Consider the following 72,089-nt stretch of genomic DNA (forward strand, 5'->3'; position numbering starts at 1 on the left):
CTTGGTCTGGTTGAGTCTTTAAATTTCGAAGTAGACGGCCTATGTGCTCTTTCAATAGCAGGCGGCTGTGATAAAATAGTCGGAAATAGAGTTTGAAAGAGCTTACCAAAGTAAACAATTAAGTTTCCATTTTCAGTTCCTTCATGCAATCTAATGATTCGTATGTTGTTTCGGCGAGACCTAGTTTCCAGGTCTATAATCTTATTTTGATATTTTTCCAAACGGGTTGTAGTTTCAGACAATTTTTGCTTAATTAACTTCAATTCCTCTTCATGTTTAGTAACTTGAGTTTCTACATCTTTAAGTTTTCCCAGAAATAACTTCATTATTATTCTTTTCCAGTTGATCTTTAATTGCCCTGTTCTGATCTTGAATTGAATTCAGTGTCCGAACTATATCTTCAGCCCATGATGGCATTTCATCAGATCTTTCCTTCGGCATCTTTCCTCTTCTATTACCTTTATCAGTAGGTTCATGCAGATTCTTCCCACTTCTCGTAGACATAGACATATTACTCCCTTTCAAGAATCAGCAATTAAAAATTTTTAATTCAAAATTTAAACTGGGGGAGAGAGAGAAAACTAAGAGCAGCAGAAAATTACTGCTACTCCATCGACAGACAGAGGCAGTCTCCGAAATGTGTATTACAAGACTGTCTGAGGTTATCAATCAAAAATCTGCTCTGGGGGAAGTAATCCACCTAGACCAAACAAAGATACCATTGCCTATGTGTGGGACACCGGTGCCCACTTGATTGGTCAGTCAGGAGCAAGAGAAGGCCTTGACAAGTCTTGAAAATATTGTAGGTGCTCTCCAAAATAGGCTCTGGGGAGAGAACCAGGAATTGGACCCAACTACTCTACACGGAAATTATATAAATAGAACTTCCCATCAAGCCCAGAGTCGGGCGAGGCTGCCCACTCTCTCTTTCAATGAATCCATCAGGGAGGTAGCCAGCATCACTGGGGCAATGGGGGCACTCAGATTAAGACCTCAATGTCCCATATTTGGTCTGCAGATTAATCAGTATCTGTGATGGTTTGAGCTGGCTTCAGAGGTGAGAGTCAATTGCAGCAAAAAGGAAGCCGTGTTCTTTGGCAACTGACCTGACTGATGCTCAGTGAAGGGAACAGTCAAATCCGATTACCCAAAAGTGCTGGGAATCTGGTCGGGGGGAGACAGACGTGGTAAGAATTGACTGGAGTAGATAGCAAAGGTGAAACAGAAATGGGAACTGTGGGAGTGGTGCTTGCTCAATTGTGGGCAAGAACCTGCTCATCAGTAGCAAGGTGATCTTGGTGTTGCTATACTTAGTGCAGGTGTACCCCATGCCCTGTTCCAGCACCACACAATCCATCTTCTGTTCCATTTGAAGAACAAAAATGGATCATGCCCTTGGAGCTCCAGGGGTCTCTGCAGAAAGGAGCAAAATATCAACAACCTTGTTTTTATTCTAGTGACCTTTGTGTGTGGCTGCATCAACTGGGCATGCAGCCAAAGAACACAAGTGTGAAGTATCACTACAGGTTGAGGTTGTACCTGTCCACAGTATTACAAAGGATGAGTCACACTGAGTTCTTTGCAGAAAAGTTTATGTGGTGGGAAAATACTTCTGACTTTAATTCAATCAGGCAATGGTTTACAGTATCGTGCAGGCCCTGCACAAGATGGAGAGCATTAATCCTGCAGGATGGTCCTCCGCACAGAAAGCCTCATTGCCATCAATCTCAGATGAGCAACTAGACCTCTTGGTTGGTGATGAGAGGGACTCTTCACTTTAGGTCCTTGCTGCACAGCAGGAATTGCAATCTCATCCCACACCACCTTGATGACTCTGCGACCCATCAAGGTTCAAGGTACATTTATTATCAAAGTATGTAACATTATACAACCTTGAGATTTGTCTCCTTGCGGGCAGCCACAGAACAAAAGAACCCATTTTTTAAAAAAAGACTGACAAACACCCAAATGTACCGGAGTGGGGTGGGGAGATCAAATTGTTCAAACAATAAAAGTAAGCAAATGGCGTTTTAGAATAAAAGTGAGTTCTCAGACACGAAGACCAGAACAGGCCACAAACTCGGCCTCTGCAGGAAGGTGTGGAGTAGCAAGCGGAACTCCTCTCCTCTGGTCCCGGCACCCTGCCTTTTCAATCCATCTGTTGGGAAGGTTTTAAACTAATATGGCAAGGGGATGGGAACCCACGCAGAAGAGGGAAGTGATGCAAAGCCCAAAGATAGAGTTAGTGAAGAAAAAAGTAAGAGTAGAGTGCATAAAAGTAAAAAGCAAAAATTGCATAGATTCTAAAAGGACAATGAGTATAAGGGCACTTTATCTAAATGCCTGTAGTATTAGAAAAAAGGTTAGTGAACTTGTAGCACAAATCAGTACCAAGGCATATAATTTAGTAGCCATTACAGAAACCTGGTTGCACAGTGGTTGGCCTGATCTCGGACGAGGATGAAACAGCCTACAGGCTCGAGGTGGATCATCTGACGGAGTGGTGTAAGGACAACGACCTGGTCCTTAACACCTCTAAAACAAAAGAGATTATCATTGACTTCAGGAGATCAAAGGACAGAGTACACATCCCCCTCCATATACATGGAGAGGTTGTGGAAAACCTAAAGTTCCTTGGAGTTAGGTTGTCAAAACAGCTGACATGGACCACCAACAACTCGCTCCTTGTAACAAAAGGCACAACACAGACTCTTCTTCCTCAGAAAGCTGAAACAGACCAAACTCCCACAAAAGCTGTCACTTAACTTCTACAGAAGCACAATTGAAACCATCCTGACCAACAGCACCACAGTGTGGTATGCCAGCTGCACAGCTGCTGAGTGACAAGACCTGCATCGCGTGGTGAAGGCGGCCCAGCGAATTGTCAGGATGGAGCTCCCAGGACTGGACACCATCTATTCTAGTAGACTCAGGAGGAAAGCAATCAGCATAACCAGAGACACCACACACCCCGGCCACTCCCTGTTTGACCCGCTGCCGTCCAGCAAAAGGTTCAGGACACTAAAAACCAGAACAAATAAACTGAGGAACAGCTTCTACCCCAGAGCTGTGGCCTCCATCACACCACTCCCACAGAACAATGACTGAAACTGTGAGCACACACAAGGACTCAAATACTTGCACTAACAGCACTTTGTGAATTACTGTGATATTCTGGTGCTGCTGCAACTTATTTTCTGCTACTTATCTATTTAATACCATTTTTCTATTACTGTCTTGTTTTTATCTACCACTTTACTTGATTGCCTGAGAGGAAGCCAAATGGAGTTTCACTGTACCTATGTATAATGACAATAAAGATCATTCAATTCAATTCAATTAAGGTGGAGATGACTGGGAATTAAATATCGAAGGGTATCAGATAATACGGAAAGATAGGCAGGAAGGCAGAGGAGGTGGGGTGGCACTCTTAATTAAGGATGAGATCAGGGCGATTGTGAAAGACAATATAAGATCTACAGAGCAGAATGTTGAGTCCATCTGGTAGAGATTAAGAAAAGTAAAGGGAAAAAATCACTGGAGGGATTTGTCCATAGGCCACCTAATAAAAATATTGCAGCGGCAGAGGCGATTAACCAAGAAATAACTGAGGTTTGTAAGAACAGAACAGCAGTTGTCATGGGGGATTTTAACTTCCACATAGATTGGGTGAATCAGGTTGGTCAAGAAAGTCTTGAGGAGGACTTCATAGAATGCATCCGTGATGGCTTTCCTGAGCAGCGTGTGACAAGGGAAAATGCTATCTTACAAACGTTTGTAGATCTAGTCCTGTGCAATGAGATGGGTAAGATTAACGATCTTGTAGTCAGGGATCCTCTTGGAAAGAGTGATCATAGTATGATTCAATTTCACATGCAGATGGAGGATGAAATAGTTGGATCTAAAACTAGTGTATTATGCTTGAACAAGGGAGACTACAACAGGATGAGGGAGGAGTTGGCTAATGTGAATTGGGAGCACAAGCTATTTAGTAGGACAGTTGAGGAACAGTGGAATATTTTCAAAGAGATTTTTCACAGTGCTCGACAAAGTATATCCCAGCCAAAAATATGGACAGTAAGTGTGCGGAGAGCCAGCATTGGATAAATAAAGGAAATAAAAGACAGTATCAGATTAAAAGCTTGTACAAAGTCGCAAAGAGTAGTGGGAGACTGGAGGATTGGGAAAACTTCAAAAAGCAACAAAGAACAACTAAACAAGGGATAAGAAAAGGGAAGATAGAGTATGAAAGTAAATTAGTACAAAATATAAAAACAGATAGCAAAAGTTTTTATAAATATATAAAGCAGAAGAGGGCATAGGCCCCTTGGAAGACAAGAAAGGGAAACTGATATTGGGTGATAAGGAAATGGCTGAGGCATTGAACAACTATTTTGTGTCGGTTTTCACGGTGGAGGCCATGTCTAATATGCCAAAGAATGATGTTATGGACAAAATGGGAGGTGAGGATCTCGATAAAATCACTGTCACTAAAGAGATAGTGATGAACAAACTAGAGGGCCTGAAGGCAGATAAGTCCCCTGGTTCTGATGGGATGCATCCCAGGGTGCTGAAGGAATTGGCGGATGTTATAGTAGACATGTTGGTAATCATTTATCAAAACTCTCTAGACTCTGGGCAGGTCCCAGCGGATTGGAAGACAGAAAATGTCACACCACTTTTTAAAAAAAGTTTGTAGGCAAAAGACGGCCAGTTAGCTTAACATCCATAGTCAGGAAAATGCTTGAAGCTGTCATTAAGGAAGAAATAGCGAAACATTTAGAAAGGAGTGGTTCCATTGGACAGATGCAGCATGGATTCAGAAAGGGCAGGTCCTGTTTGACAAACTTACTGGAGTTCTTTGAGGACATAATGAGTGCAGTGGATAGAGGGGAACAGGGGGATGTCGTATACTTGGATTTCCAGAAGGCGTTCAATAAGGTGCTGCACAAGAGGCTTATGAGTAAGATACAGATGCATGGAGTTGAAGGAAGTGTATTGGCATGGATAGTGAATTGGTTAACCAATAGAAGGTAGAGAGTTGGTGTAGTGTTCTCGCACAGGTGTAAAAGAACTCTGAACTAAACACCAAGCATAAACCAGTCAATGAGGCAGTCCCAGTAAGATTAACCGCTTACTGTTCACTCTTCCACATTAACGTATGGTGAAAACTGTTGATAAAACAATACAAAATATATACAGTATTTGTTTCCTTCTTGACATCACATTTACATCATAAATACTTGCAAAAGTAAAACTGCAACAACTATATTACATTAAAGTGCAACATACAGTCAGAATCTACCTACGCCATCGACTGGCTTTAAATACACTTCAACACAAACTATCTGCAACTCTTTAAATAACAAAAAACATAAACTTTATCAACCGTTATTACTTTTAACAGAATCAGTGTTAACATTTTTAATTCAACATATCGATTATCTCATGAACTTACGGCGTTGCTTCACTAATGTTTCTAGTGCGTAGAAAGAAAACTTTTCTTGCTCTGATCCTGCACACATAAGCCCCCTCCTTCCCGTTTCTCCAAACCGGTATTTTCCCACAAGACGCGGCGAAACCGGGTGTGATGTCATCGCATGCCGCGATATATCACAGACAACGAATTTACTTTAAACAACCTTAACTTTAACTAGAAAATGATAACAAATGAATTACTAAAGCGAAAATATAATAAACTAAACAAATGCCTTGAAGGCAACACACTCCCTGCCTGACCTTTGTAAGGTCACAATGAACATAATACAAAACTTCAGTCTCTAAATCAGTCCTTAGGTAGAAGTAGAATGACTTCTGTAACTGGCCTTTGGTAAATTTTCACATCACATTGGTCAGAAGTTTTCAACTCAACCTTCCTGACATGTCCATCCCTACCAGGGCATGTGGCAGTGATTCTGGCCATTGGCCAGCAGTTGTGGGTGATTTGCTTGTCCCTGAGCAGGACTAAATCTCCAACTTGAAGATTCCTGCAGGGTTCTGTCCACTTTTGTCTATGTTGCAACAAAGGTAGATATTCTCCGAGACCAGAACCGATTTGCCAGAGCCTGGACCTGTCTCCATTGCTTTGTGTACAAATCCTTATCAGAGAAGTCCCCAGGTGGAGGGGGAGCTCCTGCCTTCTGCGTAAGGAGCATTGATGGCGAGAGTATGAAGGGGTTTTCCGGGTCAGAAGACACAGGTAGGAGTGGTCGTGCATTTATAATGGCTGTGACCTCTGCCATTAGTGTGCACAGTACCTCGTGGGTCAGTCGGGTGCGTTGCTGCAGAAACATTGAATCAAGGATTCTTCTGGCGATACCAATCATCCGCTCCCATGCGCCTCCCATGTGAGTGGCATGTGGTGTGTTAAACTCCCAGTTGCATCCCTGCTGACTGAGGTATCTTTGCACCATTTTGTCCATCCCCAGCTCCTTGGACGCTCCAACAAAGTTCATGCCGCGATCAGACCTTAACTGTTTTGCGGGGCCTCTTAGTGCAAAGAAGCGCCTGAGAGCATTAATGCAGCTGGATGTATCCAAAGATTCGATGACCTCAATGTGAACTCATCCAGCTAAACATGATGGCCCACCGCTTGCTCTCTGCTTGTCCTCCTCTGGTGCGTCTTGTAGTGATAGTCCAGGGACCAAATACATCGAGCCCCACATATGTAAAAGGAGGGCAGGCTTCGAGGCGTTCTGGTGGGAGGTCCGCCATACATTGAGCTTCCAACTTCCCTCGCAGTTTCCTGCAGGTTACACATTTGTGAAGTACTGAATTGATCAGTGTTTTACCTCCCAAGATCCACAGTCCCGCTGCCCTTATTGCTCCTTCCGTCAGGTGACGGCCCTGATGCCTTACCTGTTCATGGTGATGGCGAGTGAGCAGTAAAGACACATGGCTGTCTTTGGGCAGGATTACTGGACTCTTTTCTGCAGCTGGAAGTTTGGAGTGTATTAACCGGCCTCCAATGCAGATGATATCATTCTTCAGGATCGGGTTGAATTTCCTCAAAGGGCTGTCCTTTGGTATTGGTTTATTAACTTGGAGAGCCGAAAACTCCCTTGCAAAAGCTGCTCTTTGAGTTGCTTTAAAGATAACGTCCTGGGCCAATTTGTCTGCAGTGCGAGGTAAGTTACATTTGTGCCATCCCTTACATTTACTATTTCAGGATGAGTGTTTGTGTGATCTGGCCATGTGAATGAGGAACGCAAGTCCTCTCACTAAAGAATTCAAAGTGGAGAACCGCTGAAAGCGTTCGTTAGTACGTATCGATTCTTCGAGGTAGGTGACTCCTGTTTGTATTTGTGGCCGAATTTCCGAGTCTCTTTCGGGTTCAATCAGCTCAAATGTCTCGCTCATTTGAGTTTTTTCTGTTGGTGGCTGATACAGAAAGGGGGGTCCGGTGAACCAGGATGTCGGAGCCAGGCGGGATGCAGGTAAGGATCTCGATGCATGGTCTGCAGGGTTGTCCTCGGTACGTACATAATGCCATTGTTCGGGCTTTGATGACAGGCGGATACGTTGAACTCTATTATGAACGTACATGTAGAAGCATTTTGATTCATTATAAATATAACCAAGCACTACTTTGCTATCTGTGTAAAACTTGATATCGTCCAGCTCTAGGTCTAGCTTGTCCTGGATAAGCTCTGCCATTTCCACAGCCAGGACAGCTGCGCACAGTTCAAGCCTTGGAATTGTCAGCTCGGACTGAGGAGTGAGCTTCGCCTTACCAGTTACAAATCCTACTTCAACTTGACCATCCTTCCTGACTACTTTCAAGTAAGCCACAGCACCGATGGCCTTGGTAGACGCATCCGAAAAAACACACAATTCTGTGTGCGCTGACTCGGTGGGTGAGGTCGCAGTGTACCTACGTCGGATATGAAGCTGTTTTAGATCTTGAAGTGAATCTCTCCAAGCCTCCCATTTGCTTAGCTTGTCTTCTGGTAGGGGAGTATCCCAGTCAGAGAGCTCAGAGGTAAGTTCTCTGAGAAGGACTCTTCCCAGGATCGTAACTGGTGCCAGTAGACCCAAGGGATCGAAAACACTGTTGACGGTGGAGAGAACTCCACGGCGGGTGAATGGCTTGATCATGGTCGGCACGGAGAATGTGAATGAGTCAGTCGTAATCTCCCAAAGGAGACCCAAGCTCCTTTGTGTGGGTATGGTTTCTCCATCTAAATCTAGGTCTTTGATTGCCGGAGCACAGTCATCGTGTGGAAAGGCCTCCATTACTGCCTGACAGTTTGATGCAAACTTATGCAAGCAGAGGTTTGACTCAGCAAGTGAGGCTTGTGTACATCGGAGCAGATCGATTGCTTCGTCTTCTTTCTGTACTGATATCAAGCCGTCGTCGACATAGAAGTGCCTTTCTACAAACTTAACAGTATCATCGCCGTGCTCCTGTGCGCCCTCTCTGATGGCTCTTTGCAGCCCATAGATGGCCACGGCGGGTGATGGACTATTGCCAAAAATGTGGACTTTCTTGGACTCATTGACTTCCTTGTTAATGTCATTGTCCTTGTGCCATAAGAAACGGAGGAAATTGCGATGGTCCTCCTGTACTAAGAAGCAATGGAACATCTGCTGGATGTCCGCTAAGATTGCGACCTTCTCCTTCCGGAAGCGCAGCAGGACCCCGAGAAGGGTATTGTTAAGGTCGGGGTCTGTTAGGAGCACGTCATTAAGGGAGATACCAGCGCACTGAGCACTGGAGTCGAAGACCACCCTGATCTGATTGAGCTTTTGTGGGTGGTAAACCCCAAACGTTGGGAGGTACCAGCACTCCTCGCCTTCCCTCAGTGGTGGTGCTACTTCAGCATGTCCATTAGCGAAGATCTTCTCCATAAATGCTACGTATTGTTGCTGCATCTCAGGTTTCCTTTCCAGGGTTTTTTGCAAGGACGTGAACCGCTTGACTGCCTGCTCTTTGTTGTTTGGCAAGTGCTGGCGTGGTTCTCTGAAAGGTAGTGGGGCGACCCAATTATTTGCTTCATCTCTGAAGACCTTGGTGTCCATTATTTTTAAGAAAATGGCGTCTTGTGCTGATGGAGCAAGTTTATTATCATGTTCAGTTTGAGCAAAGACTGACTGTCCCAGCGTCTTGTCGGTTACTTTACATTTGTTAAAGCCTTGTCGTGCTTCCTTGATACACATGAAACTTGTGCAGGGTTGAAAAATTGAATGGCAGCCACTCTCTAGCACATTGGTCTTGAGTGTGTTAACTGTCGGTTTGTGTACATTGCCAAGGCACACCTCTGCTATCACCACCCAGCCCAGATCCAGGCATTGCGCAAAGGGGGCGTCGTGTGGTCCATTGACCTGCTGCCTAACCTTGTGCACCTGGAGAACATCTCTTCCTAATAGCAGGAGTATTTCTGCTTTTGGATCCAGTTCTGGGATGTGTTTGGCGATGTGGTGGAGATGTGGCTGGTGTAGCACCGCACTTGGCGTCGGGGTCTCAGTGCGGTTATTCAAAATTTCATTGCACTCTGAGAGTGGAGGGAGACAGATAATAACTTTACCATCCAGGGACTCGAGCTGGAAGCCTTCTGCCTTCCTTCCATAAGTTTCCACGCTGCCTGAGCAAGTTCTAAGGTAGTATGGGAACTGATTACTCTCAATGTTGAACAAGTCAAAGAACTCTGGTCTGACTAGTGAGCGATTGCTCTGATCGTCCAGAATCACATAGGCTTTGATGGCCTTGTCTTTGGCTCCCTTAGGGTACACCTTAGTGAGGCAGATCTTTGAACAAGAACGGCTTGACTGAGCTTGACCGCAAACTTCTGTGCAGCTCGAGCTGACAACAGTTGTTCTGGAGTGAGCCTCTCCCTCCCCGCCGTCCTGTTGTGGGGGTGGTGGAGCATTGTCGGTTTGCGGTAACAGGCCTGGATGCATGGCCCCATCATGATTAGTGCTATCGCATTCCGGGCACTTCACGGCATTCGTACACTCTCTAGCAAGGTGAGAGGTAGAGGAACAGCATTTAAAACATATTTTTTTCTCCTTGAGAAGGGCCATTCTCTCTTAAAGGGGTTTTTTCCTAAACGTTCTGCATTTTTTGAGGGGGTGGGGTTTGTTATGCAATGGACAATTCTTGCTAGTGTCATTGTCAGTTGTAAAGACTTCAGTTTTATGCACTGAGACAGGTTTATTAATGTTGAAATTATCCGAAGTGGATTTAACTGGCTTGGTGTAAATTGTACTGCCACCTGGACTCATGAAGCTAGGGTCGTTTCGCTTCTTCGCCTCCTTGCACACAAACCTTGTGAAATACTCAAAGGGAGGAAATCAACCATCGTTCTCTTCCTTGTACTCTGAGCCAACAGACACCCACCTTTCCTGCAGCCCAAATGGAAGTTTGTCCACGATTGGTCTAATCCCGTATGAAGTATCTAGGTATGATAGACCAGTTAAATAGCCATCTTCTTTGGCGCCTTGAATCTCCATGAGTAAATCTCCGAGCTCTCTTAACTTAGTGTGGTCCTTGGCTGACACCTTAGGAAAATTTTCCAGACGTCGAAATAGTGCCGTTTCAATAATTTCAGGGGCCGCATAGCACTCCCGAAGTCTCTCCCTTGCTTTGCGTAAGGCTAGCTTGGGGTTGTTAATGTACACTGAATGTATGCGGCTCACCTGTTTGCATGATTCCTTTCCCAGCCGTTTCGTCATAAGATCCAACTCTTGGGTTGCTCCGAGCTGGACTCCGTGGATAGCGTTGGCAAATGAGGAGTACCATGCACGGTAATTTTCAGGTTTATCGTCAAACTGATATAGTCCTGAAGTGACGAGATCTCGTCGTGCTAAATACTGTGCCATGGGTTCAACTGCAAGTGGCATGCTGGCTGGGGGAATATGTCAGCAGGTATATGACTGAGGGTGTACATTTGTTATGGAATTTGCTGTTCTGAATTCAGCCTTTGCCTCTCCTCTCGCCAAATCTGGTAAGTTTGGTGTCGAGAAGTATTTGTCATCAGCCCTTTCATTCTTGAATTCATCGTGAAGTTGCAAGGGTAAATTGTCTTCCTCAGATGAATGTGATGCAATTGGGCCTCTCTGAGACTCCTTGTGAGGTGAGATGTTAGCAGAGAAGAGTACCCAGACAGTGGAAAACATCCTGTATTGTCCCGGTACCGAAGAAACCACAACCAAAGGAATTGAATGACTTCAGACCTGTTGCCTTGACGTCGCACGTGATGAAGACCATGGAGCGGCTGATAATACAGAATCTGAGGCCACAAACCAGGCACGCCCAGGATCCTCTTCAGTTTGCGTATAAGGAGAAGGTGGGAGTGGAGGATGCTATCACGTATTTGCTGCACAAATCACTCTCTCACCTAGAGGGGGTCAGTTGTGCTGTGAGGATTATATTCCTTGACTTCTCTAGTGCCTTTAACACCATCCAGCCCAAGATCTTAAGGCACAAACTAACGGAGATGGGAGTAGACTCTCACATGGTGGATTGGATAGTGGACTACTTGACAGATAGACCTCAGTATGTGCGGTTGGGAGACTGTAGGTCTGACACGGTGGTCAGCAGCACAGGGGCGCCGCAGGGAACCGTACTCTCTCCGGTCCTGTTCACCCTGTACACATCAGACTTCCAATATAACTCAGAGTCCTGCCATGTGCAGAAGTTCGCTGATGACACGGCCATAGTGGGGTGTGTCAGGAATGGACAGGAGGAGGAGTATAGGAAACTGATACAGGACTTTGTGATATGGTGCTACTCAAACTACCTGCGTCTCAATATCACCAAGACCGAGGAGATGGTGGTGGACTTTAGGAGATCTAGGCCTCATATGGAGCCAGTGATCATTAATGGAGAATGTGTGGAGCAGGTTAAGACCTACAAGTATCTGGGAGTACAGTTAGATGAGAAGCTAGACTGGACTGCCAACACAGATGCCTTGTGCAGGAAGGCACAGAGTCGACTGTACTTCCTAAGAAGGTTGGCGTCATTCAATGTCTGTAGTGAGATGCTGAAGATGTTCTGTAGGTCAGTTGTGGAGAGCGCCCTCTTCTTTGTGGTGGCGTGTTGGGGAGGAAGCATTAAGAAGAGGGACGCCTCACGTCTTAATAAGCTGGTAAGGAAGGCGGGCTCTGTCGTGGGCAAAGTACTGGAGAGTTTAACATCGGTAGCTGAGCGAAGGGCGCTGAGTAGGCTACGATCAATTATGGATAACTCTGAACATCCTCTACATAGCACCATCCAGAGACAGAGAAGCAGTTTCAGCGACAGGTTACTATCGATGCAATGCTCCTCAGACAGGATGAAGAGGTCAATACTCCCCAATGCCATTAGGCTTTACAATTCTACCGCCAGGACTTAAGAACTTTTTAAAAGCTATTATTAATGCTTTTTGAGATAGTGATTTAGATGCATATCATATTTTTTTTTACTGAGTTAAGTATTGTATGTAATTAGTTTTGCTACAACAAGTGTATGGGACATTGGAAAAAAAGTTGAATTTCCCCATGGGGATGAATAAAGTATCTATCTATCTATCTATATAAGTATGGAGAGGAAGAACGAATCTTCAAGTCCATTTGAGATCGGACATAGTTGCTTGTGCGTTCCAATCTGGTCTTTTCTGAAGTAGATTTTACGTCATCCAGAACATGCATTTCTTCAGCACTTTCTATTATCTCTGCTTCCACCCTGGCAGCTTCTGCTTCTCAGTGTAGCGTCAGCACTTCTAACTCTGACTCTATCCTTACCTTTTCCAACTGGTTTTCGGCTTCTCTGGCAGCCGTTTCCTTTTGGTTTTCGGCTTCTTGTTTGGCGTACAATGCTCACACCTTGGCGGCTTCTGCCTTAGCTTTTGCACGGGCAGCCTTACTTGTTGATGCCCTACTGCCCCTGTCGCTGGATGGCAACGACTTGATGCTGGATCGTGATGCCATCGTAGCACTTGAAACACCTGGTAATGCCACCTTTTCACTGTAGTGTTCTCGCACAGGTGTAAAAGAACTCTGAACTAAACACCAAGCATAAACCAGTCAATGAGGTGGTCCTAGTAAGATTAACCGTTTACTGTTCACTCTTCCACATTAACGTATGGTGAAAACTGTTGATAAAACAATACAAAATATACACAGTATTTGTTTCCTTCTTGACATCACACTTACATCATAAATACTTGCAAAAGTAAAACTGCAACAACTATATTACATTAAAGTGCCTCATACAGTCAGAATCTACCTACGCCATCGACTGGCTTTAAATACACTTCAACACAAACTATCTGCAACTCTTTAAATAACAAAAAACATAAACTGTATCAACCGTCATTACTTTTAACAGAATCAGCGTTAACATTTTTAATTCAACATATCAATTATCTCATGAACTTATGGCGTTGCTTCACTAATGTTTCTAGTGCGTAGAAAGAAAACTTTTCTCACGCTGATCCTGCACACATAAGCCCCCTCCTTCCCGTTTCTCTAAACTGGTATTTTCCCACAAGATGCGGCGAAACCTGGTGTGACGTCATCACATGCCGCGATATATCACAGACAGCGAATTTACTTTAAACAACCTTAACTTTAACTAGAAAACGATAACAAATGAATTACTAAAGCGAAAATATAATAAACTAAACAAATGCCTTGAAGGCAACACAGTTGGTATAAATGGGTGTTTCTCCGGTTGGCAGTCAGTGGTGAGTGGGGTGCCGCAGGGGTTGGTGCTGGGCCTGCAGCTGTTTACCATTTACATTGATGATTTGGAAGAGCGGACAAGGTGTGTAGCATAGCAAAATTTGCTGATGACACTAAACTGAGTGGAAAAGCAAATTGTACAGAGGATGTGGAGAGTCTGCAGAGGGATATAGATAGGGTAAGTGAGTGGGTCAAGGTCTGGCAGATGGAATACAATGTTGGTAAATGTGAGATCATCCACTTTGGAAGGAATAATAGAACAGCAGATTATTACTTAAATAGTGAAAGATTCCAGCATGCTGTTGTGCAGAGGGACTTGGGAGTGCTTGTGCATGAATCACAAAAAGTTGGCTTGCAGGTGCAACAGGTTATTAAGAAGGCAAATGGAATGTTGGCCTTCATTGCTGGAGGGATTGAATTCAAGAGCAGGGAGGTCATGCTGCAACTATACAGGGTACTGGTGAGGCCACACCTTAAGTACTGTGTGCAGTTCTGGTCTCCGTACTTGAGGAAGGATATACTGGCTTTGGAGGCAGTGGAGAGAAGGTTCACCAGGTTGATTCCAGAGATGAAAGGGTTAACCTATGAGGCGAGATTGAGTTGCCTGGAACTATACTCTCTGGAATTCAGAGGAATGAGAGGGGATCTTGTAGAAACATAAACAATTTTGAAAGGGATAGATAAGATAGAAGTAGGAAAGTTGTTTCCATTGGTCGGTGAGACTAGAACTAGGGGACATTGCCTCGAGATTCAGGGGAGAAGATTTAGGATGGAGATGAGGAACTATTTTTGCCAGAGAGTGGTGAATCTGTGGAATTCTCTGCCCAGGGAAGCAGTTGAGGCTTCTTCACTAAATATATTTAAGAAACAGTTAGATAGATTTTTACATAGTAGGGGAATTAAGGGTTACGGGGAAAAGGCGGGCAGATGGAGCTGAGTTTACAGACAGATCAGCCATGATCTTATTGAATGGTGGGGCAGGCTCAATGGGCCGGATGGCCTACTCTTCCTCCTATTTCTTATGTTCTTATGTTCTATCTGGCCCAGCATTTAAATTGCTCTAGGACCCCAGCCCTGTCACATCTATATTCTGTGCCTGGATTCTGCTGCCATCCCATTTCAGCCTGTACCCAACCTTTCCAAATCAACCTGGCACTTCAAACAATCAAACCTTGCTCTCGGTTTAGGTGGACAGGCCTCAAATCTACCTCTCCTTTGCTCCGCTCCACTCGTCCCAACTTTGACCCTTGCCTCCATAGTTTTTTTTTTAAAACAGAAAATGTGATTAATAAAGTACTTAGTTGTATTCCTTGTTTTGGTAAATGTCAGTAAGTTATTACTCCCCTTCAGCAGCGCCATCTTAAACTAGAAGGTAAACCATCAATGTTTGATGTGGCCTGATCGAGGCTTCAGTTGTCTGCATTCAGGACAGACTGAGCTCTGCTGGAGTGTCTCTATGCCCTGTCCAGCAACTGACTGTTTTCCTGGGATCTGATTGATGCACCATCAATAACTCACTCTGAGACGTAAGAAGAGAGTTATCGGCTTTTATTGACTGGAAGAATGAACAACCCAACATCCTGGAGAATGAGGGCCGGCCTCAGGCCTCATTCGCCTTTATACAGGGGTTTGTGGGAGGAGCCACAGGAGCAGTCAGCAGGGGTCTGTTGGGAGCAAACCACTCTGGTATATGTAGTTCACCACACTGATCTCTGTTGTTAAATTATTATACCACATTTCTGTATTGTTTTCTGCCATATTTTCCAAGGGTTTTGGAAAACGATTGTTCAGACACCTTAAAGTATACATTTGCACACTTGAAACATTGTTTAGGTTATCTGCATTAACTGAGCTCTGGGCTGTTTCATTATTGTCATAAATCTGCAAATTCTGTTCTGAGGGCGAATGCTTCATGCCTGCCTGTACTTATTCAATCTAGGAGTAGATATGCAACATAATAACAATTTGAAATGCAATGGGTTGACTGCAAAGTGTTAAGGGAAATAAATAAATATACAAAGGAAAGAAAGTTTGCAAGGAGCTTGAGAGCAGCTGATGTGGATTGATGACTGATTTTTTTTTACCTCAACTTTGCTTCCAGTTGTATTCCCGTTATCTGTTGACGAATAGAATTTTGAATACTTGGGTATGTATGTTCAAAGACTGAGCTTCTCCAACCATGAGATATAGAATTTGAAAGATTCATACCATGCATATTTTTCTAATTGTTCCATGCCTTGGGAAAAAGTTGTTCATGGGAGGCAGGGTTTGAGGGTCGGCACAACATTGTGGGACGAAGGGTCTGTAATGTGCTGTACTATTCTATGTTCTATGTTCTATCTCTATACATGCTCCTAGCACTCCAATACTAGATTGGTATACACACCTGCCAACAAAATCAGGGTAAACTTTCTCTGACATCTGTCTCATCCAGCCCTTTGAGAATATCTTTCAATAAATGGGTTTATGTTGTATTATCAACAAATAATAGAATTTCACCTTACCCCATTCCCCAAAATTTGACATGAACTTAAAGCCAAATGTCCTTTTTCAGGTAAGAAGCTTAAAATTGTACAGTGATCCCATATACTTACAGTAAGACTGCTCTGTTCTTGCATATCAACCATCTAATAAAAACTGAGGATTTACTATCCAAGCACGTTTTTCTCCGCTGCTGTATGGATACAGTAACGTCCATCTTGGGTGGATGTGAAAAACAGTGGCACAGAAGGTCTGCCAAATGACCTGACAAATACTTATCTCTCTTCATCAGATAACTTAGATGTCTTCCCACTGCATGTTGTAGCACCTTGTGTAAATTTACAGAACAGTAGTATATATACATCAGACATATTTAATTTATTCAAGTGCTTTGGGCATCATAGGATTAGAAACCATATAAAAGGCACAAATCTGAATGCAGCTTCTTTCTGTGAGTTATTTACTTATTGAGATCGATTGCTGAATCACCCTTTCGAGCCACACCACCCAGCAATTCCCCAATTTAATCCCAGCCCAATCATGGTACAATTTGCAATGACCAATTAAGCTACCAAAGGACATGACTTTGGACAGGAGGAGGAAATCCAGGGGGAGAGCTTACAAACTCCTAACAGGCAATAGCAGGAATTGAACCCGAGTCAGCTGTATTGTATAGCATTGTGCTAACTGCTATGCTACCTCACTTGCAAGATCAATTGCCATTCGTAATATATGTGTTAAAAGTCAATAGAAACTACAAACTAACAATTGCAGCCATTCCCTTCTCTCGGTTCCTCCGTCTTCACCACATCTGTTCTCAGGGTGAGGTTTTTCATTTTCATTCCAGAATAAGATGTCCTCCTTCTTCAAAGAAAGGGGCTTTCCTTCCTCCACCATCAACACTGACCTCAACCGCATCTCTTCCAATTTGCGCATGCCTGCCCTTATCCCACCACCCCACCAGGGATAAGGTTCCCTCTTGTCCCCACTAGCCTCAGTGTCCAGCACATAACTCTCCATAACTTCTGCCATCTCTAACAGGATTCCACCATCAAGCACATCTTTCCTTCCCTCCCCCCCCCCCCCCATGCACTTCCCACAGGGATTGCTCCCTACAAAACTCCCTTGTCCATTTATCACATGTGGCACTTATCCTTGCAAACGGAACAAGTGCCATACCTGTCCCTGCACCTTCTCCCTCACTACCATTCAGGGCCCCAAATAGTCCTTCTATGTGAGACAATACTTCACCTGTGAATCTGTTGGGATCATCTACTGTATCCAGTGCTCCTGGTGTGGTCTCCTGTATATCAGTAAGACATGACGTAGATTGGGAGACTATTTCACCAAGCACCTACTCTCCGTCCACCAGAAAAAGTGGGATCACCCATTAGCCACCCAATTTAATTCTACTTCCCATTCTCATTCTGACATGTCAGTCCATGGCCTTCTCTATTGCTGCAGAGGCCACACTCAGATTGGAGGAGCACCAACTTACATTCTGTCTGGGTAACCTCCAACCTGATGGCATGAACACCCTCAAACTTCCGGTAATTGCTCCCACCCTTTTCACCTTTCCCATTCCCGTTTTCCTCTCTCACCTCATCTCCTTATCTGTCCATCACGTTCCTCTGGTTCTCCTCCCCTTTCCCTTTCTTCCATGGTCTTCTACCCTCTCCTATCAGATTTCCCCTTCTCTATCTCTATCACCTGTCAGCCTCCCAGCTCTTTACTTCACCCCTTTCCCTCTCCTGGTTTCACCCATCACCTACTACCTTGTATTTCTTCCTACCCTCCCCCTCTCCTTGCTCTAACCTCATCTTTTTCTGAAGGGCCTCAGCCCAAAACATCAACTGTTTACTCTTTTCCATAGATGCTGCCTGGCCTGCTGAGTTCCTCTAGTATTTAGTGTGTGTTGTACCAATGATACTTCGAAGCTGGCAAAGTAACTGTCACTTAACAAGTGTACCTTGCATCCTTCGATTACATCATTGTCTCCACCTGCCAAATGGCTCCAACCTCCTGCTGTGCAAAGGGAAGCTATACTCTTCAAAGATCTTTTCATGCCTTACATTGCTGCAACTTCCACACTGTTAGCCTTATATGTAAAGGATGGACTCAAACAACAGCTCAGTATTTGCAACCCTACCCCCAATGTGCTTTTCGAACCAGCACAGCATTGTAATGACTTTGAGCGATATTTGATTTCACTTGTAGAATCATTGAGTTATATAGCAGTTCAGAACAGACACAGGCCTTTTGGCCCAATGAGTCTATGACAACAATAGTGTCCATTTAGCTGGTCCCAAGTTCCTGTTTTCAGTCAATAACCCTCCATACCCTACCCTTACGTGTACTTATCCAAATGCTTACTGAATATTCCTGTCTCAACCACATCTCTGGCAGCTTTTTCCACATACTCGTTACCCTCTGCATGAAAACTTGCCCCTCGGGTCCCATCTAAATATTTCCCTCTCATCCCAAATCTATTCCCCTAGTCTTGGACACCACTTTCCTGGGGGAAAAAACAATTATCATATCCTGGAGCAAAGATCTAGCCTGGCCAACCTCTCCCCATAACTCAGACTCTCTAGTCCTGGCAACATCCACTAATGTTTTCTGCGCTCTTTCCAGTGTAAACATATCTTTCCTACAACAGGGGTGATAAACTGTATGGAGTACTCCAAGTGTGGCCTCACAATGACTCATACAACTGCAACATAATGTCTCAACTCTTATGCTAAATCCTATACACAAGATGCAGGCAGTCTACAGCAAATCACTCAATGTGCTGGAGGAGCATGGCAAATCAGGCAGCATCTATGGATGAGAATGGCTGATGAAGGTCAACGAAGGGCTGATGAAGAGTCTCAGCCCAAAACATTGACTGTTTATTCCCATCCATTGATGCTGCCCCTAATCTGCTGAGCTCCTCCAGCACATTGTTTGTAATGCTAAATACCCTGATGAAGGATAGCATGTTAAATACCTTTTTCACCAGCTTGTGACACCAAGTTCAACAAACTATATACTTGTACTCTGAGATCCATCTTTTATTATACTCCCTAGTGCTCTAACAATTTTGGTACAAGTCCTATAGTGATCTGACTTTCACATTGCATCACCTCACACTTACCTGTATGGAAATCCTCATGTCACTTCTCCACCCTAACCAAGCAAGATCCTCCTGTAATCTACAATAAACTGTAATCAACAAAACCTAATTTTGTGTCGCCTGCAAACTTATCGATTAAGCCTTGTGCTTTCACATCCAAATAATTTCTATAAATATCAAGGGTGCCCACACTGATCCCTGCAGCACACCAGTAATCACCAGCCTGCCTTCCAACAAAAAGCCTTCAACCTCCTTGCTCCAAGCCAAATTTGAATCTACCACAACAAGTTCTCCCTGGATCCATGGGACCTAATCTTTCTGACCAGCCTACCCATGAAGACCTTCTGGAAGGCTTTGCTAATGTCTGATAAAAAAAAACATTCACTTCCCTATCTCTATCATCTTTTTGGTTACTTCTTCCAAAAAAAACTCAAAAAAGTTTGTCATGCATGAATTTCCATACACAAAACTATAATTACTCCTAATCATCCTCTATCTGTCCAAATGCTGGTAGATCCTGTCCCTCAGAATTCACTCGAAGCACAGTGGATTTAATCTGGCTTTTTTGACACTGATCAACAGAAAAAGACTCTTCCGTGTCAAAGTGAAAACAGATCTCTACAAAGTGATCTAAATTAATTACAAACATGAATCAAAATAATTGATTGCATAAGTATTCAATCCTCTTTAATATGACACACCAAATCATCACTGGTGCAGCCAACTGGTATTAGAAGTCACATAATTAGTTAAATGGAGATCACCTGTGTGCAGTCAAGGTGTTTCAATTGATTGTAGTAAAAATACACCGGTATTTGGAAGGTTCAATTGCTAGTCCAAAAACTACACCATGAAGACAAAAAGAACATGACAAGCAACCTAACAATAAGGTTACTGAAAAGCACAAGTCAGGAGATGGATACAAGAAAGTTTCCAAATCACTGAATATCCCTTGGAGTACAGTTAAAGCTATCATAAAGAAATGGAAAATAATATATATATGACACAGCTGTAAATCTGCCTAGAGCAGGCTGTCCTCAAAAACTGAGTGACTGTGCAAGAACCCTAGTGAAGGAGGCCACCAAGAGACCTATGAGAACTCTGGAGGAGTAACAAGCTTCAGAGGCTGAGATGGGAGAGACTGTGGATGCGCATATGACTATTGCCCAGGTGCTTCACCACTCACAGCTTTATGGGAGGGTGGCAAAGAGAAAGCCACTGTTGAAAAAGAACACATCAAATTTCAGTTAGAGTTTACCAGAAGGCACGTGGGAGACTCTGGATAAGGTTCTATGGTCAGATGAAACCAAAATTGACCTTTTTGGCCAGCAGACTAAAAACACTGCACATCATCAAAGACACACCATCCCTACTGTGATGCACGGTGGTGACTGCATCATGCTGTGGAGATACTTCACTGCAGCAGGTGCTGGAAGTCTTGTGAAGGTAGAGGGTAAACTGAATATAGTAAAATACAGGAAAATCTTGGGAGGAAAACGATGCAGTCTACAAGAGAACTGTGACTTGGGGGACAATTTATTTTCCAGCAGAACAATGACCCCAAGCATAAAGCCAAAGCTACAAAGGAATGGCTTAAAAACAACAAAGTCACAGAGTGGCCAAGTCAGAGTCCAGACCTCAATCCAATCGAGAATTTGTTGCTGGACTTGAAAAGTGCTATTCATTTATGATCCCCATGCAACCTGACACAGTTTGAGCAGTTCTGTAAAGAAGAATGGGGAAAAATAGCAGTTTCCAGATATGCAAAGCTGATAGAGACCTATCAACACAGACTCAAGGCTGTAATTGCAGCCAAAGTTGCATCTACTAATTACTAACTTGAGGGAGTGAGTAATTATGCAATCGATTATGTTGTGTTTTATATTTGTAATTGACTTAAATCACTTTGTAGAGATATGTTTTCACTTTGACAAGAAGAGTCAAAAAAACCAAACTAAATCCACTGTGCTTCAATATTGTAAAACAAAACATGAAACCTTCTAAGGTGGGTGAATAATTTTACAGGCTCTGCATGTATATTGCATAATTAAGCAATCTTGTTCATTTAGTTATGGCTTACATGTAAAAATGTTAATTGCATAGAACATCCTGCTATCACGTTAGCACATGATAAGTGAGCGCCTAGCTAAAAGTAAATTTTAAGTAAGACCTGCATTCCCAGACTCCCATGTCTTCCTTTGAATTAATGTTTTAAAGTTACAAAACATAACACCTGTAACTGGGGTTACAAGTTCACAGTAAAGTGCAGAAAGTTTAGAAGAGATGTAAGAAAGATTTTCTTCCACTCATTATGTGTTTGGAATTTGGAATACATTGCCTGCAGGTGTGATGAAAACAGATTCATTATTTAATTGAATTGAATTTATCTAAATCTTACATCCTTCCCACAACGTGAGGAAGTAAAAATCTTTGTGTTATGACTCTGTCGCAATGTACAGACATGCAAATTTATAAGTCTAATGGCTTGTAGAAAGCTGTCCCATAGCCTGTTATTCCTGGATTTAATGCTGCTGTACCATTTGCCAGATGGAAGCAGCTGAAACACTTTGTGGTTGGGGTAACTGGTGTCCCCGATGATCCTCCAGGCCTTCTTTATGCACCTGCTGCTGTAAGTGTCCTCAATGTAAGTTCACATCCACAGAAGTACCGGGCTGTCTGTACCACTCTCTGCAGTGCCCAGTGATCAAGATTGGCATAGTTCCCGTAACAGGAGGTGATACAGCCAGTCAGGATGCTCAATAGTGCCCCTATAGAAGGTCTTGAGGACTTGGGGGCTCATGCCGAACTTCTTCTGTTGGCCAAGGTGGAAGAGACGCTGCTGTGCTTTTTTTTGTCACGCAGCTGGTGTGTTCAGTCCAGGTGAGATCTTTGGTGATATGTATACAGAAGAACTTGAAACTACTCACCCTCTCAACTGCAGTCCCATTGATGTTCAGGGCAAGCCTGTCTCCATTCCTCCTGTAATCCATGATCAGCCCTTTTGTTTTTTGGACGTTGAGGGAGAACTTATCTTGGCACCACTGCGTCAGGACATTAACCATTCCTCTGTAGGCTGTATCATCACTGCTAGAAATAAGGTCGATCAATATTTATGTATCTAGATGTATATTTAAATATTCAAGGCAGAGAGGACTATAGACCAAGTGGTTAGGGTTAATTGCATTACAAATAGGATAATTGATATTGGCATGAGTGAGCCAAATAGCCAATATCCGTGCTGCATGACTACAGCATTTCTACAATTGATTGTAAGTTAGCTGTATTACAGGTTGTCTTGTAAATGAATGGGATTCTGTAGGTCTTACGTGCTCACATGAGGTCAAGCAAAATGCATTAACAAATCTGTACTGGATTAATTTATCAAGATGCACAGGCATGGCAGTTCTGTCTCAGTCCTGGTCCCTCCTACCTGGAACATCTAGAGGTCAAGTGTTGTCCATCTTATCTGCTAAGGGATTTTTCTGCCATCATCTTGACTGTAGTCTACATTCCACCTGTCCAATGTCAGGCAGGCACTGAGGAAGCCGAGAACCATGATTAGCAGACACAAGACTCTGATGCCTTCACAATCATTGCGGGTGACTTCAACCAGGCTTGCTTGAGGAAGTCTCCAAATTACGTCACTACTGGAATCAGCGGAGCCAACACATTTGACCACTGTTCTAGAACCATCAAAAATGCTTACTGTGCCATCCCATGCTTGCACTTTGGAATGTTCAAACATCTAGCTGTACATCTACTCTTAGCATACAGGCACAGATCTAGAACTAGAGCTCCGATGGTGAGGATCACAAAGGTATGGTCAAAGATGGCATGGGAGTGTTTACAGGACTGCTTTGAATGGGTGGACTGAACAATATTCAAGGAATCATTTGGATCTAAATGAATGTCATAGTTGGGCACCAAGTTTATGAAGACCTGTGTGGATGACCAGACATTTAAACCAGGAGCTTTCCTGTCTGCTGAAGGCTCAATCTGTGGTGTTCAAAGTCAGTAATCCAGAACTCTACAAGAAGTCCAGGTATAACCTACAGGAGGTTATTTCAAGAACAAAAATGCAATTCCAAGTGAAGTTAGAGATCAGGGTGTGCAGGTCATTACTTCCTACAAAGCAAAACCTAACACAAATGACTGTGATGCTTCACTCCCAGATGATCTCAATGCATTTGATTCATGCTCTGAGAGTAAAACCTATGTGAATCCCTGCAGCATATGGTGACCCTGTGATTTCACAGGCTGATAAAGTCTTTCAAGTGGCTGAACCCCTACAATGTGTCTGGCCCCGATTGTGTACCTGGTAGGGCACTGAAAATCTGTGCCAACCACTGATAGGACTGTTCTTCAATCTCTCACTGCTGCAGTCAAAGGTAGCTACCAGCTTCAAAAAGGCATTAATCATACCAGTGCTCAAGAAAAGTAGGGTGAGCTGCCTCAATGACCATCACCCAGTCACACACACATCTACTGAAGTGCTCTGAGGTTAATCATGGGTAGAATTAACTCCTGCCTAAGCTAGGACCTGGACCCACAGTAATTTGCCTAAAGCCACAGTAGGTCTACAGCAATCTCACTGGCTCTCCACTCAGCCTTGGACCACTTGGACAAATTGCAATACTTACATCAGGCGGCTGTTATTGATTACAGCTCGGTGTTCAACACCATCATCCCCTCAGTACAAGTGTCAAAAGCCTGGGCCTCTGTACCTCCCACTGCAACTGGATCCTCGACTCTCATTGGGAGACCACAGTCGGTGTGGATCAGAAATAACATCCCCTCACTGATAATCAACTCCAGTGCACCTCAAGGATGTATGCTTAACCCATGATTCTATTCTCTTTACATCCATAACTGTGGCAAATGCCATCTATAAATTTGCAGATGACGTAACTGTTGTCATCATTGTCTCAGACGGTGACAAAGCGTACAGGCGTGAGATCACTGGTTGAGCGGTGTTTCAACATCAGTAAGACCAAGGAATTGATTGTGGATTTTAGGAAGGGGAAGTCTAGGGAACAGACCAGTCCTCAAGGGGTCAGCAGTTGAAACGGTGAGCAGTTTCAAGTTCCTCAGTGTCAACACCTCGAGATTTATCCTGGGTATATTTACAACAAAGGCAAGTTAGCAGCTATATTTCATTAGCAGTTTTGAGCAAATTTGGTATGTCACTAAAGATTCTAGCCAATTTCTACAATGTACCATGGACAGCAATCTAACTGGTTGCATTAAGGGATTGGACAAGATAGAGGCAGGAAATATGTTCCAGATGCTGGGAGAGTCCAGTACCAGAGGGCATGGTTTGAAAATAAGGGGTAGGTCATTTAGGACAGAGTTAAGGAAAAACTTCTTCTCCCAGAGAGTTGTGGGAGTCTGGAATGCACTGCCTCGGAAGGTAGTGGAGGCCAATTCTCTGGATGCTTTCAAGAAGGAGCTAGATAGGTATCTTATGGATAGGGGAATCAAGGGATATGGGGACAAGGCAGGAACCGGGTATTGATAGATGATGATCAGCCATGATCTCAAAATGGCAGTGCAGGCTCGAAGGGCCGAATGGTCTAATTCTGCACCTATTGTCTATTATCATCATCTGCTATGGAGAAGCAGAGGATTAGAAAAAGCTGCAGAGTTTTCAGCATAGCCAGCTCCATCATGATCACCTGCCTCCCCACTATCAAGAACATCTTCAATAGTTGATGCATCAAAGAGGTGGCATCCATTCTTAAGGTCCCTCACAACCCAAGATGTGTTCTCTTTTCATTACTACCATCAGACAGGAGGTACAAGAGCCTGAAGACATGCTTTCAACATTTTAGAGATGCCTTCTTCTCCATCAGTTTTCTGAACAGATAATGAACCAACCCATAAACACTACCTCAATTTTTGCTCTCGTTACAATATTAAAAATTAAATCAATGCATTAACATTTATTATCTCAGTACAATTTATGTATTACACTGTTCTGCCGCAAAACAACAAATTTCACGACGTGGCAGTGTCAATAAACCTGATCCGGATTCTCATCAACTGTGATACAGAAATTAAATGATTTAACATTTCTGTTGATGTGACAAATATATCATGTCACCTATCTGTATAAAATGAGAATATTGATCAAATGCTACCAAAAAACTGCAAATATGCATTTCTTTTTTTTTATTTCAACTACTCACAATGAATATAAAAACAGCTTCAACACTTCAGGTTATTAAAACCTTAATAATATTTCATAAAAAGGATTTCCACCCTGGATGAAAAGGGCCATTTTTCAAAATAAATCACTGCACAAGTACTGAAAATGCTTTTTAAAAAACAAGTATTTTGTATTACTATATACAATTAATTACAACACTAACAAACTGCACACAAATTGTCAACACAACACAGAGGTTGCACGTACAAACACAGCAGCATAGTGGTCAGCATGTTTTCAGTACCAGCGACCTGGGTTCAATTCCTGCCACTGCCTGTAAGGAGCGTGTATGTTCTCTCCCTGATGACATGGGATTCCTCCGTGAGCTCCAGTTTCCTTCCACAGTCCAAAGACGTACAGGTTGGTAGGTTACTTGGTCATTGCAAATTATCCTGTAATAACGCAGCTTTAAGGGCCTATTCCGCGCTTAACCTCTAAATAAATGAGTAACTAAGTTAGTGTGTACAAGCTAGCCTTTGCTGGTTCACTTCTGGACTGATAGTGATTAGACATGTTAAGTTTTTGCAGCATTAGAATGCACAGCTTTTGTCAGTTGTGGGAAGAAAATTTTCAGAATTTCTGCATCTGCAGTTTTTAAATTTTGTATTTATTGCTACATTATTCACTTCCTTTTCCTCCTTTCAGTAACTCAGCCTAGAATAATTTTATAAACTCTGATGCCCACTTGTAGTATATACTACTGATTCCTCCCACCTTTATTACTTGCGAACAATGGACAAAAATTCACATCTTGGATGATGCCATTTTACTTGCGGTGACATTTGGTCCTTAGGCTAATAGAACAAAGGGAGAGGTGGTTACACACCAGCTGGAACATGACAATTCAAGAGTTAGCAGAAGAAGTAAATGAAAACCAAGAGATTGTCCTTAACCATTTTAAATCCTTGTCTAGATCATGTATCTTAATTCAAGTAATCAAACATACTTGTGGTCAAATTCTCAATTCTAAACATTTTCAAAAAGAACTACAGATAGTATATTTTCAAGTTTTAATACATACCTCTACTTACATTTATCTTGTATTAACAGTTGCATAATACTGCAATTATGCATTATTCCATACTCAGTTGGCTCCTTTATGATTTCCCTGAAACAATTCAAATCTCTATGGAAAATAGGCACTTAGAGCCCACACCGCCCAGCAACCCCCGATTTAACCCTGCACTAATCACAGAATTTACAATGACAAATTAGCCTATTAATGGGTATGTCTTTGGACTGTGGGTGGTAATTGGAGCACCCAGTGAAAACTCATGCATTCCATGGGGAGGATGTACAAACTCCTTACAGAGGACGCCAGTATTAAACTCCGATGCTCCAAGCTGTAATACGCTACCTTGGCATCCACATTTGCATCAGGTGATTTGCAGGGGGGGAGGGGAAGAGTTGTCTTAGTAATGGGTAATTTGTTAAAATTTTCCAACCTCTTCAATGGTGCTTTCCCAACAATTAAATCAGCTTGTTGTAGCAAATATCAACTCAAATACATTTTTTTTAAAACTGATCAGTAAAGATGTACAGTTCAAACCGAAACACAACAGCAAAATACTAATAAATGCTGCTATTTCCAACAGCACTTAAAATTGGATTTAGATTTATGTCCCCATTTAGGCATACAATCTAAATGCAAAACCATGTTTGAACATCAAATATAAGCTACCTAGAAATTTTAAACTGTTCCAAGGTGTGCAGTCTTCTGACCAGATAGCATTCAATGGCTATTTAATAGTATTAATGCTTGGTGTCACAGAAGTGACAAGTGAAGGGAGGAAATAGCTAATACTTTACAGTACAAATTCAATGAAAAAGACTTTAGTCATGTAACAGGTTTTTTAAATATACTATTCTGGAACTTAAGTGAAAAACTGCTCATGTGCGATTAGAGCAAATCTAAAATTATAAACTACTGACAACTACCTGCCATTTACAGTTCGTATTGAATGATTTAGTCTCCATGGTTTATGAAAATACATCTGATTTATTATGAAAATAAATCAACATGAAAGGAACAAATTATGATTAATTACACTGGACAACAAAGATTTTGCTTCCTGAATATACGTTTGGATGCATCTTATAGATTTTGGGCTGCTGATCATGAAAATAACCACGAAATTGCCTGGGCATAGGCAGGGCAGACTTCAGAAAGGTTATAAATTTTCATGAAGGATTTTGATATTTGAGACAGATGTTTGCTGGAATAACTAATGCCAAGTGTAAAGAAGGCACGTTTGCTGGCCCACAAATTAAACAGGTCATTAATGACAGGCAATTCAAAAATCTTTTAGTGGGACCAGAGAAAATCACATGGAAGGCATTTAAGGATGTTGTTGAAAGTTTTGTTGGTAACTACAGAGCACCAAACTACATGCATCTGGTTGTCAACATACTCTAAGCATACAAAACCATGAAGTGCAACCTGTCACTAGAGATCCACTTCCTGCATTCCCATTTAGACTTCTTCCCTGAAAATCTTGGAGCTGTCAGTGACAACCATGGTGAAAGGTTTCACTAGGACAATGTGGTTATCGAGAAATGGCATCTGGGCAATTTGATTCCATCTACGCTGGCTGGTTATTCTGGATACTTAAGCGACAAACCTCAGACAATGAGTATAACCGAAAATCATTACCGAACATATTTAGCTCAGTTGAACTATTACAAAGCATCAGCATCATTATGCAATTAAATGCATTATATTCAATAAAAGTTAATCTCTTATTTCTCCAAATTCCTATGTGACACAAGTAGTCTGAAATTATATTTGTGTTCAGCTTCAAGTGGTCTATCATAAACAAAAAATCTGAGGAAGCAACGCTTTTGAAAAAATGTTGTCCAGTGTTATTAGATGAGAACTGTCTTATTTAATCATTTGTGTAAATAAATAGTAAAAACATGATGGTGATAAGCAGATAAAGCAAGGCAAGATGTTGAGTTCTAAAGCCTTCATGACCATTAGAATTATAAAATGGGCAATGTGGGGTTTATGCAAAGAGGCAAAGGCAATGCTAGAAGCAACTCTGCAATGTCTGTTCTCACCCTCCAATTTACAGCACTTCACACTGAAAACCTCGCATATCAATGTTGGTAAACTGGGCCAAGCAAAAGCCAGTGTTGCACATTAACTCAATCCTGTAACATTGACAGCAAAGCCATGTACCTGTACTTAACACCAATAAATCCCTTCCTGTCTTTATGAACGTTTACATTTCCTATCAAACCACAGGACAACCATATAAAGTTGTTTTAAATAAACATTACAACATTTTTGGCTTTAAGCAGGATTCAAGTTAAAAATTTCCACTTAGATCCATCTTGACCTTGAACTTTTAACCAAAAGGAAGGCACCCCGTAAAGTAAAATGAATAGGGCATTAACTCTTTTTTTTCTTTCTTTGAGGATGGATGGCTCCCTGTATTTGTAGCACATGACCAAAGTGGACACTTTGATTCAACATTGTTTTTGTTCAAACCAGTGTTGTTCCCCAGATCAAATCTGACCCAGCATTAAACTGTGCTTTACTTTCTTCATTTCTGACATGTTGAATCCCAAAAGTACAAATGGTTTGTACTTCATTGCTTTCAAGCACAACTTCCGTTTCATGCCAAAGATGAAAGCAACATCTTTCTTGCGCAACCACAAGACTGAAGATAATGTCTCAATTTCTTTATTAGTAGGATAAGGTTGTTTGTGAAAGTAGTCAAGAAGAAACTGCTTTCTTTCTTCAGAGGAACGATTCGCCAATCCTTTTGGAACAAGCGCCAAGACTGTCGATGGATCTGGTGAAGGTAAGGAGTGAGAAGTGTTTGCTATGTCGTTCAGTGTTTCATGAGAAACTTCACAATCAGTTGTTACTAAATCAGTCTTTAATCGTTTTGCAGATGGCAATGCCAAAGTTTTTCCATCACCATTTGACACCAGTTCACTTAATGATTTCTTGTTTTCCGAAAATGCACGCTTTGACTGCATGTGGTTTGGCAAAACATTACTTTGCTGTGTATTAAGGCCTCTGCAACACATGAGATGAAGAGAGATTGTTGAATGTCCCATGCCACACGTGTACACACCGAAACAGTGAATACACTTAAACGATGGTTTTTTCAGCAGTGGATGAACCATAGATGTTACATGGTGCCTTTCTTGCAAATGCTTTTCATATTTTAAATTGAAAATTTGTTTCCAACAAATAGGACACTTTGAGCTTCGTGACTCTTTTATGATTTCATCTTCCTCCCTCTTTTGTCTGCATACCTCAATTACCAATGGTGCATAAGGAGAAGACATTTTGCTTGGAATAACTGTCAAGTGAATATCATTAGGTCCCATTTTATCTTCTGGAAACTTAACACTTAAGCTAAAGTTGTCACTATTTACTTGGTTGGCAGTTGAAATTCCATCTTCAACATTTTCAACACATTCAAACCTCAGTCCAGCATGTGAGGTCTTCACATGTTCTGAAAACTCTGACAGGTCATGGAATGACAAGGAGCAGAACAAACAAGTTAGGCCATGCATCAGCAAATGGGAAATCAGTACATTTTTATAAACATGGCGTCTACAGATAAGACATTTACATTTTTGAGCATATACTCTCTGCAGGTAAGTAGCACATGCTACAATTTTCGCAGGTTTGTCACTAGGCTCTTCAGGTTTCTTATTAGGCTCTTCAAGTTTGTGTGCAGTTGCAACATGATTATCATAAGCACTCAATGGCAGCAATGCATTACATGTGGAGCAACTCTTCCACTGTTGAGCTTTGGTACTCGGTGGTGCCAAATTTAAAGTAATTGTAGGTACTGATGGAGCTGGTTTCTGATCCACTGTTGCAACAGTTATTACAGAGGGCTCTTTTAGTGGTTGCTGAGATATATGTGTGTGGGTCATATTAAGTGGTGCTTGTGTTGTGGAAAGCATGCCAGATTTGCTGTTTGCTATGGCACTTGAAGCAACAGGCAAAGAAAACTGAACTGGAGTTAAGGTGTATGCAGGAATGCCATTAATATGTTTGTTGTTCTGAATTAAATGCTTAACTGCCTGTGAACTGGTTGGAACTCTGGGTCTTACTGTCTGATCTATAGTCAATCCTCGTGGCATTAAAAATGCCTGAGGAAGGACTGGACCCACTGCTCTGATCGCAAGATTATTCTGGGCCACTTGAAAAGTAGCAGGCACAAGGCTGACCTGGCCTAGCTTCTGAGCTCCTCCAGGGCCAGCTGTAGCTACTGTAACAGGTATCAGATTGCTTTGTAAAGGAAAAGCATTCACTGCTGGTCTCAATGATCCCAAAGTCACTGAACTAAAATTCTGTGGAAGCGCTAATACATTAAGCGACTGTCGTACAGGTGCTGGTATAGGTGACTGCACATTGGAAATTACTGGAAGAGCTGGTTTAAAATTTGCTGCTGAAACAGCAGTTGTCACACATGAGGGCACAGGACCAATTGGTCTAATGTTGGGTGCAGAATCAGCAGTCTTCACACAAGAAAGCATTTGTCCAGCTAGTTTGATACTACACGATGACACTACTGAATTGATATTGAGAGGCACTGGCAGAGAAGTCTTGCTTATTTCAGGTTTAGGAGCAATAACTGGCCTGGGTCTTAGCTCTGTTATATGTCCAATTGTAGCTTTCACTGGACCTTCTACTTCCTTATGTTTGTCCAGAACATGATATAGTAAGGCATCATAGGTGACCATTTTCATTTGGCATCCTTTACAAAAATACTTGTATACTGAAAGCTCTACCTGGTCCTCTACCTGACCAATATAGGCATTTACTAAACTGCCAAAATGGGATAAAAGGACATGTTTCTTTATGGCATACAATGATACATCTTTATAAGAACATATTCTGCAAAAATAAACTGGCTGGACTAGATTTGACATTTTGCCTTGATAAACTTTGGGTTGTATCTGTCTCCCTTGATCTGTGTTGACATGGCTAGCAATGTTGGACACTCTCTGAATATCAATATGGAATATTTTGGTATGCTTCTTTATATGTTTAGGATGAGCGATATATGTGCAGTTAGGACAGCTGATCAATGTTTCCATATCCATTTCATCCTCATGGTAACATCGCATGTGAATCTTGTAAGCAGAATTAAATTTTGTTGAGAAGTCGCAAAGGGTACAGCAATATGGTTTTGCCCGATAGGCCTACAATCAAAAAGCATACATTATCAAACTGCTACAAAACACTTACAGAGCATTTCATGAAACCAACATTTTATACGTCAAAGATACTTTATCAGTGGAATTACAAGATTAAAAATACAATAAACTCACTTGCAAATGGGGCTGATACTGGAACTGGCAGTTTGCTTTTACAGGGCCTTGAAAAACAATTCAGCATTTTGCAAACAGGAATTTTGATCAATTTAACTAAATTTTTATTTCAAGTCAAGTCAAGTCAACTTTTATTGTCATTTCGACCATAACAGCTGGTACAGTGCATAGTAAAAATGAGACAACGTTTTTCAGGACCATGGTGTTACATGACACAGTACAAAAAACTAGACTGAACTACGTAATAAAAAGAAACACACAGAAAGCTAGACTACAGACCTACACTGGACTGCATAAAGTGCATAATTATTTGTGAATCATATGCTTTTTCTTCCCCCCTCCCCACAGAAGAGCCCAAAAAACATGAACAGGGAAAATTGCACAGCATGAAAAGCTAAAAATTCAAAATCTGGAATGTCAGCAGTTCAAAAAGAATTAATTCTCCTTTGCTCAATACATATTTGAACCACCTCTCGTAACCATTACAGCCAGTGTCTTTTTGTATACATCTTTATTGGATTTGTACAACGTGATGTAGCAAGATTTGCCCATTCCTTCTTGCAAATTTGCTGAAGTTGTGCCAGGTTAGTTTGGCAGCAGTGGTAGACAGCAATCTTGAGATCTTGCCAGAAACTGAGATGTTTGATCCAGTTAAGGTTGGGACCCTGACTGGGCCATTCAAGGACATCAATTTTCTTTATTTGAAGCCACTCCATGGTTGCACTGGCAGTGTGCTTTGGGTCATTGTCCTGCTGAAAGAATAACTTCCTCTCCAGTCTATGCTTTGTTGGCAGAGGCCAACGGGTTTTTAATCCAGGATCTCCCTAAATTTAGCAGCATTCAAACTTCCTATCAATCCTGACCAAACTTCTAGTCCCTGCTGCTGAAAAACATTCCCTTAGCATGATGCTACCTGCACTATACTTTATGGTGTTATCTGGCTGATGTGCAATATTCGACTGTATGATGGAGGTAGCATTATGCAATGGGGTTGCTTTTCAGCATCAGGGATTGGAAATTTGGTCAGGATTGATGGGAAGAAGAATGCTGTTCAATACAGAGAAATCCTGGATAAAAATTTGCTAGTATCTCCCAGAAAGCTTAAACTGGGGAGGAAATTTGTCTTTCAGCAAAACAAAGACACAAAGAACACTGCCAGAAGAACCATGGAATGGCTTCAAATGAGGAAAACTGATGTCCTTGAGTGGCTCAGTCAAAGTCCTGACCTTAACCCGATCAAACATCACTGGCAAGACCTCAAGACTGCTGTCCACTGCCGCTCCCCATTTAACCTGGCGTAGCTTCAGCAATTTTGCAAGGAGGAATGGACAAATCTTGCTCCATCACGTTGTGTAAAGCTAAAAGAGACATCCAAAAAAGACTAGTGGCAAGAGGAGGTTCAACTAAGTACTGAGCAAAGGGGAATGAATGCTTTTAAATTGCTGACATTTCAGCTTTCGAATTTTTAGTTTTTCATGCATTACAATTTTCCATGTTTTTTTTTGGGGGGGGGGCTCCACTGTGAAAAAAAGAGCATGCAATTCACTAATTAAAATTCTCAGTTAAGTTGATCAAAATCCCTAATACTCATTATGTGAGCAAGGGGTTGGGGGCTGAATTATTTTTTCAAGGCACTGTATACGGTTTTTTAGGAATAAGTATTGCTGGCACACTAGTTAAACAGAAGTGTAATGGATCTCATTCAGCAGATTTTACCTCTGGTAATGTAGCCCTCTATAATATCATTAAAACTAAGAATTCCAGATTATGTGAGGGTAGCCCTATTTCTCAGATTTCTAGCTTGTAAACAGAACCAGGAAGAGTACATAAAGTCAATTCAGAAGAGTTTTATTACTGAATTTATGATCATAAGCATGTCAACATATTTTTTAAAAACACAACTCTACAAGGGGCGTAGGGACCACCAGCTAGTGCTGGTGTTTATCACTCTGTGTTTATCACCTATACTTAATTTCCCTCAAGAAGACAGTCAGAAAAATCTGTTCAAAATCACACACAATGACTTCAGCAGTTCCCACATTAAAATTGTATGATTTTGTAGACTGAAAATTAGCAGAAAAGAACCTAAACAAGAAAGTTTAAAAGCAGCTATGAAATTCCTTGGCAAGTAGGTTTAAGGAGAATTTCAATACATTTTATGTGTTTTAGGGACAAGGAGTAAGGAGTACATCTACTCAAGAACAATGGAAGAAATTTATGCATGCAGCCAGTGGAAGTGGGTGATGTTCTTAAAGAATACATCAGCATTCACCTGGGAAAAAGACATGAATAACGGTGACAGCAGGAAGGGGTGCACTGATATTCTACGATGACATGTCAATAGTGAGGAAGAGGTGCTGTTGGGTATCCTGAAAATCATTAAAATGGATGTTCCCAGAACATAATGGAACCTATTCCAGGATGCTGAGATTTAAAGGAGATTGCTGGAGCCTTTACAGAACTCTGACAAGGTCCCAGAAGATTGGAGAACTGCCATTATCACTTTATCATTATCATTTCATAAGGGCAACAGTCATGGTCCAAGAAATTATAGGCTGGTGAGTCTTCCATCACTGGTGGGGAACCTATTGAAAGGACTTATAAATGGCATTTACTCGTATTTGGAAAAGCATGGGCTTACTGCAGACAGTGAATATGGTCCTGCGCTAGTCAGGGGTTCGCAACCTTTTTTATGTCATGGACCAATACCATTAAGCAAAGTGTCCATGGATCCCAGGTTGGGGCCCTGAGATCCTGTCTCATGAATAAGATGATATAAATAACTGACGAGGCTTGGGCAGAGGATATTGAGAAGATCGTAGGCTGGCCCGGAAGATTAATCCAAATGGCATCTACAGTGAATTGATTAGCTGGATACAAAAATGGCTTGTACAAAGAAGTCAGATAGTGGTGGCGGAAGGGAATTATTTTGACTGGAACTCTGTGACTGATGAAAATGTTGGTAGTATGATTAGCAAGCTTGCAGTTAACATGAAAACTGCTAGAGGTGTGCATAGTGAAAAAGGTTGTCAAAGGAAATGAACACAGCAGATGGCCTTAAAAGAGCGTGGATCAGTACTTGGAGATATGATGTTGTGGCCATTACAGAGACTTGGATGACTCAGGGGCAGGAATGGTTACTTCGAGAGCTAGGTTTTAGATGTTTCAGAAAGGACAGGGAGGGAGGCAAAAGAGGTGGGGGCATGGCACTGTTGATCAGAGATAGTGTCATGGCTGCAGAAAAGGAGTTAGTCAAGGAGGGATTGCCTATGGAGTCTTTGTGGATGGAAGTCAGTGTTACGTACCCGTGGGTATCTTGTACTTGTCACGTGACAGTGGTGTTAAAGCTATACTGGACTTAAGGTAATGGTCTTGTGATGGTGGCGTGACGTCATTTTCCCGCCAGTAGAGATCATGTGACAGTTTTTTTTTGTTTTTTTTTACAGAGTATAAAAGGAGGACCCCTCCCTTTGAGGAGGGGCAGTTCGTGGCTGGATTTCCCATTTGACTCCATGCCACTGCGTGGTCCAATATTATGACGCAGTTTGGTTGAAAGGTGGAGTTTTATTTAATGCCTAAAGTTTAAAAGGTCATTGCCTGCAGTTTCTTTATAATACTGCCAGTTAAAAGTCAGTGGAGAGTGAAGATCGGAGTTCAGGAGCTAAAAGATCGAGGAAAGTCGATTTCGACGGTGAAACAGGTTCGATCTTGTTTGATCCTCATTTGGAAGGAATTTGTTGGCTGTGCCCATGTTAACCCCTGCAAATAACAGCAGAAAGGGTTGGGTACAGTTTTGTAAAGGAAAGGTCAGTGCCTTTAAGCCGTTTCATTTTCATCTTCGTAAATTCTCCAGGAAAAGTATAGTTTGACTGGGAACCGCAACAACATGACGTGAAAGAGAATTTAAATCGTCTAAAAAGTCTCTCCTTTAATGGACTGTGAACATTTTGAACTTTTGCAGTACTACTTTGAAGAACTGTTTTTGCAAGATTGCTTTAAGAACTGTTTTCACTTTATTCCTTTAAGAACTGTTTAAGCTGCCGCACAGCAGCTGATTTCCGGTTACGTTAGTTGTTTGTTTACTTTTGGGGGTTTGTTTTTCAGTGTTTAATAAATGTTTTATTTGTTATAAAAAAAACCCTGCCTCACTTATATATTTATTGAACCCATAACATCAGGAACAGGAAGGGGTCAATAACTCTACTAGGTGTTTTTTTTAATAGACCACCCAATAGTAACAGGGATATCAAGGAGCAGATAGGGAGTCAGATTCTAGAAAGGTGTAATAATAACAGGGATATTGTGGTGGGAGATTTTAATTTCCCAAATATTCATTGGCATCTCCCTAGAACAAGGGGTTTAGATGGGGTGGAGTTTGTTAGGTGTGTTCAGGAATGTTCCTTGACACAGTATGTAGAAAAGCCTACAAGAGGAGAGGCTGTACTTGATCTGGTATTGGAACCTGGTCAGGTGTCAGACCTCTCAGTGGGAGAGCATTTTGGAGATTGTGATCATAATTCTGTCTCCTTTACAATAGCATTGAAGAGGGATAGGAACAGACAAGTTAGAAAAGCATTTAATTGGAGTAAGGGGAAATATGAGGCTATCAGGCAGGAACTTGGAAGCATAAATTGGAAACAGATGTTCTCAGGGAAAAGTATGGAAAAAACGTGGCAAATGTTCAGGGGATGTTTGCGTGGAATTCTGCATAGGTACGTTCCAATAAGCCAGGGAAAGGATGGTAGGGTACAGGAACCGTGGTCTACAAAGGCTGTTGTAAATCTAGTCAGGAAGAAAAGAAGAGCTGACGAAAGGTTCAAAAAACTAAGTAATTGTAGAGATCTAGAAGATTATAAGGACAGCAGGAAGGAGCATAAGAATGAAATTAGGAGAGCTAGAAGGGGCCATGAGAAGGCCTTGGCGGACAGGATTAAGGAAAACCCCGAAGTCATTTTACAAGTATGTTAAGAGCAAGAGGATAAGACGTGAGAGAATAGGACCAATCAAGTCTAACAATGGAAATATGTGTATGGAACCGGAGGAGATAGCAGAGGTAGTTAATGAGTACTTTGCTTCAGTACTCACTACAGAAAAGGATCTTGGCAATTGTAGAGATGACTTACAGCGGACTGAAAAGCTTGAGCATGTAGATATTAAGAAAGAAGATGTGCTGGAGCTTTTGGAAAGCATCAAGTTGGAGAAGTCACTGGGACTGGACAAGATGTACCCCAGGCTCCTGTGGGAGGTGAGAGGAGATTGGTGAGCCTCTGCCGATGATCTTTGCATCATCAATGCAGATGGGAGAGGTTCCGGAGGATTGGAGGGGTGCGGATAATGTTCCCTTATTCAAGAAAGGGAGTACAGATAGCCCAGGAAATTATACACCAGTGAGCCTTACTTCAGTGGTTGGTAAGAAGATGGAGAAGATCCTGAGAAGCAGGATTTATGAACATTTGGAGAGGCATAATATGATTAGGAATAGTCAGCATGGCTTTTGTCAAAGGTAGGTCGTGCCTTACGAGCCTGATTGAATTTTTTGAGGATGTGACTAAATATATTGATGAAGGTAGAGCAGTAGATGTAGTGTATATGGATTTCAGCAAGGCATTTGACAAGGTACCCCATGCAGGGCTTATTGAGAAACTAAGGAGGTAGGGGATCCAAAGGGGCATTGCTTTGTGGATCCAGAACTGGCTTGCCCCCAGAAGGCAAAGAGTGGTTGTAGACGGGTCAGATTCTGCATGGAGGTCGGTGACCAGTGGTGTGCCTCAGGGATCTGTTCTGGGATCCCTACTCTTCATGATTTTTATAAACTATCTAGATGAGGAAGTGGAGGGATGGGACACAAAGGTTGTGGGTTGTTGTGGACAGTGTGGAGGGCTGTCAGAGGTTACAGCAGAACATTTGAAAGATGCAAAACTGGGCTGAGAAGTGGCAGATGGAATTCACCCCAGGTAAGTGTGAGGTGGTTCATTTTGGTAGGTCAAATATGATGGCAAAATATAATATTAATGGTAAGACTCTTGGCAGTTTGGAGGATCAGAGGGATCTTGGGATCCGAGTTCATAGAACACTCAAAGCTGCTGCTCAAGTTGACATTGTGGTTAAGAAGGCATGCAGTGCATTGACCTTCATCAATAGTGGGATTGAGTTTAAGAACTGAGAGGTAATGTTGCAGCTATATAGGACCTTGGTCAGACCCCACTTAGAGTACTGTGCTCAGTTCTGGTCGCCTCACTACAGGAAGGATGTGGAAACCATAGAAAGGGTGCAGAGGAGATTTACAAGGATGCTGCTTGGATTGGGGAGCATGCCTTAAGAGAATAGGTTGAGTGAACTTGGCCTTTTCTCCTTGGAGCGACGGAGGATGAGAGGTGGACTGATAGAGGTGTACCAGATGATGAGAGGCATTGATTGTGTGGATAGTCAGAGGCTTTTTCCCAGGGCTGAGATGGCTAGCACAAGACAGCACAGTTTTAAGGTGCTTGGAAGTAGGTACAGAGGAGATGTCGGGGTAAGTTTTTTTTTTAAACGCAGAGAGTGGTGAGTGCGTGCAATTGGCTGCCAGCGATGGTGGTGGAGGCGAATACCATAGGGTCTTTTAAGACACCCTTGGACAGGTACATGGAGCTTAGAAAAATAGAGGGCTATGGGTAACCCTAGTTAATTTCTATGGTAAGGACATGTTCGGCACAGCTTTGTGGGCCAAAGGGCCTGTATTGTGCTGTAGGTTTTCTCTATTTCTATGATACAGGAGAATCCAAATCAGATGGAAGTATGGGCAGAGAAATGGAAGATGAAGTTTATTTGTGATAAGTATGATAAAGTATTTGGGGAGGTCAAATTCAAGAGGAAACTATACAGTAGTATAGCTCCACTTCCATAGAGATTTAAATTACACAAAGTAAACTTTAAACAGCAGCACATCCTACAATTATTCCATCATAAGAACTATTTACAGAAGTATCAATCAAAAGAAATAATTTTGCTGACCGAAAGATTAAGAAACCTTCATAAATGAAATAAAGTATCTTACACCCTACTTGTACTGAATGGGCAATATATCAAATGTACAGTCTGCATGCAGACATCAACGTTACCTTTGATTTTTTACTTGGGTGCCATATTGAAAAGTCAGTCCATGATGTGTTTTTCACATAGTAATCCCCTGGATTATAACTTTTAAATTCCTGTAAATAAAAGCATTTCAATTGTAACAATGGCATTTACAAAGAACATATTTAAGTATTAAGAGGTAATGAACATTATATAGAGCATCTGCTTCAAACTACAGTACAAACAAATGGGTAGGTTAAGTTAAGAACTCAAAAAAGGTCTCTGAACACACAAGCTAAAAGGCCTATTCAGAAGTTGAGAAGACGACTAGCAATCCACGATAATCATATCAATATCTATGCACGGGAAACATAACATCACAGTTAAGTTGAAGCTTATACATTTTACCAAGTAGGGAAGACCAAATCCTTCACTGTGTTAAATCAATATTGGCACTTGATCACTTGCAAATTTTCAGTGTGCTTACTTCAATATCCAGAGCAAAAAGTAATCCTAGAAAAGCAACTCCATTCGCAACACAGCAGCAAAATGGCTGCCTAGTTAAGAGAAAAGGTTTGCTGATCAATGCTCTTGATTTTGAGATCAGCGAGTGCAACAGTTTGGCACTCATTAATAGCTCTGTAATTATTTCTATCACAATTCTTGTAGTCAAATCTAATTCCACTTCTGCGCAGGCTCTCAGGTCAGATTTTACACAAACAGAAACACAAGCATTACTTCATCTATTCAGGTCCCAACATTGTTGATACTTCCATTTGAGATGTTCTCCCAGGAATAATGACTACAACTTTGGATGGGACATGATGATCAACACAATTACTAATCACTTAGAGGAGACAAGAAGTTGAGGATATAAACTGAGAGAATTGAATTAGCTGATTGATTAAAAAGTGGGCATCAGTTAAACTACTATAAAAAAAACTCCACACAACTAATGCCTGTTTTCTCTTTATTGAAGTGCGAAGAAAAATATAAAATGGTGATCAACTCCATTACTACATTCACTGTATTACCTACTTATTAAAGCTTTCACTTAAGCCTGTTATTTGTTTTAAATGAGAAAATGTTTATATTTGTTAAAAGATTTCATTTGAGTTTGCTATTTTCCATTTTAAATTAGTAAATATGTTCAGAATAGTTACTTGAATTTAAATATTTTAAATTATTATTAGTTTATTTCTATATTGCAAACCTTACAGGCATGAGACTTCTTGCTTTTACAAATACACCCTACCACATACCTCCAGCAATTCTTTACAGTATTGTAGGCCCATGTCAGACAAGATCATCTTCACCTTTTTCCTGGATTTTCTAATTGTTTCCAACTTGGTCACAGGAAGCTGATACATCTTTACTGTTTCTGAATGAACAAACAAAAGAAAATCAATTACCGCAATTATACATTTAGCACCACCCTTCAGGAATCTAACTCCTGCATTTTGCTAATGACAAATTTTTTCATTTGCAATTACAGGTTTCCCACGCTATCCGAAGGTAGAGCGTTTCTATGAAATAGTTTGTAAGCCAGAATGTCATAAAGTGAAGAAGCAATTACCATTTATTTATATGGGAAAAATTTGTGAGCGTTCACAGACCCAAAAAATAACCTACCAAGTCATGCCAAATAACACATAAAACCTAAAATAATAGTAACATATAGTAAAAGCAGGAACAACATGATAAATACACAGCCTATATATAGAAATACTTCTCTGCAATCATTGCAGCACTGTCCACCGTAGTGAAAATCTCACGCAAGTGCTCTCGGCAGAAGTACTCACTCCAGTAACCTTTAGCTTTTAGCTATGAAGCTGCCAAATCGTACCAAATAACACATAAAAATACACAGCCTGTAATTTACATACAGTGTAGTTTCACTTACCGGAATCAGGAAGACAGCGAGCACACTGATGATGGTGTGTTAGGCTGTCGTTGGAAGTTGGGGGGCTGGGAGTTAGAGGAGACTGGTGTGTCATCTCGTCGTCATCTGTTCCATCAGGGCAGGCAGATCACCTTCTTCTATGTCTGCCTGCCTCAATGTCGAAGGTTGAGGTTCGTTGTCTGCTGTGGCTAATGTGGAAGGCTTGAAAAACGACAGTATGCTTGACTGCTTAGACTTGCGTATTTTTCTGTCATACAGTTCTTTGTAAGCACTCAAACCATCCTGCAAATATGCCCTAAACCTACGTACCCTTTCAAAATTAAAGTCATACTTTTCTTCAATCATTGCAGCGTTGTCAATCACAGCGAAAATCTCACACAACTGCTTCATGTTTAGTTCCTGGACGACTTCACTTTTGGGCCGTTCGCTATTGCGTTCAGTTTCAATTGTTATCCTTTCCTCTTGCAACTGCATCAGCTCTTCACCTGTCAGTTCTTGGTCATGGGATGCCAAAACGTCTTCAACATCATCTTCGTTAACTTCCACAAACCCAGCCTCCTTAACCAAACTCACTATGTCCTTACTTCGTTCACCACGATTGAAACACTAATTATGTCTAGTTTTACGCTAAGTGTAGCACCCTTAGAAGGTCTTTTAGGCTTTTCCGATACCTTAGAACTCATCTTGCTAATGGATGCATAAAATAAATCGACATAAAGCACAGATGCTCACAGGCACGTGTTTAAACAATGCTGGCTAGAATGTAGTTCTGGGAGAGGAGCTTGGCTGCTCGGGGCGTGCGCTGCCTTTTTTCCTAAGGTGAAAACACCTTCTGTTAGTGAAAACAGGGAACTAATGTAGGTCTTTCATAACAGCCAGGTGTTGTAAAGTGAACGTTCGAAAAACTGGGGACAACTGTATATCAAATCACTGAGCACCAAAAACAATTGTACCAGAAATATTTCCGATCACAGCAACAACATTCTTCACTAAAATGGGTGTGAAGTTATTCAACTATCTTGATTAATCCAACCTAGCCTCTAATCAGGCAAAATATTGGAATACACAGTTCAAAGCTACCCAAGGTAACTAATTGCAGTTGATTCTCATTTCTGAATAACAGTTTTGATGCTGCTGTTTTCCCATTTTCTCTTTCCAATAATTAGTCCTACCTGCCTCAAATATTCTCAATCTAGTGTCTTCCTGTATTATTTCCCCAACAATACATTAAGCCCAACTGTTACCAATATGCACAATCCAAATTCACTATCCATACCCTGGTGGGTGCAAAATCTCAAGACACATCCATCCCATTGATTCCAGCAGCTTTCCTTCCCTGGGAAAACGCTCTGCCCTCTTTCAGGCTAAGAAAATTCAGTATATCCCCGTTTTTCTCTTTTTTTTTTAAACAGATGCAGCAAAGAAAACACCCTATCCAGATGCAGCATGGTGTGGTATGACAACTGCTCTACTCAAGAGCCTAAGAAATTAGAGTTAAGAACACACTTAGTCCATTACAAAAAACAGCTTCCCTTCAATGATTCTGTTTATACTTCCTGCTACCTTGGGAAAGTAGCCAATATAAGCAAAGATCAGGCAGATGATAGAAACGCTTGAGAATATATACTTCCAGACTCAAGGACAGCTCCTACTCCACTATTCAGTGACTCTTGAATGGACTTTTATACATTAAGGAGGAGCCCTTGATATCTCCTGTCATTCCCCTTGAACCTTATTGTCTACCCATAAAACACTTTCTCTATAAATGTAACACTATATCCTGCATTCTGTTTCTGTCTTCCTTTTAAAAATAGCGATGGAATCTGGCTGGGTGATATGCAAACAAAAGCTTTTCACTATTAAAATTATATTATATATATAATATTTATATATAATATATATATATTTCAAATTAGAATCACTGAAAAAGAGGAGCTGCTATAAGGGAGGATATCAGAAGGGTGCAAAAAAAAAGAGAACATGACTAAGTAAGATCTAAAACAATACCAAGTGACAAGGAAAGTCTGAGATGGTTAAAAGAGAAATGAAACACAACTGTACAAGAGCCAATCAAAGATGGGACAACGTGGCCAAGGTGTTAATACTTAGACTAACTGGTAGTGAACCATACTACTGCTAACTCACCTCTTTTGAATACTGACCAAATGGCTAGATGGCACAAGTACAACTTATTTATTATTTATTTATTAATCTTATTTATTTATAATTGCATTTGCACAGTTTGTCGTCTTCTATGCTTTACTTGATCTTTCATTAATATTCTACACGGTGGCATGCAAAAGTTTGGGCACCCCGGTCAAAATTTCTGTTACTGTAAATAGTTAAGTGAGTAGAAGATGAACTGATCTCCAAAAGTCATAAAGTTAAAGATGAAACATTCTTTTCAACATTTTAAGCAAGATTAGTGTATTATTTTTGTTTTGTACAATTTTAGAGTGGAAAAAAAAAGGAGCACCATACAAAAATTTGGACACCCCAAGAGATTTGAGCTCTCAGATAATTTTTACTAAGGTCTCAGACCTTAATTGGCTTGTTAGGGCTATGACTTGTTCACAACCATCGTTAGGAAAGGCCAGGTGATGCAAATTTCAAAGCTTTAGAAATACCCTGACTCCTCAAACCTTGTCCCAACAATCAGCAGCCATGCAGCTCCCTAGCACTCTGAAAGTTAAAATAAATGATGCCCACAAAGCAAGAGAAGGCTATAAGAAGACAGCAAAGCGTTTTCAGGTAGCCGTTTCCTCAGTTCATAACGTAATTAAGAAATGGCAGTTAACTGGAATGGCGGAGGTCAAGTTGAGGTCTGGAAGACCTAGAAAACTTCCCAAGAGAACTGCTTGTAGGATTCTTAGAAAGGCATCAAAACGCCGTCTGACTGCAAAAGACCTTCAGGAAAATTTAGCAGACTCTGGAATGGTGGTGCACTGTTCTACTGTGCAGTGACTCCAGCACAAATATGACCTTCATGGAATAGTCATCAGGAGAAAACCTTTCCTGCGTCCTCACCACAAAATTCAGCGTCAGAAGTTTGCAAAGGAACATCTAAACAAGCCCAATGCACTTTGTAAACCTGTGGACTGATGAAGTTAAAATATAACTTTTTGGCCGCAATGAGCAAAGGTAGGTTTGGAGAAAAAAGGGTGCAGAATTTCATGAAAAGTACACCTCTACAACTGTTAAGCACAGGGATGGATCGATCATGCTTTGGGCTTGTGTTGCAGCCAGTGGCACAGGGAACTTCTCACTGGTAGAGGGAAGAATGAATTCAATTAAATACCAGCAAATTCTGCAAGCAAACATCACATTGTCTGTAAAATAAAAAGCTGAAGATGAAAAGAGGATGGCTTCTACAACAAGATAATGATCCTAAACACACCTCAAAATCCACAATGGACTACCTCAAACTTAAGGCTTTGCCATGGCCCTCACAGTCCCCCAACCTAAACATCATCGAAAATCTGTGGATAGACCTCAAAACAGCAGTGCATGTAAGACAGCCCAAGAATCTCACAGAACTAGAAGCCTTTTGCAAGGAAGAATGGGTGAAAATCCTCCAAACAATAATTGAAAGACTCTTAGCTGGCTACAGAAAGTGTTTACAAGCTGTGATACTTGCCAAAGGGAGTGTTACTAAGTATTGACCATGCAGGGTGCCCAAACTTTTGCTTCGGGCCTTTTTCCTTTTTAGTTATTTTGAAAATGTAAAAGATGGAAATAAAAAAGTAATCTTAAAATATTAAAGAAATGAGACATCTTTAACTTGATTGCTTTTCAAAATCAGGTCATCTTTTATCCGCTTAGCTGTTCACAGTAACAGAAATTTTGACCCGGGTGCCCAAACTTTAGCACGTCACTGTAGATAGGCTGAGTATGCCCGCAGGGAACAGAATCTCAGGGTTGTATGTGGTGACATACATGTAATATGATACTAACATTTACTTTGAACTTAATTTGTTTTAAACACTGATTTTTCCACTATAATGAACTATACTCCTTTTAATAGTTGATACTATTTTGAAGTCACATGAATAATAAATAATTGCAAATGATCGGCACTGTATGATTATCAATGGTGACCAAGGTAAAGAGTGTTTAAAACTACTGAACTGGATAAAAGGAGGAATTAATATGTACAAATGAAGTGAAGGTTCTGAACAAGATCATTAAAAGAGATAGCTGCCAATTCAAGAAAACTATTAACCGAGGAACAGGCAAAACAGAAAACAGAGCGTTTCAAACAGACACTAAGGGTTCAAAACTCAGGGTGGTATATAGAAGATGCAGACATGAAATTTAAAGGTAATTAGAAAGCCAATGGAAATTGCTAATAAAACAAAACACTGGCACATAACATTAAGGATAGCCCCAAGATTGTGGATATGCATGATATTTCAAGTTTTCAAAGATGAGGGGTGTTGAGATTCAGATTGTAAAGTGTTAGAAATTATAAACGTAAAAGGAAGAATCCTATCACGATATCTGGCTTCTTTTAAAGTGGATAAACTGGCAGGATTAGATAAAATGCATCCTAGGCTCTGAAATGGAAGAAACAATATAGACATTAACAACAATTTTCTCCTTGGTTAAAAGCAATATGACACGGCTGTGAGAGATTGGTGATTGTGTACTGTTCTTTAAGTAAGAAAAATAAGGTAAACTAACAACACTGGTCAGTTGACAGGTGGCAGGTAAAGCAGTTAAAAAATTCTAAGGGCTCAGGAAAAGCAGTGCCTGACCTACGTAATGGACTTCTTGAGGAGAGGATGGAGAGTAACTAGAGCAAAACATCTGATTATAGTATTTGTGACCTTTAGCATTTGACAAAGTCCAACAAGAACAAAAGCTTGTACAGAAAGGTGGGGGGGGGGGGTGGGAAGCAAATTTATTTAAAGTTGGCTCTGTGGCAGAAAGCAAAGGCCAATGCTAGATAGAAATTTTAGTGACTGCAAGGTTGTATGCACTGAGGATTTAATGCATTAATATGTAGTTTGTTGATTATACCAAGAAATAGTCAAGTGGCTGTATGAGGAAGAAAGTTCTACACTACATGAAAACGTCAACAGACTAGTTAAGTGATTGCAGAAGTGTCAAATAGAATTCACTGAAGAGAAGAATTAATGCATTTCTGAAGAGCAAAAAACTCAATAAATGGCTGAATATTCAAAACATAATTAAAAAGAGATTTTGAAATGTGTATCTGTACATTCCTGAAAGTGACAATGCAGGTTGATAAGACGATTTAAGTATATGAGATGCTTTTCTTTATTGGCCAAGGTACAGTGTACAAGAAGAGTACTGTGATGATGCCAAACTGCAAGAAACATTAGTGGGTGAGCATCTGGGGGACAGTGATCACCGCTCCCTGACCTTTAGCATTATCATGGAAAAGGCTAAAATCAGAAAGGACAGGAAAATTTTTGATTGGGGAAGGGCAAATTATGAGGCTATAAGGCTAGAACTTGCAGGTGTGAATTGGGATGAGGTTTTTGCAGGGAAATGTACTGTGGAAATGTGGTCGATGTTTAAGGATCCCTTGCAGGATGTTAGGGATAAATTTGTCCCAGTGAGGAAGATAAAGAATGGTAGGGTGAAGGAACCATGGGTGACAAGTGAAGTGGAAAATCTAGTCAGGTGGAAGAAGGCAGCATACATGAGGGTTAGGAAGCAAGGATCAGATGGATCTATTGAGGAATATAGGGTAGCAAGAAAGGAGCTTAAGAAGGGGCTGAGAAGAGCAAGAAGGGGGCATGAGAAGGCCTTGGCGAGTAGGGTAAAGGAAAACCCCAAGGCATTCTTCAATTATGTGACAAACAAAAGAATGACAGGAGTGAAGGTAGGACCGATTAGAGATAAAAGTGGGAAGATGTGCCTGGAGGCTGTGGAAGTGAGCAAGGTCCTCAATGAATACTTCTCTTCAGTATTCACCACTGAGAGGGAACTTGATGACGGTGAGGACAATATGAGTGAGGTTGATGTTCTGGAGCATATTGATATTAAGGAAGAGGAGGTGTTGGAGTTGTTAAAATACATTAGGATGGATAAGTCCCAGGGGCCTGACAAAATATTCCCCAGGCTGCTCCACGAGGCAAGGGAAGAGATTGCTGAACCTCTGGCTAGGATCTTTATGTCCTCGTTATCCACGGGAATGGTACTGGAGGATTGGAGGGAGGCGAATGTTGTCCCCTTGTTCAAAAAAGATAGTAGGGATAGTCTGGGTAATTATAGACCAGTGAGCCTTTCGTCTGTGGTGGGAAAGCTGTTGGAAAAGATTCTTAGAGATAGGATCTATGTGCATTTAGAAAATCATGGTCTGATCAGGGACAGTCAGCATGGTTTTGTGAAGGGCAGATCGTGCCTAACAAGCCTGATAGAGTTCTTTGAGGAGGTGACCAGGCATATAGATGAGGGTAGTGCAGTGGATGTGATCTACATGGATTTTAGTAAGGCATTTGACAAGGTTCCACACAGTAGGCTTACTCAAAAAGTCAGAAGGCATGGGATCCAGGGAAGTTTGGCCAGGTGGATTCAGAATTGGCTTGCCTGCAGAAGGCAGAGGGTCATGGTGGAGGGAGTACATTCAGATTGGAGGCTTGTGACTAGTGGTGTCCCACAAGGATCTGTTCTGGAACCTCTACTTTCTGTGATTTTTATAAACGACCTGGGATGTGGGGGTAGAAGGGTGGGTTGGCAAGTTTGCAGACGACACAAAGGTTGGTGGTGTTGTAGATAGCGCAGAGGATTGTCGAAGATTGCAGAGAGACATTGATAGGATGCAGAAGTGGGCTGAGAAGTGGTAGATGGAGTTCAACCCAGAGAAGTGTGAGGTGGTACACTTTGGAAAGACAAACTCCAAGGCAGAGTACAAAGTAAATGGCAGGATACTTGGTAGCGTGGAGGAGCAGAGGGATCTGGGGGTACATGTCCACAGATCCCTGAAACTTGCCTCACAGGTAGATAGGGTAGTTAAGAAAGCTTATGGGGTGTTAGCTTTCATAAGTTGAGGGATAAAGTTTAAGAGACGCGATGTAATGATGCAGCTCTATAAAATTCTAGTTAGGCCACACTTGGAGTACTGTGTCCAGTTCTGGTCTCCTCACTATAGGAAGGCTGTGGAAACATTGGAAAGGGTACATAAGAGAGTTACCAGGATGCTGCCCGGTTTAAAGAGTATGGATTATGATCAGAGATTAAGGGAGCTAGGGCTTTACTCTTTGGAGAGGATGAGAGGAGACATGATAGAGATGTACAAGATATTAAGAGGAATAGACAGAGTGGACAGCCAGTGCCTTTTCGCCAGGGCACCACTGCTCAATACAAGAGGACATGGCTTTAAGGTAAGGGGAGGGAAGTTCAAGGGGGATGTTAGAGGAAGGTTTTTCACTCAGAGTGGTTGGTGCGTGGAATGCACTGCCTGAGTCAGTGGTGGAGGCAGATACACTAGTGAAGTTTAAGAGACTACTAGACAGGTATATGGAGGAATTTAAGGTGGGGGGATATAAGGGAGGCAGGGTTTGAGGGTCAGCACAACATTGTGGGCCGAAGGGCCTGTAATATGCTGTACTATTGTATGTTCTATGTTCTATTAGTGGCTACAATTTATAATAATATTTATATCTGTTTGCAATATTTCCACCCAGAGTCCAAGGCAGCTCCTAAAGCAATCTCATTCCCCTCCCCCACTCCCACCCCACTTCCATCAACCCCTCCCAAATTCTACAAATTACCATAATGTGCCTGCATGCCTTTGGGATGTGTGAGGAAACAATTGCTCCAGAATAATTTCAAGCAGTCACAGGGAAAATGTACAAACTCTACATACAGCACAGGGGGTGAAGATCAAACTGGGGTCACTGAAGTTGTGCTGCAGCAGCTCTATGAACTGCACCACTCTACTGCTTGTAGTTTTGGTCATCACATTATAGAAGTGTACAAAAGCACTATAGGGATTATACGTGAGATTTACATGGATCTAACCAGGTCTGGAGAAAGAACAATTATGAAGAAATGTTCTTTTTAGGCTGTGATTACTTTCACCAAAACAAAAAATTTAATTTGCATAAAACAAAAGCCCGGGTAAATAATAAGGATAATTTCCCTTGGCAAAGTGATCAATAAAAGGGGACCACAGATTTAAATGGATAGGAATCCGAGTAATTATTTTACTGAATGATTGCTGAAGGTAACAGAAACAGGAACCCTCATCAAGTACCTGGATGAAAACTTGAAAAACCACAACGCCAGTTGCTAAAGACAAAAAGTTGAAAACTGGGAGTAACCCAGACTAATTCCTTTAGTCAACAGGAATGGATGATTCTGTGCTTTAATTGTATGAAAGGGGCTGATGAGGTATGTCTTCACTTATGAGAGTCAGGGAAATAATAAGTCACCAATCTGGCCAAAAATAAATTCAGTAAATAGTTTATTACCCAGAAAGTGTAACATGAGGTGGTCCAAAAGGACTTGGATAAGGGCATGAAGTTGAAAGTCAATGGGATTTCAAGAAAGGTGAGGCAGAAATGTCAATGTTGTTATGTATAACAAACATACTCTCATTTTCTCTCTCCATGGATACTGGACATTTCCACGATTTTAATTGTGGTGTTCATGTTTCACAGCACTGACTTGCACTTCACAGCTGAAATATGTGCTATTGTTCTTTCTACTTAACATTGCCCAAACTCTCAAGTATTTCCAGTGTTTATCTTTTTTGCAGTTTGCAGCATCTGCAGTGCCATGCTTTTGGAAGTTTTATTACTGGAGGTAATCAGTCAGAACCAACGGTCTTTCTATTTCACACAATTGCCATGACAAACTTTGCATCCCAGGGAAAAGATATCGATGGAAGCACTTCATTGTGATCAGGATTGCAACAAACAATAAAATTGTTGCATCCAACTGACCAATGACAAATGTACTTTCCAATCACACCACTCAATCCAATAAAAATGTGGTCACCACGTGACTGTCACGTGGTTAATCTGGACCAGTAGCAAACGCAGCTCCTCCCCCATTTGCCAGGAGCACCAGCAGAGAACAAACACGTTTGGTTCTCATGCCTACTTTTTTCTTCCAAAACTGGAAGAATTGTTTAAAAATGCAGATATATTTGAAGGTTTTAGAAATTATGCCAAACTAAACAAACAAGTCATAATTTTACATGAGTACCAAGATTGGGTTAGTGTAAGAGTTAATGTTTATTTCATTTTAAAAAAGCATCTGACATTTGCAACCAATTTTGTTCAACTTCGCCGTGCAATGTGTTTCAGTTGGATGTTTACAGTACCTAAACATTTTCTAACTTGCTGCTCGTTCAAAAGTATGCATTGCCTAATTATATAATTGATACATGACTGCTGCTATAAAATGTTTGATCTAATCTTCTGTATCATTGCAAAAAAGCCGTATTGTTTGCAATAAAGGGAGCACCTAAATCCAATGTAATTAAAATATGCATTTCTATTTATCATCCATTTTTCCACCATATTTAATTGTACTAATTTTTGCTTTTGCTCAATCTTCCCAAAAATTATCATCACCTTGAACACCCATAGACTGGTAGGGACTTTTTAAAAATATATATATATATATATATATAACGACAGTTTTCAAGCGCGTATTACCTCGTAGGAGCCAAACTGCTGGATTCGACTGGTACCGCGAGTTCACGCCGGTAGTTTAGTTTGCAGATGTTTATTATTATTATTATTGGTCTTATTATGGTGTTGTCTATGGAAGTCGGCGGCAGTGCCGAGATTGCAGGTGGGGGTGGGGGGTCGCGCGCCCAGGTGCGCCCTGCAGCCGCTCGCGCACAGGTAACAACAGGCGCTGTCAACCTGTTGGCCAATGCTTGTTGCCTTCATGCAAAAACTACCACCTCTCCCAAAGCAGATGTCTCCCGGACTGTTGAATGCTGTCAACAAAGGTGCAGAATGGATGGGGAGAGTGCCCTTGCAGAGGAGGGAGGGAGGGAGGGGGGGTGCACTGAGGTTGAGTGGAAGCGATGCGGAGCCGCTAATTCAGCCCCCTCACCACTAGGCAGAGCTGTGCATGGAAGCACTCATCCCGCTCGTCTCACTCAAAATATTGCGCGCCAATTTCCCTCACCCAACTAACCTTCCGATGGCGTCGAACTTTCCTCTGCCACGCAGATAAAGGTTTACTAAAAAAAGAACCAATTCTTTAAATAACAATTTCACTTCACAACCGCAACGGTCTTCACAAAATGGCGTTCGATCCCACCTGGAAGTGACGTATTGAACAATTTGCATATCGTTGAATTGACCAATAAGAATAAAGTATGGTTTGCATCTATTAAAATAAATCACAACTATTTGCTGACACCTATTCCAAAAATAAATAATGTATAATAAATAAGACTCCCCAAAAGTTGCACCTTGTCACTCTAAGTTGGGTTGAAGACCCCCCCCCAATATTTAATTCTCGCGAGAATTAAGGAATTACGTCATTATGTCGTATGTTGGATGGGCGTGGCATGATGACTTAAGTGGTTGGAAATAACCACGTGCAGAAATGTAATACTTGGCCTCTTACACACGAGGGGTTGCAACAGTGTGCTACCATAGTATGGCATTGGGTTGTTTTCCATTGGGAAAGGACTGCTCATTGATGGATGTCTAATTAGTGAGAGTAACCAAGGAGGTTTATGAGTGGAGGATGTTACTAACTGCATAAGAGAACACTTAATCTCAGAATGTAGGATGATATGTCATCCTAGGACATGAATGGTATGCACAATATTATTAAATGGCACCGTTGATTAACAATGGTATAAATGATGATGTGATCTCTGTGTGTATAACTTAGCAAAGAAAACAGTGGGTCGAAGATTGAATACACTTGACATATTGAGTTGAGAGCGAAATTAGTAGGTTAATGTTGGTTAGTGAAGTAGCAGCCTTGGGTCATTTTGATGGTTGATTCTCAATATAATGTTCTTCAATGATTGTTAAGATTTTGAAATTGTTTTATTAAGTGTCAAAGTTTGAGTGGAGAAGTAATTTGAAGAAGAAAATACAGTGAAGTTCATGACTATCCTTTCTATCATATTTGTTAATAACAATCTTTCCTGTCCAGTAGAATTATTGATAATAATATCAATAATGGATAATTCCAGTGAATTCCACTGAATAGCAATACCAGACAACTTTCTATGTGCTGATATCATCAACATAAAAGCATACATGAAGTTTATTTTAAACATTTTTATAATGTTTTATATCACAATATTCATGGCCTTCCTACTGAATGATTATCTGAAACATTTGTTACCAAGCCAAAGCGATGAATAAGTATAAGAGAGTCACTGAAGGAGAGAAGTAGAGAAAAAGGAAATGAAAGAAAGGAAGAAAATAGAATGAAAGATGTCAATAACTGAAGAAAGATTGAAACTAGAATCATCCAAGGTCTAAAATTAGAACACTTAGATGGATTTTAAAGGTAAAATAGAAAAAAGCCTACAATTTTATCCTAGCAAGAGAAATTCCACACAGTAGAAATAATGCTTTTGGGTGCACAGATCATGCACAATTTCTCCAAAAAACGTAAAATAGTTGTGAAAATTGAGCAAATTGACCAAGTGACTTAAGTATTCAAAACCCCAAATATTTATTTTCAATAAAACTTTGAAAATAGTTGTTCTAATTACCATTTTTATCCCTTTTCCCCTTGAAAAGTTGGAAGAAATACACTATAGACTGCTGAATGAGTGCAGAAGTCAGCAATGGGGACTGTTGTAAAAAAAAACACTATCAATGTTTACACACTTTTGGAACTTCACTGTTGCATCATTTTGCTCATTACCTCCATTGCCTCTAATAGCTTTGGAAAGACCTGACAGTATTGTTCAAAGAATTTTGTACCAAAGAATTCAAGCCAATCCCTTAATACCGTCCCAACTCCGACCACAATCTATCAATCAGTTGATTCTTATCTTCACACTATTTAGACCATAAAATATAAAGTAGGGACAGAAGTGGGCTATTCAGCCATTCCATCATGGTTGATTTATTATCCCGCTCAACCCCATTCTCCTTCTCCCTGTAACCTTTGGTAAACCAAGAACCTATCAACCTCTATCTTAAATATACCCAATAACTTGGCCAGTATAGCCATCTATTGCAACAAATTCCAGATTCACCACCCTCTGGCTAGAGAAATCTTTCTTCAAGTCTGTTCTAAATGGATGTCCCTCAATTTTGAGGCTGTGCCTTCTGGTCCCAGACTTCCCCATTATAGAAAACATCCTTTCCACATACACTCGATATCAATGCCTTTCAATATGCAATAGGTTTCAACAAGGCCACCTCTCATTCTTCTGAATTCCAGTGAGTACAGGCTCAGAGCCATCAAACATTCCTCATCTTCCTCTGGATCCTCTCCAATGCTAGCACATATTTTCTTAAATAAGGAGCCCAAAACTGCACACAGTATTTCAAGTATTCCATCCTTGCCTTTGTGCCCTCTTGAAATGAATGCTTCCTCAACACTGCCTGTCCCTCTACCTATCTTTGTATTGTCCGCAAACCTGGCCACAAAGCCGTCAATTCCTTCATCCAAATCATTGACATATTACGTGAAAAGAAGCGGTTCCAACACCAATCCCTGCAGAGCACTACTAGTCATAGGCAGCCAATCAGAAAAAAAGACCCCTTTATTCCTACTCTTTGCCTCTTGCCAGTCAGCCAATGTTCTATCCATGCTAGTATCTTTCCTGTAGTACCATGGGCTCTTATCTTGTTAAGCAGCCTCATGTGCAGCACTTTGTCAAAAGCTTTCTGAAAATCCAAATAAACAACACCCACTGACTCTCCTTTGTCTACCCTTCCTGTTATCTCCTCAAATTCCAAAAGTTTTGTCAGACAAGGAATCCATGCTGACATTGGCCCATTTCGTTGTGTGCCTCCAAGTGCCCCAAAACCTCATCCTTAATAGTTGACTCCAACATCTTCCCAACTGCTGAAGTTAGGCTAACTGGCCCGTAATATACTTTCTTCTGCATCCTGCCCTGCCTGAAGAGTGGATTGACATTTGCAATTTTCCAGTCCTCTAGAACCATTTAAGAATCTAGAGATTCTTGAAAGGTCATGAGTTACTTTCTTAACTCTACACCTTCCAATTCTATGTCACCTCTTTCTAAGGATTCAATTTGATTTTTTATTAACAGGACCACCTCACCCCCTCTGCTTACCTGCCTATCTTTTCAATACAGTGTGTATCCTTTGATGTTAAACTCCCAACTATCATCTTCTTTCAGTCATGACTCAACAATGCCCACATCACATCTGCCAATCACTAACAAGATCAGCTAAACTTCACTAAACAAAAAAGAAGCATTTGACAGGATGATGGCTGATCTGTCCCAGGCCTTAACTACTCATCTATGTTAGTCTCTCATAGCCCTCAATTACCTGAGCTTCCAAAAATATATCTACCTCCATGTTAAATATCTCCAGTGATCCTGAGCCTCCACATCTTCTGGGTTTGACAATTCCACTGATTAGCCACCCTCTATAAGAAGAAACCCATATGCCCTTCATTTTGAAATGTCTAACCACTTTTCTTGTAACTCTGTCTCTTGTTCAAGACTCCCCTACTGATGGGAACAACTCAATATTTACCCTGTCATTTCCCCTTAGATTCTTTAATAAGATCACCCTTAATTCTTCCCAACTTGAAAAAGTAGTTAATGAAAAGACTTTGATCTATAATATTGCTCTGTTTCTCATTCTCCATAGTATAGCCTATTGAACATTTCCAGCAAATTCTCTTTTTACTTAAGAGAAACCTTGGTAATATCTAAGACTCTTCAAAGGAAGAACATACGCATTTGGGTGAGCACACATCTGGAAGTAAAGAAAAACTTTCTAATCTCTACTTAAATGATTTCCTGTTTATTAAAGGGTTGATTGGGGCCACAGCAGGAACAACCAGATTTGGCACTGGGAACCTCTCTAATTAGTAATTCTGTTATCAACTTTCATTAAGTAAACAAATGCCATGGTGCCTGATGTTGAAAGGATCCATAATGTTGATGGATGAACATTGACTACAAAGAAGAGGGGAAGTAACTCCAGATGTCACTGCTTGCTTGCATGCATTCAGAGGAAAGCACTAATGAAAGACTGCAATGCTATAAAAACTCAGAAAGCTATAGGATGGCACTAACATTTAAACTATATGCTTGAACCCAAAGATATGAATGGAATTGCTTTCCTAATTACCTGCTGGCACCTGCATGTCACACCTTTGCACTTTAAACATAGACCCTGAGATTCCTTTGTACTGCAACATTTTGTACTCCAAATTGGAGGTGTGGAAGGATGTTTTTGATATTACACTAGTACAGATGTAGCCATCTGCAGCAATGAATTCCACAGATTCACCACCCTCTGGCTAAAGAAACTTCTCTCTTCAATGTACCAAAGGCTCATCCTTTTATTCTGAGGCTGTACCCTCTGGTCCTAGATTCCCCCTCAGTATAGGAAACATTCTTTCCACATCCATTCTATCTAGTCCTTTCAATATTTGATATATTTCAATTAGATCTCCCTTTATTCTTATAAACTCTAGTAAGAACAGGCCCTGAGCCATCAAACACTCCTAACACATTCCCAGGATCATTCTCATGTAACTCCACTGGATCCTCTCCAAATCTGGTAAAGCATTGGCTTGTATCCTGGGACAGCCCAATTCTTGGGCATGTCATGGGATGGCTCTAAAGAATCTGGTAAAATGTCTACCAGAAGAAAACTGCTATGGGGAGCCAAAATAATCAGCTAAATCCAATCCCAGGCTGACTGACACTGATAGGTCGTTGTCCCAACCTAGGACTCAATTGTTCTGGGATAAACACTTCAACAGTCGTACTGGGGAGTGTGAGTTTTGAGACTGCTGTAGTGTTTTTTTTTACAATCGAATAAAGGGTTATTTTGAATTCCAGCTTGTTCTATTGTCTGGATTCGGGTGTCATCAGTAGCTAAAGAAGAGCAAACACAACACATTGGCGACGCGGTGAGCCCAGTTTGAGGTGCGCGGCTGAAGTTAATTGAAGTTCAGCGATGTCGGTGTTAAGCGCTGAACAGGACTCATGTGAGTCAGTTGTTGCGTCCATTTCCATCTTTCAGATTGATGCCGCTTCGGGAGTTACGTTTGAATCATGGTTCAAGAGTAAAGATGTATTCCGTAAACACAAAGTACACTGCAGATGCTGTGATTAAAGCAACAGGTACAAACACGCTGGAGGATCTCAGCAGGATGTATTTCGGTTTGACTTCGCCAGAAAGGGCGACTCCCGGTAAACACGCACTTTGCTCCGAAAATTGGGTGCCGCTGAACATGAGCGCTATTTCAACTTCATTCTGCCTAAGAACCCGCGGGACTTACCGTTTGATGAAATGTCGGACAGCTAACAAGCATTTTTGAATAGCAGTCATCAGTCCACTGCTATAGTCTAAAACTCGTTAAATAGGACGGCGATGACTTTTTTTTTACCTTTGCCGGTACCGTCTAAGGCGAATGTGGAAAGTTTAAGCTGGGTAACCTGACTGAATTACAGTTCAAATGTCTGATTTCTATTTGCGGACTACAGGAACTAGCAATACAGGTATTTGCAAACAGCTCCTGGCTAGACCGGAGTAAGGCTCTGCAAATTGTCACTCAAGAATGTGAGTGTTTGAGCAGCCTGAAGGATTATTCCAACCCGGTCGAACTGACCAAGCTCAATGCGGTGTCCAATGGTCCAGATGTCAATACTCAGCAAGTCTTCAAGCGGCCGAATACAGCTTCGTGGCATTATGCGAGAAACTGCCAGTACGATAAACACGTTTACAGCAAATGCCATCACCGTGGTCACAAAGGCTTTCGCCGTCCTTCACCGTTTTCAAAGCCGGTGGTCAAGAAGTTTCAAAAGCCATAAAAACACGCGAGGAATTTTTTTGTCACGTTCAAAGCGGACTTCATTCCTAGGAGATGGTACGTCAACGTATTTATCAGGAATCCGCTGGTCACGCTACAACTTGACACAGCGTTGGCCATCACCATTATTTCCAATCGTACTTAGTGGGAATCTGGGTCCTCCCCAGTCAAATCAGCTCATCGGTACATTGGGTGGAACCCTCCAGCTGATTAGCAAACTGCACTGCCTGGTTATGCTGAACGGTAATCAAATCAATGGTGTGTGTAACCTAACAGACCAGCCAGATGTGAATATCCTTGGAACTGACTGGACAGAAAAGCTTGATCTCTGGAGCATCCCCCTGGATGAGGTCTATATGAAGACATTGGTTGTTCAAGTCATGCCAGTAGATGCCATACAACTGCAAGAACGATATCCAGTGGTGTTTCAGGGTTTAAGTTGCTGCATCAAACTGCAAGCGAAGCTCCATCTCCTTCCAGACGCAAAGCCAGTCTTCTGTCCCAAAAGACCAGTACCATAAGCAGTGTTGCCAATCCTGGAGCAAGAGCTAGAACACCTGCAACAGGCAGGTGTGGCCAACACTGTGAACTGCTCACGTTGGGCAGCTCCTATGGTCATTATCAAGAAAACCAAGGTCCCTCACGAGAGACTCATCCAGAAAGTCATGAGGCATGGGATAAGTGGAACCTTGGCTGTTTGGATAAAAAATTAGCTTAAAGGAAGAAAGCAGAGGGTAGTTGTGGAAGGAAAGTATTCTGCCTGGAGGTCGATGACTAGTGGAGTGCCGCAGGGATCTGTTCTGGGACCCCTGCTATTTGTGATTTTTATAAATGACCTGGATGTAGAGGTGGAAGGATGGGTGAGTAAGTTTCCGGATGACACGAAGATTGGAGGAGTTGTGAATGGAGCTGTAGGTTGTCAAAGGTTACAGGAGGATATAGACAGGCTGCAGAGTAGGACAGAAAAATGGCAGATGGAGTTCAATCCGGATAAGTGTGAGGTGATGCATTTTGGAAGGACAAACCAGAAGACTGAGTACAGGATTAATAGTCAGTTACTTAAGAGTGTGGATGAATAAAGGGACCTTGGGGTTCAAATCCATACATCCCTCAAGGTCACTGCACAGGTTGATAGGGTAGTTAAGAAGGCCTATGGGATGCTAGGCTTCATTAACAGGGGGATTTAGTTCAAGAGTAGAGAGGTCATGTTGCAACCCTACAAATCTCTGGTGAGACCGCACTTAGAGTATTGTGTTCAATTCTGGTCACCTCATTATAGGAAGGATGTGGAAGCTATGGAGAGGGTGCAGAGGAGATTTACCAGGATGTTGCCTGGTTTGGAGTGTTATGAGTGATGAACAGACCTGATGGACAATGGGGTGCAGAGTTAGCCATTCCCAAACCCCCTCCTGAGAACTACGAACTATTGCTGTTGTTATGCTGCTCATGAGAGAGAGAGATAAAGCCCAGGCAAGAACATTTGCTACAGATAAGAGGGGGAGAGAGACTGTTGATTTACTGTATTATGACTCTTCCTGGATTATTTACTTTCCACTGCAAGGACTTTGCTTGTTAACATTCCTCAGGAGATAGCAGGAGTGGCCTGATTTGATGGACACGGTCATTCAGAGTTGATGGATAGCTGAGACCCCGTGAGTGGGGATAAAAAGACAGGTCTGGAGAGACACTCTTCAGACACACCAGTGGACACTGACTGAGTGTTGGGAACCCACAGAAAGGTGGGGGCTTCAAAGACCGAACCAGGAGATCGGTCAGTAAAACTCAGTGTTACAGCAGGGCCGGTGGGGACGTGTGTGTGTCCACTCATGCCAGAGTGACGAGTACACCACAGAAGAACGGTCTAGCTGAAGACCAGAGGGGTCATAACTGAATGACCACAACGATACGACGGATTAAGAAAGCCACAAAAAGGTTTGCCTGCCGCAACTGTTGCTGTTAGATCTCGCTCACTCTCTCTCTCCAACGATTTCAATACAACAACCATAACTACTTCAGCATTTATGAACTGAACTCTATACTTTCCTATGACAATTCATTTACCCCTAGACATCAATAGAGCTTGTTTATTATTGATTATTATTATTCCTACACTTTTAGGTTTATTACTGTTAACTTGTTTTATATGTATATTTGCATTTTTGATATTATTGTGTAGTTTACTAATAAACACTTTTAGTTTGATACCACCAGACTCCAACAGGTACTTCTGTCTTTGCTGGTCTGACACCCAGTTACGGGGTACGTAACAGGAGAACAAGTCATATGAAGCAAGGTTAGCAGAGCTGGGACTTTTCTCTTTGGAGCGTAGAAGAATGAGAGGGGACTTGATAGAGGTCTACAAGATAATGAGAGGCATAGATAGGGTGGATAGTCAGTACCTGTTTCCCAGGGCACCAATAGCAAACACCAGAGGGCATATGTATAAAATTAAGGGAGGGAAGTTTAGGGGAGACATTAGGGTTAAGTTTTACACAGAGGGTTGTGAGTGCCTGGAATGACTTGCCAGGGATGGTGGTGAAGGCTAAAACATTAGGGGTATTTAAGAGCCTCTTGGACAGGCACATGGATGAAAGAAAAATAGAGGGTTATGGGGTAGTGTGGGTTTAGTACTTTTTTTAAGGATTATATGGGTCAGCACAACATGGAAGGCTGAAGGGCCTGTACTGTGCTGTAGTGTTCTATGGTAAAACCAATGATACAGTGAGGTTGTGTGCAGACTTCTCAACTAGTCTCAATGCGACTCTGGAGACACACCTGTACCCATTACCAGTACCAGCAGATCTTTTAGTAAAATTGAACAGTGGCTGTTACTTTGCAAAGTTGGACTCAGCTGAAGCCTGCCTCCAGGAAGAAATGGTGGAAAATTCACAGGAGCTTCTCACCATTACAACACAAGGGGTTGTTTTCCTTCCTCCATCTGTCTTTTGGTGTGAAGGCAGCTCTTTCAATTTTTCAGCATTTTGTGGACACCATGCTGAGTTGCATTGATGGTGTTGCCGCTTACCTCAAGGATAACATTGTGATGGGCACAAGTCAGCCAGAACTATGCCAACACCTGGCCCAAATTTTGAACAAATTACAAGACTTTGGATTATAATGTCAGGTAGTTTCTTGATCCCTTTAGTTATGTATCTGGGAGTCATGGTAGATGAGCATTGTCATCACTTGGGTTCCAAAAACATCTCCTCTATTTTCAAAATGCCTTCGCCAACAGATGTCAGCACTTTTTAGCACGATTACTCATTATTCAGCATTTCTCCTAGCAATGCACAGGCGTTTCAATACAAGTGTGCCACACAGAAATGGTCCAAGCAATGTCAAGAAGCTTTTGATCAGGTGAAGAATATTCTGTCATCCAACATTCACTTGACTCATTTCAACCTAGGATTGACAATCGTCACCATGAGAGATGTGCCCAACTACAGAGTGAGCACTGTCATATCCTGATGTCTTCCCTGATGGTTCTGAAAAAGCTGTCATGCATACAGCCAGATCACTGACTGCAGCAATAAGGACCTTAGAAATCATCTTTACTGTGAAGAAATACCACAAGATGCTTTATAACAAATGCTTCACCCTCCTTACTGATCACAAACCACTATTAGAAACATAGAAAATCTACAGCACAATACAGGCCCTTCAGCCTACAAAGTTGTGCCGAACACGTCCCTACCTTAGAAATTACTAGGCTTACCTATAGCCCTCTATTTTACTAAGCTCCATGTACCTATCTAAAAGCCTCTTAAAAGATCCTATTGTATCCGCCTCCACCACCGTTGCTGGCAGCCCATTCCATGCACTCACCACTCTGAGTAAAAAAAACTTACCCCTGACATCTCTGTACCTACTCCCAAGCACAAACCTGTGTCCTCTTGTGGCAACCATTTCAGCCACTCTTGTCCATCTTTGGTACTAAGAAAGGCATCTCAATGAATACAGCCAACAACCTGTTATGGTTGGCAACAATATAATTAGCCTATGATTTTTGGAACCAAGTACACTACCCAGAAAGTTGGTCAAGCAATGCTCACTCCTGAGTTAGGTGAAAATGAAGCAGGTTAGTGAAAATGAAGCTGCAGTTGTGGCTGAGATTTCAGTAAATTGTGATGTCCACTGGGTTCATATTATGTTTGTTCCTAAGTAATGACAAACCTGGCTTGGGTAAACACCAGCACATTTTATTCTCAATAGTGTTCAACAGGCGCGTGTGTGACCAGCTCATGAACATTTCTGGTTCTGGGGTGAACAGCCCTCATTGCCTACTGGGAACTAAAGTTCTTTATTATGTACATACACAACACAATTCCAACCTTGTTAAATCTGGCTATTACACCGATAATGAGGAAAGGCATCATGCACAGTTGCCAGAACAAACTAAAATTAGTTTGCAAAATGTTGTTGGAAATGCCCTGGGTAACGCAAGGTGCAGCATTGCTTCTCATATTAGCATCATCAATGACTGCTACCCATTTGATTCATATCCCCCTGCTCAGCCTTACTTTGTCAATTAGCATTTGCTAAGGTGGAAGTACTTTCCTTCAGGTTTCTCATCTCCTTCCATGCCATCCATTTAAAATACTCAACCGTTCCTCTCTAAGCCTATATCCAACGATAGCTTCTGTTTTTGTACCTCCAGCTGCCTCCATATCATGTAACTCAACCAGAGAAGTTTCTGTATTTCCATTGCCTTCAATTCTTTACCTTTCTGCCTTTGCAAAGTTTCAACTTATTTATTGCCACTCCCTCAGTGTTGCCTCGTTTCAGAGAAAACCACTTGCAACTATTTCTTCTCCATTCTCCCCGGCCGCCCTCCCTGCCTAAAGGGTCAACAACTTGCATAACTAGACATGTAGAATGATTACCGAATCCACCTAAGTGAAAGCTGCATGAAGAATGAGAGAAAACAAGGCAGGTAAGCATACCATCGAGAGTGGGGGAAATGCAGATGTCTACTATAAAGAATGTTTAGAAACATCCTGAGAATCAAAGTCAATCAAAGTCAATATGGATTGGCAAACATTAAGTTTTTTTTTACCACATTCGCCGGTATAGATAGTGGAAACTGATGGGCATGGATTTGCAATGGCCTTTGAGAACTTCCAGGTGAAAGTAAAGTGTGTAAGAATGGAAGGAGAAAAATGTGGCATGAGCCACAGCTGATTTCAAATGGTAGTGTAATGATTAGCACAATGCTTTACAGTACAGGTGACCCAGGTTCAATTCCCATCACTGTACCTTCTCCCTGAGACTGTGTGGGTTTCCTCTGGGTGCTCTGGTTTCTTACCACTGTCCAAAGATGTACTAGTTGGTAGGCTATTTAAACATCATAAATTGTCCTGTGATTAGGATCAGATTAAATCAGGGGATTGCCAGGAGGTGTGGCTCTAGGGGCCAGGAGAGCCTACTCCATGCTGTATCTCAATAAAATAAAAAGAATTTTATAGGTTTTTAGTTTTTTTAAAAAAAAAATTATAACAGGCTGAGATGTATTAGATGGAGAGAAGATTATCCCAATGGCTGGGAAATCCAGAACTATATGTCAATGTCAAGAAGCACAATAGGTCATTTAGAACCAAGATAAGAATTTTCTTCACCTCAAGCGTAATAAACCTGTGGAATTTCTACTACAAAGGTAGTGGCAACCAAGTCATCAGGCAGTCAAGTAGGAGATGCATTTTATTTTTTAATGCAGCAGATACATTTTATTTCCTGATTTTTTTCCTAGGAAGAAAATAAATGACCAGCTATGCTGATATGGAAAGGCTAGATGGCTTATTTTTGCTTCTGTTTACTGTGCTTCCAGTTTAGATACAGTACAACTGTTCCTCTATATTCATTGATATTCATCTATATATTTCCTGTTTTTCCAGATGCAAATTTTCCTCTATATTCAATTCTTGCATCTTCCAAGGCACAATATGCTTATCTTCCAAAACAGCCTTCAGTAGCTTATTAAATTTACACAATGAGCAAAGGTAAGGGATTACGCCCCTGTGTGTTATAGTCCAATTTCAGGAATAAAATGGAGTAAGGTGTAAAAGTGATCATTGAGATTTTCTATCTGAACAGCTCTCATCTGCAACCACTAGTTCTTTGCATGTCTCCATGAGCACAGATTAAAAGCAAGAAGCAGAATGTACTATGAGATGACAGGAAAGGCTGGCCAAAGGACAGGCTATATAATTTGATGTTGCGGTGTTCCCCGAGCTTGCAGATGTTTCATCACCAGAGGAGGGGACATCCTCAGGGCGCAGTTGGTGTTTTTCATCGGGGGTGCTCGCCTTTATATATCCCATGCTGGCTTGCCTCAGTGTTGATTGGCCAGCCCTTCAGTTGACCTTTGAATTCTATTGGCTCGCGTTTCCTGTGCTGTTAGGGATTGGTAGATGGTGTCTATTTCAACATGTTTGCTTAGGGAATTATCAAAAGAGAGCTAGGCTTCTAAAAAGTTTTGTTGTTTGCCTGCGCCAGAACCTCCACGGTGTCCCAGAAAGGGCTAAAAGGTTTTGGTCGCCACCGCCACTTATCGACCGATTGACGATGACCCGACTTGAAAACCAATCCGTCGAATTAATGCAACACTACACAGAACTTAGCCAGTGAATGAAATTTCCAAACAAGAACGCTTCCAGATGAAAGCAGATGACGCTGTTCACAGGCTAGGTTAGATGTCCCACTACGTCTCATCGTATCATAACCAGAAACAAAAGCATACAAACTAGCAAAACAGCTCTGGAGGCGGTTAAAACACCTGATACATGGCTCCCAAGTTCTATCAACAGTGCACGACAATTCTCAGATAAGACACGAAGATAGAAGAAAACAAAATTTTGGTTTCTTTCAACGTCACCGCGCTATTTACCACAATCGACCGCGACCTGGCAAGTGAAACCGTGGAATAAGTATTAACGGAAGCCGAACATACAGCACAGACACTAAAACCCAGCAGCAGAGGTGAACTGCTAAACCTTCGTCTGCCCACACATTTCAAGTTCGAAGGGTAGATCTACAAACAGCTCAAAAGAACACCAATGGGATCTGTCGAGGCCGGTATGCAAAAGCTAGAAAAAGCGCTGATGTAGAGTTTCGGCGCAAAACGTCGATTATTTACTCTTTTCCCATAGATATTGCCTGGCCTGTTGAGATCCTCTAGCATTTTGTGCGTGTGTTGCTTTGGATTTCTGCAATTTCCTTGTGTTAAAGATAGCCCTTTCCAGTTGTCAAACCCAAACGTAGATGATGCCTTTGTCATACACAAACGAAATTAAACAGAAGATACCTTTAACCAAATCAACAACAGCGACATCAAGTTTACAATGGAAAGAGAAGCAGCAACCGACTGGCATTCCTGGACCTACTTGTTGCGAGGACAGAAGGCACATGAGAGATATCCGTGTACCAGAGAGGTACATACGGGCAAGGAATTGAACTGCCACAGCAACCACCCAGCCTGGCACAAGAAAAGCTGCACTGGCACCTTTATTTAAGAGAATGCAGCACACCGCAGCACCACCAAACTTCAGGCCAGGGAAGAGAAACATTTCTTCAAAGTGCTTCAGAACGACATTTACCAATGGAATTTCATCAGGAGATGCTGACGAAGGAGAGAAAGTCGCCCAGGCCTTACCAACGCGCGACCTTGCCCGTTCAAGAATTTCTCGGAAATGACCGCTCGACTAATCGAACCTCAGGGCAGCGCAATTGCCCACAAACCAACGGCGACTTGAAGGAATCTTGTCTCCACAACCAAGACAACCGACAAAAGCAACGTGGTGTACAGGATCACCTGTGGGGACTGCAGCAAGAACTACGTCGGCCGTAAACTCAACTCGTTTACGGGAACACAAACTGGCATGATCCACTGGCGCTGATCTCGGAACCTGAAGACCGAGAAGGACACCACTTCAACTGGGTGACCGCGGAGGTTCTGGCGCAAGCAAACACCAAGCAAGCACGGGAATTTTAGGAAGCGAGCTTCTCTTCTGATAACTCCATTAGAAACACATCAAACAGACGGCGTCTACTAACCCCAAAGAGCCAAAGAAACGCGAGCCAATAGAATTCAAAGGTCGACTGAAGGGGCCAATCAGGACCGAGGCAAGCGAACGGGGGGGGGGGGGGGGGGGGGGTATAAACGCGAACACTCGCGGAGAGAAACACCAACAAATATCTATGCACTGGGGATGTCACCTCTACTGGTGATGAAATGTCTTCAAGCTTATTGCCAAGATCGGCGAACACTAAAGGCCTCAAACCAAGCTACCAATATCCACCACCACCCTAAACAAACCATAGTTGCCTTCAAAGATGATTTAAATAGGTCTTGATCACATGACAATAAAAGTGGCTCGCATAATACAAATAGCATTCCCCAATCCAATCCCATTGGCTATTTGCATTATGCAAATGAGCATTATAGCAGAAATAGCTGTACTGTACTTAGAAGTACAGGTACCCAAACTCAAAATTTCATTAGTGTTCAGTCCCTTCAGTACTAATGCTGCACATTTTCCAAGGCCTGTATTTATGCTCAATCTTTGCATCCATCCCAAGATGAGTTAATTAAATCTGAATCTAAGCGAGCTTTCACTGGTGCCCTCAGTATTGCGATGCATTTGTATTCTTGTTCACCTTTGGTTCACTTAATGACTGATGTACTTAAATACTATACAAAAGTTGCTCATGAGCCCTTCCATTGTGTTTACCAATTTAGATTTATTATTATGCAAAATTTTCTTTTCATATTTTGTTACATTCATTCACCATAAGAAGGTATAACATGCTAGCCATTAGAACCATAGAAGAACCATAGAATATTTCAGCACAAAATGTCAACATTTTGGCCCATCTTGGCTGTGGCGAACCATTTTTCTGCCTAGTCCCATTGACCTGCACCTGGACCATACTGTGTGTCAGTGTACAGAGAAACCTCTACCAAAAGATTTATTAAAATCTTTTATTTTAACTGGGCATAACCAGATACTGATTTTAGTCATGCTGAAAGAAACTAATGTCATAAATCACACGTTTTGTGTGTCGCTTTGGATTTCCAGCATCTGCAGACTTTTTTCGTGTTTATAATGTCAGAAATGTTTACTTCTCTCTCAATGTCCCCTTGCCCAGTCTGATGCTTTTTACCACTGTGCCCACCAAGTACTGTGCCAATGTTACCATTTCATGAGCGGGGAGGTGGGAAGGAAAATAAAAAGACTAAAGAGCACAAATGCCAGTTAAAAACAAAAAGGAACCCAAGTCTTTACTAACAGTTAAGCATGTAGTAAGAGAAAGGTTGGGGTAATTAGCAACTAGCTAGAAAAAATAGTGGACAAGTTGAAATTTAAGATAGTGTCAGAAAGGCAGACTGGTCAAGATGTGATGAGTCCCAGCTTGCTGAAGAAATGGGGAAGGAAATTCTGAAAGGGCTTGTCGTTATCCCTACATATAATGTTTCAAGTGACCAGAGAACAGCAGTGAAATGCTGGGTTGTGAGGAGAATATACAGAGTTTTCAGGGATTTATGGAAGATTAAGTGAATGAGCAGAGACTTGGCAGCTGAAATATAATGTAGATAATCTCAAATTTCCACATTGGCAGAAAAAATGCTGTTTTTAAAAAAATATCAGAGTAACCTAGTTACCATTGTAAACAAATTACCTCAAGATAGCATAAAGTTAACTCAATGAATGCGGTAAATGGTCTGTTGATTTGTATTGCAAGAGAATTTAAGTACAGAATAAAGATGATTTAATGCTACTACTTAGAGCTCTGATGAGAATGCACCTTATAATGTATAGAGGTCTGGTCTGCCTATCCAAGGCCGAATAAACCAAATAGCAATAGAGGAAGCACAGAAGGTTTACTTTATGAATGCAAATGTGAGAATTTAAAAGTAACAGATATAAATGGGAGCTTGATGGTCAACATGGCTCAGTGGCAGAAGAGCTGCCTCCCTGTTTCATGACTGATTTGTTAATAACTTTGTGGATTTGCTGGATATTTCAAAATTTGCAGGCAAAATTCAGGGTGATAAATGAGGAAGACAGTAATGGATTTTTTTTTGTGTATTGATTCACATTTGTTATACAGTAGTTTATGACATCTAAGAGAAGTGTGAAGTCATGGAAAATAAAGAGGAGCAATCTAAAAATCATGCATAGAAACAAAGAAAACCTACAGCACAATGCAGGCCCTTTGGCCCACAAAGTTGTGCCGAACATGTCCTTACCATAGAAATTACCTAGGGCTACCCATAGCCCTCTATTTTTCTGAGCTCCATGTACCTGAACAGGAGTCTCTTAAAAGACCCTATCATATCCGCCTCCACCACTGTCGCCGGCAGCCCATTCCACACACACACCACTTCTGTGTAAAAAATTTACCCCTGATATCTCCTCTGTACCTACATCCAAGAACCTTAAAACTGTGCCCTCGTGCTAGCCATTTCAGCCCTGGGCAGAAGCCTCTGACTATCCACACAATCAATGCCTCTCATCATCTTATACACCTCTATCAGGTCACCTCTCATCCTCCGTTGCTCCAAGGAGAAAAAGCCAAGTTCAGTCAACCTATATCCAGATACCTATATCCAAGGTAATATCCAGATTTTGCATTCTATCAATGTCCCGCTGTAACCTCTGACAGCCCTCCACACTATCCATAACACTTCCAACTTTTGTGTCATCAGCAAGTTTACTAACCCATCCCTCCACTTCCTCATCCAGGTCATTTATAAAAATCACAAAGTGTAGGGGTCCTAGAACAGATTCCCGAGGCACACCACTGGTCACCAACCTCCATGCAGAATATGACCTGTCTGCAACCACACTTTGCCTTCTGTGGGCAAGCCATTTCTGGACCCACAAAGCAATGTCCCCTTGGATCCCATGCCTCCTTACCTTCTCAATAAGCCTTGCATGGGGTACCTTATCAAATGCCTTGCTGAAATCCATACACACTACATCTACAGCTCAACCTTCATCAATGTGTTCAGTCATATTCTCAAAAAATTCAATCAGGCTCATAAGGCACGACCTGCCTTTGACAAAGCCTTGCTGACTATTCCTAATCATACTATGCCTCTCCAAATGTTCATAAATCTTGCCTCTCAGGATCTTCTCCATCAACTTACCAACCACTGAAGTAAGACTCATTGGTCTATAATTTTCTGGGCTATCTCTACTCCCTTTCTTGAATAATGGAATAACATCCGCAACCCTCCAATCCTCATTGATGATGCAAAGATCATTGCCAGAGGCTCAGCAATCTCCTCCCTTGCCTCCCACAGTAGCCTGGGGTACATCTCATCTGGTCCTGGTGACTTATCCAACTTGATGCTTTCCAAAAGCTCCAGCACATCCTCTTCTTTAATATCTACATGCTCAAGCTTTTCAGTCCGCTGTAAGTCATCCCTACAATTGCCAAGATCCTTTTCCGTAGTGAATACTGAAGCAAAGTACTCATCAAGTAACACACACAAAATGCTGGTGGAACGCAGCAGGCCAGGCAGCATCTATAGGAAGAAGTACAGTCGACGTTTTGGGTCGAGACCCACCTGGAAGGACTGTTCAGTGAAGCGGTCTCCCAGTCTGCGTCGGGTCTCACCAATATTTAGAAAGCCACACCAGGAGCACCGGACGCAGTATATATTCAGCGAAACAGTCTCCCAGTCTGCTGGTGTGCAGTCCTTCCAGGTGAGGCAACACTTCACTTGTGAGTCTGCTGGTATGATATACTGTGTCCGGTGTTCCCGGTGTGGCCTTCTACATATTGGTGAGACCTGACGCAGACTCGGAGACTGTTTTGCTGAACACCTTTGCTCTGTCTGCCAGAGGAAGCAGGATCTCCCAGTGGCCACACATTTTAATTCCACATCCCATTCCCATTCCGATATGTCTATCCATGGCCTCCTCTACTGTCGAGATGAAGCCACACTCAGGTTGGAGGAACAACATCTTATATTCCATCTGGGTAGTCTCCAACCTGATGGCATGAATATTGATTTCTCTAACTTCCATTAATGCTCCTCCTCCCCTTCTTACCCCATTCCTAATTTTTAATTTTTAATTTTTTTCCCTCCTCTTTCCCTCTCACAATAACTCCTTGCCTGTTTTCCATCTTCCTTTAGTGCTTCCCTCCCCCTTTCTTTCTTCCAAGGTCTTCCGTCCTATGATACTCTCCCTTCTGTATCCCTTTTGCCAATCAACTTCCCATCTCTTAGCTTCATCCTTCCCTCTCCTGTCTTCTATCATTTCCGGTCTCCCCCTCCCCCTTCCACTTTCAAATCTCTTACTATCTCTTTTTTCCATTAGTCCTGACAAAGGATCTCAACCCGAAATGTTGACTGTACTTCTTCCTATAGATACTGCCTGGCCTGCTGCGTTTCACCAGCATTTTGTGTGTGTTGGTTGAATTTCCATCATCTGCAGATTTTCTCGTGTTTACTCATTAAGTACCTCTGATATCTCCTCTGTTTCCATACACACCTTTCCACTGTCACACTTGATTGGTCCTATTCTCTCACATCTTATCCTCTTGCTCTTCATATACTTGTAGAATGCCTTGGGGTTTTCCTTAATCCCGCCTGCCAAGGCCTTCTCATGGCTCCTTCTGGCTCTCCTAATTTCTTTCTTAAGCTCCTTCCCGCTAGCCTTATAATCTTCTAGCTCGCTATCATTACGTAGGTTTTTGAATCTCTCATAAGTTCTTCTTTTCTTCTTGACTAGATTTACAACAGCCTTGTACACCACGGTTCCTGCACACTACCACCCTTTCCCTGTCTCATTGGAATGTACCTTTGCAGAACTCCACACAAATATCCCTGAACATTTGCCACATTTCTTCCATACATTTCCCTGAGAACATCGATTCCCAATTTATCCTTCCAAGTTCCGGCCTGATAGCTTCATATTTCCCCTTACTCCAATTAAACGCTTTCCTACCTTATCTGTTCCTATCCTTCTCCAATGCTACGGTAAAGGAGCTAATCGAGATCATTATCTCCAAAATGTTCTCCCACTGAGAGATATTACACCTGATCAGGTTCATTTCCCAATATCAGATCAAGTACACCCTTTCCTCTTGTAGGTTTATCTACATATTGTGTCAAGAAACCTTCCTGAACACACCTAACAAACTCTACCCCATCTAAACCCCATCACTCTAGGGATATGCCAATCGATATTTGGGAAATTAAGATCTCCCACCACGACAACCCAGTTATTATTACACCTTTCCAGAATCTGTCTCCCTATCTGCTCCTTAATATCTCTGTTACTATTGGATGGTCTATAAAAAAAACACCTAGTAGAGTTATTGACCCCTTTCTGTTCCTAACTTCCACAGAGACTCCGTAGACAACCCCTCCATGTCTTCCTCCTTTTCTGCAGCTGTGACACTATCTCTGATCAACAGTGCCATGCCCCACCTCTTTTGCCTCCCTCTCTGTCCTTTCTGAAACATCTAAAGCCTGGCACTCGAAGTAACCATTCCTGCCCCTTAGCCATCCAATTCTCTGTAATGGCCACAACATCATTCTCCTTGCATTAAAATAGACACATCTCAAACCATTGGTCTGAGCGCATCCCTTCTCTATCACCTGCCTATCCTCCCTCTCGCACTGTCTCCAAGCTTTCTCTCTTTGTGAGCCAACCACCCCTTCCTCCATCTCTTCAGTTTGATTCCTACCCCCCCCCCAGTAATCCTAGTTTAAATTTTGCATATTATTTGTTAATAATATGTATTATTTAGGAATACACACAGATCTTTGAAAGTGGCCAAGATGTTTGAGGGAGTAATAAAACACAAGTGATCTGGGTTTCACAAAACACAAGCTTAAAATAGAAAATACTGGTTAGGCAACATCTGATGTGATGAGTGAAATTTATCTCCAGGTTAGGAACAAAATGAAAATGCTTGGAGTAGCCTTTACAGTAAATGAAGGTGTTCAGAAGGGATCTGTTTTCTATCTGCATGGATTGTGTGTTGTGCATTTATTGTGTTTATTATGGTAACTAGCCACATGAGTGGGGACGTGGTAAAAGCGAAGGGAATAAGTCACATATTTGTTCTTTGTTCATGGCACTCTGCAGCTGGGGACCAACAGATGTTGTATCGTTTGTTGACCACTCAATTTTGCTTAACTCACACTTGGTACACTTAAATGCCACTGCTTCATGACTGTATGTTTGCTAATAGCTCAGAAAGGTTCAAATACATATCTTCAACTTCTGGAATAATCGTTATTGGAGCTGAGGGCATGTCATACAAGTATAATAAATCCGTGAGGCTCAACAGCAGCAGCAATTTGCCTTGGTTAGAAGTGGCCACTGCAAAGGGTATGGAAAAAGATCACTGGAATTGTTTAAGGAACTAAGGATTTCAGCTGGAAGGTTAGACTAGAAAAATTGTAGTTGTTTTTCTTGGAGCAAAAGAAGCTGAAATAAGATTTTACAAAAGTACAAAAGGTCCTGACTGGATTCTAGAGAGATGCTCCTATTAACATATACTTTGAAACAGACTTAAAAATTAAGTGTGAAATGTATAGAAAGGAAGCAACAATTTAAAAAAATAATAATGTTGATGTGCACACACAAAATGCTGGTGAAACACAGCAGGCCAGGCAGCATCTATAGGGAGAAGCGCTGTCGACGTTTCAGGCCGAGACTCTTCGTCAGGACTAACTGAAAGGAAAGATAGTAAGAGATTTGAAAGTAGTGGGGGGAGTGGGAAATGCGAAATGATAGGAGAAGACCGGAGGGGGTGGGATGAAGCTAAGAGCTGGAGAGGTGATTGGCGAAAGTGATACAGAGCTGGAGAAGGGAAAGGATCATGGGACGGGAGGCCTCAGGAGAAAGAAAGGGGGGGGGGAGCACCAGAGGGAGATGGAAAACAGGCAAACAACTAAATATGTCAGGGATGGGGTAAGAAGGGGAGGAGGGGCATTAACGGAAGTTAGAGAAGTCAATGTTCATGCCATCAGGTTGGAGGCTACCCAGCCGGTATATAAGGTGTTGTTCCTCCAACCTGAGTTTGGATTCATTTTGACAGTAGAGGAGGCCATAGATAGACATATCAGAATGGGAATGGGACGTGGAATTAAAATGTGTGGCCACTGGGAGATCCTGCTTTTTCTGGCGGACCAAGCGTAGGTGTTCAGCGAAACGGTCTCCCAGTCTGCGTCGGGTCTCACCAATATATAAAAGGCCACACCGGGAGCACCAGACTCAGTATACCACACCAGCCGACTCACAGGTGAAGAGTCGCCTCACCTGGAAGGACTGTCTGGGGCCCTGAATGGTGGTGAGGGAGGAAGTGTAAGGGCAGGTGTAGCACTTGTTCCGTTTACAAGGATAAGTGCCAGGAGGGAGATTGGTGGGAAG

The 72,089-nt window shown here is 41.8% G+C and overlaps 1 protein-coding gene across 1 annotated transcript; it reads right to left on the reverse strand.

The window, feature by feature from the left end:
- Positions 1-25,417: 25,417 nt before the first annotated feature.
- Positions 25,418-50,993, reverse strand: LOC140713628 (activity-dependent neuroprotector homeobox protein 2-like). Its single transcript, XM_073023978.1, has 4 exons — positions 50,872-50,993; positions 40,097-40,215; positions 38,879-38,968; positions 25,418-31,649 (listed from the first exon to the last, which is right to left on the reverse strand). The coding sequence occupies exons 2-4, from the start codon at positions 40,202-40,204 to the stop codon at positions 28,980-28,982; spliced, it is 2,868 nt and encodes a 955-aa protein (XP_072880079.1). The 5' UTR covers positions 40,205-40,215; positions 50,872-50,993; the 3' UTR covers positions 25,418-28,979.
- Positions 50,994-72,089: the final 21,096 nt, after the last annotated feature.

The sequence above is a fragment of the Hemitrygon akajei genome, chromosome 20 (assembly GCF_048418815.1).
Source record: "Hemitrygon akajei chromosome 20, sHemAka1.3, whole genome shotgun sequence".
Classification (NCBI taxonomy): Eukaryota; Metazoa; Chordata; class Chondrichthyes; order Myliobatiformes; family Dasyatidae; genus Hemitrygon; species Hemitrygon akajei.

What these genes read in the sequence shown, in the direction of transcription:
- LOC140713628 (XM_073023978.1), bottom strand. Translation starts at nt 40,204, where the DNA reads ATGTATCAGCTTCCTGTGACCAAGTTGGAAACAATTAGAAAATCCAGG. An exon ending in ACTGTAAAGAATTGCTGGAG is followed by an intron (nt 38,969 to 40,096) that starts GTATGTGGTAGG and finishes TTTTATTTACAG; the next exon opens with GAATTTAAAAGTTATAATCC. An exon ending in ACCCAAGTAAAAAATCAAAG is followed by an intron (nt 31,650 to 38,878) that starts GTAACGTTGATG and finishes TTTTGATTGTAG; the next exon opens with GCCTATCGGGCAAAACCATA.